The sequence below is a fragment of the Spermophilus citellus genome, assembly GCF_964194105.1.
Source record: "Spermophilus citellus genome assembly, chromosome: 5".
NCBI classification, from domain to species: domain Eukaryota; kingdom Metazoa; phylum Chordata; class Mammalia; order Rodentia; family Sciuridae; genus Spermophilus; species Spermophilus citellus.
Window position 1 is genome coordinate 169,907,008 of NC_138186.1, and position 72,089 is coordinate 169,979,096.

The window sequence follows — 72,089 nt, forward strand, 5'->3', positions numbered from 1 at the left end:
CTAGTCTATGCACATCCTCCTCTGCACTTGAACTCACCTCTCGGTTCCTTATAATACCTGATACAGGGTGAATCACAATGTGTTTCAAGTATGTTTGATCCGAGGTTGGTTTAATCCACAGGCAAAGACCTCACAGATATGGAGGGCCAAAATAAAATAAAAATAAAAATACATGAATTGAGATTTATTCAGTCAAATAACATTCATTTCAAGCACCAACTATATGAAGAAAAAACAGGACGTAATATTATGATTTATGAAGATTTGTTTCCCTAATGGGGTTAGAAGGAAATGTTTGTGTACAGACCCTGTAGGGGATGGGTGTCCCATGACAACTTTGGTGCAGACGGCATGTGGCTAGAATTAGAATGGCAGCTATCATCTAATGGGGCCTGGGAGTATGTGTGTGTGCGTGCATGAGTGTGCACATGTGCATGTGTGTGTGAGAGAGAGAGGAGAGAAAGAAGGAGGAGGGAGAAGAGAAGTTTTAATGGAGGGTCGGGAGGTTTTATGCTACAACTACTGGTTGGTCCCGGTCTTTGAAGGTGGTAGAGGATTTCATACGAAGGTGTGTGTGTACCTGCCTGTGTGTGTTTCTCACACACACACACACACACACACACACGCCAGTAGGAAGCACTAGCAGTTGCTACCCTGGAAGGCAGGACCCTCTCCAACCTTGAAGCCCGAGCTGACGCTCTCATTAGGGTTGGCGCTTGCCCGCAGGGGGGCACTGTCTTTGCTGCGGCCTTTTCCACACGTGCAGTCGCAGCGTTGTTCTCGATGCCCCACGGGAGTCCAGGCTCCAGGCTGGGTCATTTAAACCAGAGCAGCACCCTGGTTGCTTATCCTTGGTTGTTGGAGTTTGAACAAGAGTAAAGATTTAAGAGCTTTGACACACTTTAAGAGAATGGGGTTTCTGACATTTAGGTTCTTGTATAAATTTAACTTTCTCAATTATTGCTCAGGGGAAATGAAAATTAATATAATTGGGGATAATAGATACAATAAAGTGTGAAAATCTCACCCAATATTTAAGTGAGGGCTTTATGGTATTTATAATCTAAATTCCTTTGCTTCTATTCTCGTTGCTCCCTGAATAAAAACAAAAACTTGCCTCTTGGCTTTGACATTTAATATTAGGCTGCTCTTCTCAGGCCATTCTCTTTCTCATACTTACACACACATGCGCGCACACACACACATGTGCACACACACTTTTATTATTCTTCATCTGCATTCCCTCACAGCTGCAGTTAAAGGTCTGGAATGAAGTTCTGGAGGTGTGCTAGCTCAGGACCCTGCCTCAAGCAATGCTAGCCAGCCACACAGTAAAAATGGCAATACCTGATATCGGTAGAGATTTCAAGGACTGTAACTTCTTTTGGTAGCCTGTGCACTAGCATTTAATCATTTAGACAAGAAAATTTTCCTTACCATTAAACAAATTTCTTTTGTACTTGATGCAAATTGACATGATTTAAGGTCTTTGTTTAAAAATAATTAAAATGAATTTTATTTTGAGGGTTAAGGGTTCTTAAATTCTTCAGCCTGTGCTAGATAAACTGAATGGGCTGCAGATGCCACCAGACTTGGCCTGGCCATAACAGTGCCTGCCTTTACAATCTTCGCAAAACATATTTCTGCCACACTTTCCAGGTTCTTATGCAAGTAAGACTGCAAGACTTACTTACTGGTTGATTCTTTTAACTTGGTGTCACTTGAATCTTTATTTTTCTATTATTTTCTCTGTCTCTCCTGTTTTTAATATTTTCTTAGTTCAGTGCTTGTCAGAAGAAGACACTCAATGATTATGTGGAATGGAAAAAATGAATCTACTACAGTATTTCACAAACTGTTGTTAATAGAGGCTGTGCAGAAATAAGGTCCCATTATCAAATTAATTTAGACTGCATCAGATCACACAAAGGTAAATAGGTTCCTTTCTATGGGACTAAATAAAAGGGGGATGCAATTGCATGATGTTTATTTTTCCTGAATGCATTTGCTTCTTAGAACAGCCTGTGAATGCTAATTTTGTGTCAATGTAACTTGGCTAAGGGATGCCCAGGTCAATTTATTGCTTTCTGGGTGGATCTGCAAGGATGTTTCCAGAAGAGATCAGCATTCATGTCAGTAGACTAAATAAAGAAGATCTGCCCTCACCAATGTGGAGGGCCGCATCCAGGCCCTTGAGGACCTGGCTGGAGCAGGGCCAGACCTGCAGACGCGGTCTCCAGCTTGCAGAGAGTAGGCAGAGAGTAGGACTTTACAGACAGTATAATGATAACATGAGAAATTCCCATAATAATTCCCCTATTGTCACCCTCTCTCTGTCTCTCACTATATACAAACGTGTACATTCTATTGGTCATCTTTCCCTGGAGAACCGTGATTAGTACCCAGTGCTTGGCATAGAGTAGTGTGTGTGTGTGTGTGTGTGTGGGGGGTATTGCCATTGTTGATTTTGTTGTTGTTGTTACACTGGTCTTTGGAATCCTTTTTCAAAGGGTGTCTTAGCACTAGGGTTCCACTAGAACACACAGTTGGGAAAGGCTGCCGTATCCTCTTCACGTAAGGGGGTCATTTGTTTCTATTACATTAGGTGGGATTTGTGATAACTCAGAGGTCAGTCTGCAGTCCAATTTGCACTACCCATAACAGGCCCGAGCGTGGGAAGGCCAACATGGAGAAGTAAACCCGGGAGGGGGTACTGATCTCAAGTGAGTGAAGTCTCCAAATCCTCCCTCTTCCCTCTCCCCCCACATTGGGGAAGCAGCTTTCATTTCCTTAAGGTGCTGGGGGCCACGCACAGCTCAGAAGGTCACCTCAGATCCCTTTGGGGCCACACCTCCTGGGTTTTACGAGAGACGCTGTGTGTGGTGCAGCCTCTCTGTACCCCAGGCTGGGTCAGTGGGACCTTCCTTCCTGGTTTGAGGCTGGTCTTCTCTCTTTACCAAGGTCACCTGGCTATCTTCTGGGTCTGACCCAGCGCCCTCCTCCCTCTGCTCCATGGAGCATCACTCCCCCAGGCCCGTGAGAGTCGCGATTTCACAGACTGTTGCTGTGTCCTTGGCCTCAGAGCCGCCACACGTTCTGGAGCTGGGTAGACAGTGCCATTGCTCCTTCTGCATCTCTGAGGCCTGTCATCATCCAGGAAGGGTGGCAGCGGACCTGATGGGATTTTGCTTCTTGCTTACAATCATGTTTCTTTGCACTGAATTTGCAAAGAAGTCTCTGTTTGGGATGAATTGAAATACTTGATCAAGCCCTGGGCTGGACTGGCCTGTGATCACTGAGGTTGGTACCCGCTGCCCCTCCCTTTCTCTCTTCTTTCCTTCTTTCTCTCTCCCTCTCACCTCTCTTCTTTTTCCTTCTTACTTCCCACATTTTTCACATGAGCCCTGACTTGTCCTCCTCCGGTCCCCCAGAGAGGCCCCGTCTTCTATGTCAGACACGGTAGCTGGTGGCTCTCAGGAGCATCAGCTGACCCGCAGCCAGTGCACAACTTTCCAGAGGACTCTGGTGTTCTCAATAATCTGTGCAGAAAGAAAGACCTTTTGTACTCTGGGTTCAGGTCCAGTAGCCCCAAGAAAAGTTATATATTCATTAACACAGATTTGTAAGTAGGGTTTTAACAATGATTTCCTGCTGTCAAATTAAAAAAAACAGACTTTAAGTTCAGTTTATTAGAGCTTGAGAGGAGCTGGAAAATCGTTTAAGACAAATATTTCTGGGCTTGGAATATGTGTGAGGTCACTTTGCCCTCTCAGAATTGTCCTAGTGATGATGGCGACTGGTAACAGGAGACGGAAATCTGGAGTCTATTCCTGGAAGCTCCTCTGCTCTGACTCATCCTGTTATCCCGGGGACAACGCATCTTATTATTTCTGCGTTGCTCCTCCCTCTGTGAAACACAGATGCATGTGCAGGCTCTGACCTTCAGGCATCCTTGAATCTCCAGTCATCTGCGGGAGTCTGACTTTCAGTGCCTTCCTGGAAGACACACCAAGGAGACAGGCCAGTGGGCCTGAGGGTCAGTGGGCTGGCAGGGGCAGGGTCTTGGCAGCAGAGCGGGGGTCACTGCAGAAGCTGGAAGGTGTAGCTGGGATGGGAAGCTCTGGAATGTTTCCTGAGTTGAGTGCTGGGGCATATGCCAAGTGACTAATTGTATGATTTTTATAACAGCTTAGCGATGCTGAGCACACGTGCAGTTTAGAGCCTTTCTAGAGTAACTCTTTTTTTTTTTTTTAACTTAAAAGGAATTGGACAGGGAGGGAAAGGGAAGAGGAAGCAGGTAGGGAGAGACCCTGCAGGACCTTTCCAGATGGGTCATCAGTGATGGAAGTCCAGGTACTTACTTGTGCATAGAGATTTGAGAGCAGCCAAGTAGAGCATGACTGGATTTCATTAGGCAAGTCCTGACTGCTGAGGATCTTTCTGCAGTCGTGAGAACTATGGTTCTGTTTAAAACTGCAGACGAGTATGCAGAAAGACCCATCAGAGAAGCAATATGGACTCATTGTGTTTGATTGAAAAGGGTGGGGACAGGCATGTGGCCCTTTGTACTGAGACAAGTGATTGAAGGTCCTTTGGTGAGTGGCTTCCATGACAGGCAACAAGTTTACTGTCAAAAATCAAAAGATGCTGATAAAAGATACCAGAATAGACTGTAAGTTCACAGTATGTGACGGGACCACACAACCTCTGCTCCACGAAGGGAACAATCTCCTAATGCTAAAAAATGAAAAAAAAAATCATGATTTTAAATGGCTTTTCATTTTTCTATTTAAACCATTTGATTAACAAATGATGGAGATAAAAATCATCATTTGCTATTTTTCTTATATTTCGAGAAGGAGCAGCGGAGCACAGGTCTGGGACAGAATAGTTATTAAGGGATAAGGAGGGAAGATTCATCCCCAGGGTCCAAGCACTTGTTCTGAGCAAATGATGTGTTGTAATTAAGCACTAATATGCAGAGGATCTAGAGTTCAAAATGATTTCCACCAATTGTTTCTAATTAGCATGTGAAGACAATCAGGGCAGGAATCATTATCTCACTCAAGGAGTCCAGAGAGGCTGTGCCATGCCCATGTCACCAGTGTCACCTCTCACACTTCCCTGGACTCTGGGACCTCCCAGCAGCCATCAGGGCTCCAGAAGTGTGAAGATGCCCATGTCCTCCCAGGTGCAGCAGGTCAGCCGCCACCTTGAAGGTGGTGACCTGACGGTGGGACTGAAGCAGGGGCAGTCCCAGATGTTCCTGGGGTGGGGGATGGCAGAGCCTCCTTCTCTCTTCCCTTTTTTTTTAACGGAGGTTTGATGCAATGGCTGACTTTGTTGTTGTTGTAAGCTCACGGAGCAGGTTCCAGGAAAGGCGTGTTACCCAGTGTGGACCCTCAGTTCTAGGACACAGGCAGTGTGGTGTCAACTGTAGCAGGATGCGTGGGTATTTGGAACTGGATCACTTGGGTTCAAATCCCAGCTCCAGCCCCTCTCAGCTATGCGCATGTTTCTTATTTCTCTGAGTCCCAGTTTCTCACCTATAAAATGGGGGTGTTAGGAATTCCCTGCTCATGGGTCCATTAGATGCAATCTGTAATAAATACCAAGTGTTTAGTTTACTACTGGACATTAACTATTTTTAACATGGACTAATAGTACACCTCTTGCTGAGTTTATAAATATGAGTTCAGAGAAGAACAAACTTGGGCAGCCTGGCATTGGGCCAGCTCAGCAAGGACTGGTTAAGGCGGGCATAGACAGGCTTGAGTTTATCTAAGATTGTGCTGCTGGACTCTTGGTAGGCCAGGGTAGCTCTAAGCACAGTTTGCAGCTGTTAGAAGTGTCTGCTACTCCTCTGGACACCCAGGTTCCTAGAGGTTCCCATGGTTCAGGATGAGTTGGGCGACACTGTAGGTTGACTGATGTTGGTTGGAACTGAGCTTGTTCGGGAGCTTGGGAAAAGGCAGACATGGTGTTTTTCTACAGACACTAGCTGGCACTGTTTGGGTTCTTTGGTTCCCTGTGTGTGCATGTGATTTATGAGTCTGCAATGCAACCGGCATTGGTCAGAGTAAACAGCAGCCATTCCAATCCCTGCCAAGGAACAGCCTTCTGTTGTTCTAATAGATGCTGCCCTAGTGCGGGCTCCTATGGCAACTCAGGAGCAGGGAGGCACTTGGGGCATCCTGGTTGTCCAGGCCTGCCAGCGAGGAGGAGGAGGAGGTGAGGGGGAATGTACGTGAAGGGGGAAGCAGCAAATGCCTTTGGAGCCACCTCCTCATTGAAGCCATGTTCACTCCAGTATCTTCTGAGGCTTTTCAAGTTGAGCAAAACACACAATCCAATGAGCGTTGGGATGAACAGCCATACTAATTTAACATTTCTCCTTTTACTAAAATATTCTAATTAGAAAAGGAACGTGTGCTCACCGAAGAACATTTAGGGAAAAAAGACTTAGAGAAAGAATAAGTTATACCAATTCTAATTTTGCTACCAAGAGGTAATCACGGTTAATTTATTGGATGAGTTTCTTCAAGTATTACTTTTAGTGGATGAATACACACGTTATTTGTGTGTAAAACAGGATTATGCACTGTGAAGAGATTTGGTTTTGCTTTTATGCTAAGCAGAATTATAAATATTTCCCCCCGAAATCCCCCCATTAGATTTCCCCAGCAATATGCAAAAAGTTATTTTTGGTGCTGCCTTACACTCCATGGAATATCTGACTGTGAGTCTAAGATTAGATAATAAATTCACTTTTGCTTGTGGCCATGAGCACCTGCGTCTGTAAACCCTGACCATCCCTTAGGATAGGCTCTCGGGAGTGCATGTAGAGTCTCTGGGGTGTAGACACGTCTAAGCAGTCACTAGTTTCTAGTGTTAATCTTTGTGTTTGGGATCTGGAATGCTCCTCAGGCTTGTTTGTGGAAGGCTTGGCCCTCAGTGCGGCATGTCCAGAGGCGAGGCTTTGGGAAGTGACTGGATCTCGAGGGCTCTGACCCCATCAGAGGCTCCCCCATCGATGGGCTCCTAGCTGACGGCCTTGTCAGCAGATGGTGGAAACTGTAATGGGGCCTAGTGGGTGGAAGGAGGTCCCTGGGGCTGTGCCCCAGAGGGTACATCTTGTCCCCAGGCACGCCCACCCCCATCCCTCTCTTGCTTCCTGACTGCCGTGGGGTGAGCAGCTGGGCTCCAACACCTTCTCCACCACCTGCTCTGCCTCACCACAGCCCAGAATCCATGGAGCCAAGTGACCGTGTCTGAAACCTCAGAAATCATGAGTCCCAACAAACCTTCCCTCCTCTGAGTTGGTTTCCTCAGGTACTTTGTCACAGTGATGAAAAGACAGGCCTCAGCAAGGCTGCCCTCTGGAAAGCCCCCACTACCTTCAGTCGGTGTGTGAGGCCGGCTGTCTGGCTGCACCCACCCGGCACCTTTACCCTTGTTGTTTTGTCCTGTCTCAATCTCTGATATTGATATTAAGTTTCTAGTGTTAATCTTTGAAAGTGATGTTGCTGGTTTTAAACTGAAGCCACACTGCTACCACAAAGTCAAAGGGAAGCCTCCCCTCCCCGGCCTTGCTCGCCTCCCCGGCCTCGCTCGCCTCCCAAGAGGACTTCAGTTCATAGTCGGATAAATACTTTCCATTTTGGTCACTTTTGTAAAACTGTACATGTGCTTATGCACATGTAAATATTTATAATAAAATAAGAATCTTCCATAGCACTATCATGCTCTTTTCCCATTTAAGATATAAACATCTTTCCATGTCAGTATATTTAGAGAGTATTTATAATGAGGTAAAAATGATTTACTTTATGACTCCTTTACTAAAAATAAAGTAACAACAGCCTTCCTTATCTAGTCATTTTTGCCATTTGTGCGCACATTTCTGTGGGGTAAATTTCTAACGGAATCATTGAATTTAACTATCTCCAAGCTGACTCCTAACAATATTGTGCTATTCACAATTCTATCAAAAGTGCACAAGTGCTTATTTTCCCACATCTGTATCAACACTGGGTGTTATTGATATTTTTCATTGTTTTCCACTCTGTTGGTTAAAAAATATTATCTCATTCTTGTTTTGATTTGCAGTTTTTGTTTATCTACAGTAATTGTTCTTCATCTCTTTTCTATTAGAAGTGATTCTGAATTTCGACATATTTGAGGTTTATCCATTGCCTTTGGATTGAGAAAAGCATAAACACATGTTCATTATATTGCTCTACAGACGTAAAACTCACTTAACAGCCTCTCCCAATTACTTGATAGCTACTTTTCTGGTTTTTTTCACAACTAAGTGTGGGTATGTATGTTTGCATGTATGATAAACCCTTAGCCATGCTAATGAAGATATGGAGAGAGAAAATTCTAATTACTAAAATTTGTGGTGAAAAAGGAAATATGACAGACACTATTGAAATACAGAAGATAATTAGAAACTATTTTGAAAATTTATACTCCAATAAATAATAAAATAGAAAAATCTCGACCGTATCGACAAATTTCTAGAAACATATGACCTACCCAAACTTTTAATCAGGAGGACATACACAATTTAAACAGGTTAATTTCAAGCAAGGAAATAGAAGACACCATCAAAAGCCTACCAACTAAGAAAGTTCAGGACCAGATGGATTCTCCGCAGAGTTCTATAAGACCTTCCAAGAAGAACTAATACCAATACCCTTCAAATTATTCCATGAAATAGAAAAGAAGGGGAACTTTCCAAAGTCATTCTAAAACTAGTTATCACCCTGATACCAAAAACAGACAAAGACGAGTCAATATCCCTGATGAAATTAGATGCAAAAATTCTCAATAAAATCCTAGTCAATTGCATACAAAAACATATTAAAAAGAGTACATCACCATCATGTGGGGTTCATCCCAGTGATGCAAGATTGGTTCAACATATGGAAATCAATAGATGAAACATATTACATTAGTAGACTTAAAACAAGAATCATATGTTTATCTCAATAGATGCTGAAAAAGCATTTGATAAAATACAGTACCTCTTCATGTTCAAAACACTAGGAAAACTAGGGATAGTGGGATCATTCCTCAACATTGTAAAAGCTATCTATGCTAAGCCCAAGGCCAACATCATTCTAAATGGAGAAAAATTGGAAGTATTCCCTCTAAAAACTGGAACAAGACAAAGATGCCCTCTTTCACCACTTCTATTCAACATAGTCCTTGAAATTCTAGTCAGAGCAATCAGACAGTCAAAAGAAATTAAAGGGATACACATAGGAAAAGAACTCAAACTATCACTATTTGCTGACAACATGATTCTATATTTAGAAGATCCAAAAAAAAAATCCAACAGAAAACTTCTAAAACTAATAAATGTATTCAGCAAAATAGCAGGATATAAAATCAACACACATAAATCAAATGCATTTCTATACATAAGTAATGAATCCACTGAAAGAGAAATTAGGAAAACTGCCCCATTCAAAATAGCCTAAAAAAATATAAAATACTTGGGAATCAATGTAACAAAAGAGGTGAAAGAACTTTACAATAAAAACATCAGAACACTAAAGAAGGAAATTGAAGAAGACCTTAGAAGATGGAAAGATCTCACATGCTCTTGGATAGGCAGAGGTAATATGATCAAAATGGCCAAACTATCAAAACTGTTATACAGATATAAATCAATTCCTATGAAAATCCCAATGACATTCTTCATAGAACTAGAAAAGGCATCATGAAATTCACTTGGAAAAATAAGAGACCCAGAATAGCCAAAGCAATCCCAGACCTTAAACTACACTGCAGAGCAATAATAACAAAAACAGCATGGTATTGGCACCAAAATAGACATGTAGATGAATGGTACAGAGGCAAACCCACATAAATTCAGTTATCTCATACTAGACGAAGGTGCCAAAAACATACATTGAAGAAAGGGTAGCCTCTTCAACAAAATTGGAAAATTGGAAATCCATCTGTAGAAAAATGAAATTAAACCTCTGTCTCTCACCCTACATAAAACTCAACTCAAAGTGGATCAAGGACCTAGGCATTAGACCAGACACCCTGCACCTAGTAGAAGAAAAAGTAGGCCTAAATATTCATCATATTGGATTAGGCCCCAACTGCCTTAATAAGACTTCAAGAGCGCAAGAATAAAAAATCAATAAATGGGATGGACTCAAACTAAAAAGCTTCTTCTCAGCAAAAGAAACAATCATTGAGGTGAAGAGAGAACCTACAGTATTTTATCACGCACACATCAGATAGAGCACTCATCTCCAAGACATCTCATCACTAACACTGACAGCAATTGCCAACATAATTTTTCAAAATAGAATTTTCTCCCTAAACTTGTACAGAAATCCTCATTTCAGAAACAAAACCTCCAGTTGCATAAAGCAAACATCTTGATGTTCTCTTTTCTGCCTCCCTCTTCTTTGGGGTGCTCTCAAGACCATTGGTGGCTCCCCTCCACAATCCCTTTACTTCTCATCCCTGTGACTTGGGCTGTGCAAGCTATTGTCCTCTCTTGCCCCAACAATGGAGAAGTCTTCTTCTCTGGAGTGCCTCCTTCCTTCCTGAGTGTTAACCACCCAGTCCCCAAATCAGCACTCACCACCTTCTCCTGCTTAAGAACTTCCACAGGTCTCAACTCATCAGCAATGAAATCTGCTCTTGGGGACCTGGGTTGCCCTGCAGGATTGCTGCCTGGCCTCTGCCCTCAGATTGAGCCTCTCTCCTCTGCCCTCCTCTGTTCCAGCTGCACTGACCTTCAGCAACCATGCAAGGTCATTCCCATCTGGGACCTGGCTGCTCTTCCCCACCAGGAGTCCTGCCCCAGGGGCTGGCTCCAGCCTGCCCATGTCAGTCTTAACTGAGCACATACCAGACCTCCTTGGCACAGATGCTCAGCTTAGCTGCTCCCTATCCTGTCACCCCATTGGGAGGGAGATCCCCATGAGCCCCTAGGACTTACAGGCACCAATGCACTTAGAGCCTGTCTTTAAACTCTGGGAGTGTTTTGTTTAAAGTTCTCCTCCAGTGCCCAGTGCAGCTCCTGTGCAGGCCAGTCTCAGGAAAATGCTGGCCCATGTCCAGAGGGTGTGGCACCTGCACTTCACCAGCCAGGCCTTATGCGCTTCCCCCACCTGCTCACCAGCTCTCCTGGGGGATGACTTCTGCACTCTCCCCTGGGGCCCACACTGAAAGTCTACCTCGGTCCCCCTGCCCTGATGCGACTACCCTCTTCTTGGAATCCTGTGGCACCCTGTACTTTTCCCAACCCTCACTCTTTGTTCCACATTCCACAGTGTCTTTGTCTAACTACTCCCATTTCTTCAACATAGGAGTTGGAATGATAGAAATGATGCATTTCTTAACCTGATTTCCTCCACAGCCCCAGCTGGGCTTCACTGCAGGCAGGGTAGTCTACAATTTGCTTTGTTGAACCCATTCTTGCTATGTGAGCTGCGTAGCACCCCAGGGCTCATCATACTTTAGGAAAAACTCTCTGATCCAGTTCCTCTTTTTAAGAAAAGCATTCCAACCTCTCCATCAGTTAGAGTGTCATAGATTCCTGGCTGGAGTGACCCGGGGAATGGCCAGTGAGGTAGTCAGGAGTGGTTGCCAGTTAGATCTGAGGACTTTTGGTAGCAATTCTATCTAAAATCAGGCCTACTCTTTCTTCCCAACTCAAAATTCACTAGAACATCTATGGAGATGGTCCTCTGGCCTTCATTTTTAATTTGACAAATCCGTGTGGGCTCCTGCCTGTCTCCAGATGTGCATCTAAGGACTGTCATATTTCTACTTTCCTGATGAATTGGGCTGCTGGTATCTGACATCCTGGAGCTGCTGTGGCTGGTGACATCACCGCGGGGTGTCTGTGCTGTCTGAAATGACAGGCCTGACACTCAGCCCAGCCTCCTCCTGCTTGAAGGGACCTGGAGGGAGGGAATGCCTGCGGGCAGAGTGTGGCTGGAGCCTGCCTGTGTGTGGAAGGCGCACCAGGGGGACAGCTCGCTCCTCGGGGATGAGGAGTGAGGGCAGTCGGGCAGCACAGGAGAGGCAGAGGGACACTGCCCTTTCCCAGTGCTTCCCTGAAATCCTCGCATGACACAGTACATCACAGACCCCAGGCGCTTTGACGTGACTGGCACTTTTCTGCAGTGGCCTTGGACTTTGCAAGTCTCAGGTCCCCTCAGGGCAGCGGATCCTAAGAACACGCTTTGAAGGAGGCGGCATAGATTAGGAACAGTTTTTTTTTTTTTTTTTTTTTAGCCTCTCCTAATTTCCTTTGTACTACTCAATTGTCAGGCTTCAAAGTATATAATTTTATCTGCTATCGAGATGCCAACAGTAAAGCCATTTTCTTTGACCCAGTCATTGTTTGGTGGCTTCCTGTAGAATGTGCTCTGTTTCCATGGGTCCTGGGATTGATTTGCACCTTCTTAATCCTTGTGCTTTTTGCCTGCAGCCTATTTCTTAAAGGAGCTGAGATGAGACTCCCTGTTTTCTTGGCTTGGTGGTAGGGGTTTGCCCCATGCTGTGCAGTGATTGACAGCTGCGGGTAAAGGAGGACAGGTGGCAGTAGGGGACTGGAGTGCTTCTGATGTCTAAGACATTGATGGGCAATGACTGATGAATGTCACCAAAACACTGGAAGTGGATATAAATTTTGATTCTCTGTTACCCATGTGTTCTTAGATCTTTCACCTCTTTTAAAGCATGTATTTCATAATTTTTTTGTCTTTTTTAAGAAAACGATCAAACTAGAGGCAGTAGGCAGGCTACTGCATGAGAATATTAAAAAGATGCATCCATCAAAAACGCACCATTGTCGCGTCTGGCTGTGGTGGCAGCATGGGGCTTGGAGACTTGCTCATCAAGTCTGCACAACCTGGCCCTGGGGCCTTGGCAGCTTGGAGAGGACTCAGAAATCCTGCTTCCCGGGGGGGGGGGACATCAGCAGCTCCACAGTGAAGCCAGTTGAGGCCACCTCCCCTTTTAGAAGCACTGGGTGCTAGCTCAGCTCCCCCACCGGAGAGCTCAGCCTGCTGCCCTGGCTACAGGGTTGGAGTGTGGGATGGGGAGATGCCATTCTGCTTCATTTTATGGAATGGAATATTTAAGATTTGATGGATTAAATAACTTGTCCAAAGAGGCAAAGGTATGAAATGATGGAACTGAGATTCAAACCAGGGATGGTCTAGTTAAGGAGTCCATGCAAATTCATTATCCTAAGAAGTGTCTCTGGTTAAGGAATTTAGGGCCAATTCTAGACTTTTGTGTTTGGCATCATGGGAGTTGAGTAACATTTTCTGAGCTAACTGATGGAAATAAAATTCATGCAGTCTAGCGCAAGGAGCCTTCAGATATTGCGGGTGACTGGGGCTGCTGCTGTCTGGTTGCTGATACGACCTGCACACGTGTGTAGCAGTCACAGAAACTACTCCAGGACAGATAATTGTGAGCATGAGGGCAGCAGGGTCATGGGATAGGACAGGGCTGAGCTCTTTGTTTTGCGTGTTTGTGTGTCTGCATGGGAAGGACTGACTGGGAGAAAATGCCACATGACTGGACACCACAGGCTTAAATGGACGAGGTTGGTGAACATGGCCGGGAAGGCGAGGGCAGAATCTCTGGGGACCTTTGGTCTTGGGAGCAGAAGGCAAGGCCGGGAAGCACAATGTGGGGGAAGATGATACCTGGAGGTGGAGTCCCCGTCCAAAGCCCCTGCATTTTACCACTCGACTGTGTCCTACTGTGGGAGACCCTCAAGCCTGCAAATTTTTGGACTTTTTCAGTTAACATGGACCCTAAGAAGCTACCAGATGCTTTTTGAAGGGTTAATGACTTATTTATCAGAAACACATTAATATAAATTTGTTCAATCAAAAGACTTTCCCCCCTAAGACTTAGTTAAAATTAATTTCACTAAGAAAATGGCAGTACTATTTAGGTAGAGATAAAAGGCAACTCTCCGGCATCGAGAAGGCAAATTAACAATGACGGCCATGCGCCAGGTCCCCACAGAAGGAGCGTGTGGAGGAGTTCATGTTTTCTTCCTTTTGATGGATGACGAAACTGAGGCCCCAAGAGGGAGAGCTGTGAGGCATGGGGGCTGAGATGGAGCTGAAGGCAGGTGGCCCGCCAGGAGAAAGCCAGATGCAGAGGTTTCTGGAAGGTGATTTCTAGTGTCTGGTTGACAGTGAGGACTCCCTCTGTGCGTCCATCACTCTCGCCCTCCTCAGCTGATGGAGTCTATCCGGCAAGACTCAGTCATGGCCATGAAGAGCATGTCTGTGGAGCCCCGATCCAGGGATGGAGGTGGGGCTTTGGGGGGGTTATCAGATAGACTAGGTCATGAAGGTGGACCACCTGGTTGAGACTGGTGCCTTTATAAGAAGGGGAAGAGACCAGGGGTGTCCTTTCTCCATCAGGTTGAGGACATGCTGAGGAGCCTGCAGCCAGGAAACGAGCCTTCATAGGAGCCACACAGACAGGCACCTTGGTCTTGGCCTCCCCAGCTTCCATAACTGCAAACACTGAACTTCTGTCGTCTGGGCCACACAGTCTCCTTTCATGTGTTACAGAAAGCTGAACTGGCTGGTAGGTTTCCACTTTCTTTTGTACTCAAACGTACTTCCTTGATATGGAACCTTAGCTGAAATGCCTGGGCTTGGGTGGTCCACTATCTCCTCTCCAACTCTCACTTACAAAACTTTCTGTCTTGGCTTCTTTATAGATGGTTGGCTTTATCCCTTCCATATTGACTCTTCTGGGTACGTCCCATGGGCTTGTTTTTTCTCAAGTTCTTCTGGAAACCTCACTTTCTCCCTGAGTAGTAATGATACATTTCTTTAGAGGAAGGGACTGTTGGCAATTTGGGGTAAGCTGAAAGAAAAGGGCAGGGCTGGCGTGAATGGCTCTGACTTTCAAATACTGCCACGCAGTAAGAACCTGTCCACCTCAGCTCTACCATGTGCTCCTGCAGCTGCTCAGCAAGGAGATGCTGTCGGACCAGCCTTCCTCATGAGCAGAGACACTGCTGTTACACCAAGTGTCGATGGTGGCACCGGTAGCTCCGGGGAGTGTCAGTCATTCCTGTAGTGCAGCCTGGACTGGGAATTCCCAGGTCTAGGTCCAGACCACCATGGTCAGTATCATTCTGGGATCCTTAGCTCCAGGTTTGGTCAGATCCAAATATGGTGTGTTCTCTATTAAGACCTGAATATTGTGTTTGAGTACAATTACAAAGATCAGAATGCTTCACTTTAGCTTAATTTAGCCACTCAGTGTGCAGGGGTCTTGAACAATATATGGAGACCTAGGGAACATGATATGGAAAACTGCAACTGGAGCTCAAACCTTTGACTGGGGAGTGTCGGTAGCTAAATGACGAGATGCTTCCCTGCTCACTCAGACACTTCACCAGGGTGTGCTGGGAGCTCTGGCGGAGTTGGTGGTGGGCAGTGTGGACCACATGGGTCCCCTGGGAAGGGCAGGTGTGTAAAGGCAGGGGTGCCCCCAGCTTCCTGCAGGTGGGGCAGGGCTTCTCAGCTGTGGGGCCCAGATGGTCATCAGATGTGAGGCCATCCTGGATACTCAGCAGCACCGCGCCTCCCCACTAAAAGCTAACAGCATTATCCCAGTGTGACCACCCAAAATATCTTCAGGTATTGCTGAATGTGACCTGGCTCTGAGAGGCTAGAGGGAAAGGCCTGAGGGTGCCGCTGGCCTCCAGCGACATGTGACAGGGACACCAAAGCTGGTGCCTAGGAGCCTTTTCCAGGGAGCAAGAAAGCTCAAGAACACAACTGGGGGTGGGAACTGTATTTTGAAAAATTAAGTTGTTTGAAAAATAAAAACAGCTCCATTTATTGCGTACTGAGCTTATGTCCGATGTTTTAAATGCGTCAGCTCCTGTAATCTTCACAATCATCATTTTCAAATGCAAAAACTGAGGTTTGGAAACGAGGCCGATGAAGCTTCACTGGAGCCACTGGACACAGGCGCTTCCATCTGGGTTCCTTCTTGGTGTCCCAGAAATGGATCTCCGTCTCGCACCTGGTGACTGCCCGTCAACTCCTGCCTTTCCCAGACCCCAAACCATGCAGGTCCGCAGGAAACTGGGATGAAGGCAAAAGTGTCATTTTGTACTTCAAGAAACAGAGGAGCGAAGCTAACTGCAGGAATGATTATTTCTAAAAGCGACTTCCGTAGCTCCTCCACGGATTTCTCGGTGCTTTTTGACTGGGGACTTTCGTGTCTGGAGCTTCTCCACGGCTAGCTGCCTCCCTCCGGAAAGAGCCTCGGTCCTGAAGGTGACTGCATCGCCCCGCCCCTAGCCCCGCCCCTAGCCCCGCCCCACCATGCATCTGGCCCCGCCCTAGCCCCGCCCCACCACGCCTCTAGCCCCGCCCCCAGCACCCATTCGCTGCTGGTCACCTCTCCTGGATGGTCCTGGAAGGCCTGGTCCATCCGAGGGCCTTGGCCTTTCCCCAGGACGCTCGTCTCCCCCAGTTTACTAGAGCAGCGCCTCTCAGTACGAGCTTCCCTCTCCTCCATCACCGTGACTTTTCATCTTACTGAGGCCTTTTACCTAATTTATTTTCTGGTTTTGTTTCTAGAATGTGAATTCATGAAAGTGAGATGTGTGGCCTATTCCCACTGCTGGGTGTAGTTTGAATCTAGAATGTCCCCAAGGCCATGTGTGAAAGGGTGGTGGCCACCCATGGTAATATTGGGGGGGTATTAAGAGGCGGAGCCTCGAGGAGTAAGTTACATCGTCAGGGATGTGCCCCAGAAGGGGACTGGGGGACCCCACCCCTTCCTCGCTCTCCCTTCTACTTCCTGGCTCTGTAAGTAGGTAGTTTTGCTTCATTACTTGCTCCCTAACCTGATGCGTGACCTTGCCACAGGCCCAAGCAACAGGGCCAATCAGTCATGGATGAAGAATCTAAAACCGTGAGGCAAAATAAACCTTTCTTCTTTTAAGCTGATTATCTCAAGTATTTTGTTACAATAGTGGAAAGCTGAAAAACAAGATGTTCAGAGACCTTATAAAGTGTATGGCAAGCAGTAAGTCTTGAATTAATGGACAAATTTCCTACTTGGACAGGTTGGTTGAATAAAATGAAATGTGTGGAAGGGCATCTCCACACACACACACACAGAAAGCTGAAGGCCACATTGAGCACCAGATTCTTAAGCTGCTCTGCTTGAGCTGCTGCCACCTCTCCCACCTGCCCCTTGAGCAAGGTGGGCCTGGCAGGACTGTAATGTTAGAGCGGGGTGCCTTCCGGAGCAGTCATGGTCTACTGAATTCTTATGAGATTGAGCTTGTCTTGGCGTGAAAAGAATAATCACATTTGGGGGAATAAAAGTAATTACTCCATATTGCTTAATATACCTAATAACTGTTTAATAAAGGATATAAAAATTTCCTTGCTTTTCACCTTTGTAAATGTCACTCAATCTATAACCTAATTACTTCAATTTTCCATTTAGAAAATTAATTCATTTTGAAGGCATGAAAAAGCAGCTGAGAAATTTTCCTTTCTGGCCAAAGACTTAGCCACTCAGAGAAGTTCACAGACCTCTCCGTTCTCAGAGGTCAAGAGTAGAGCTTTCCAAGTCAGCTAAATGGACTTCCACTTACGGCTCTGCTCCTTGAGTCTGACCTAAAGTAAATCAATTAAAGCAGACATAAGATTCTCAGGTTTCCCTCCCTCCCTTTCTCTCCTCCTGTTTCTTCTTGCAGGGAACGGACTTGCTTCAGAGAGACCGGAGGAGCAGCAGTGTTTGGAAAGGAAAGGGAAAATGGAATAAACTGTGTGAAGTAGTGACTATGTGCTAGGTTTTAGCCAGACATCCTGCATCCTACTTGACTCTCATCCCTTTGTTAAGAGTCAATAGAGGGATGGATAAACAGCACTCACATTGATATTGTCTAATAAATATCAATAAATGCCTCTTATGTTCTGAAGGCTATGCTAAGTATTTTGCATGAATTATTTTGATTAATCCACCTAATAGCGCTATAAAGTAAGGATTGAAGTTATTAATTCCATCTTCTAGGTAAGAAATTGGCTGTTTAGTAATCAAAAATAATTTCCCCAAATTTATGCTTTATAAAGAGTCAAACCTAATGCTGAAATAAGTGTTGTTTGCTTCTAGTTTAAATAAAGCTCCAACTTCTTAATACCTTTGGTAAGATACCCCACGTGTGTGGAGGTGAGACCACCACTACTCCTTCAGTGCACTGCATGCTCCTCCTCCTCAGAGTGGATCCTGCCGCCTGCCTGGAGCTCCATTCACACTGAGTTAACCGGGGATGCAGGACTGGGATTGACTGGGACGGTGTCTGCTCAGTATGGGGTGCGTGCCCCTGTGAACAGCTCTGGGATCCTGCACCTGGGGCCGTGGGGCCAGCACGCCATGTCACTGCCCAGCCTGACTGGCTTCCCACAGTTCCCCACTGCGGACTGTCCTTCAGCTGAGAGGCTTGGGAGGAGCTGAATCACGCTGGCCTTTGGTTCCTCTCTGGAGTCGGTAGCTGTGGGGACGACCTTTGGAACTGGGTGTTTGGAGGGAGCCAAGGCCCCTGTGGTGCATGTGGCTCTGGGGGTCTGGGAAAGTGAGATGGAGACACAGCCCCGCAGGCACCAGCATGTGAGAGGTGGTTTTCCTTGAAAAGAAGCATCTGCCCTCTTTGACGGGACCTGTCTGTACTCACCTCAGAGCGTAAGCCTGGTCCCCATGATTTCACTGATGACTGGAGTTAAGCTCCTGGAAGCAGGGGTTTTAATGGGAAGCTGCTCGCTGTGGGCTGAGCGGCATTATCAGGCCGCTGCAGTCTCTTCATAGAAACTGGCGCACCAATACTAATTACAAGTTTTCTTTGAGTAAGGACATTTCAATAGATCCTTGGCTTTTGTTCTTTCTCACCCAGAGATAAAAATTGATTGTGACTAAATCTGAATAATTCTAACTTTTCTCGTTTCTCTTGTTCCCTCCGGACAGTAAGGGTACAGTCATTAAAATCAGAGACCTTCCTGCAAGTTGACCTTATTCTAAGCTGGCGCCCATTCTCAGGACCTGGGGTGGTCTGAACACCGCGGGTCCTCAATCCAGAGCCTCCTGGCCTGATGGGACATTGGGGTGACATCAGCAGGTGGTGAGAGGAATGGTGCTGGCTCCTTAACTCACCTGGTTCCATCACCAGGTGGGACCTGTAGTGACAGGAGGGGCTGTGGGTGCAGGGAGCGGCTGGAAGAAGGGCTGCGACTTGAGTCAAAGGTTTTCAACATTCAGGTCACCAGGGTGCTTGGGTGAGATCACATGATCCCCTCACCGATGGATACCCAAGGTCTCCCCTCTCTCGATCTTGAGCTGCCAGTGTTAAACCCCAGTGCCTCAGCGGACTGTTATGAAAAAGAATGTTTATGATGGTTTCCTTCCAAGCAGAGCTTTTTCCAAAGTATGATGGATCGTTCACTTCTAAAATCTCGAAGGCAGATAATGGCTTTCCCCTTAATTATTCAGCTATGAGGTTCAAACTTGCGTAAGGCTGGATGGGAGGGGAAGGTTGGGTGGCTGATGGGACCCTGGCATGGCACTGTCTGTACTGCCCAGAGCAAGCGCCTTCTTTTGTTCTGGTCTGGTTTTCTAAGGTTCTCTGGATGGATCTCACTACCACAATTTAAAGGGGAAGAAAATGCACAAAATGGCATTGAAACAAGGCAAACGGACCTTGTCCAGTAAGAAAAAATGTTACTTACTGAGGCGAGGATGAGAGCACAGATCATACTTACTTATAACAGCTACATCCGGGTGCGGCACATATTCAAATATTATGAACTTTTATATTTCATAATATAAATAAAACTGTTGTAATTTATTTTTTGTGCATCAGGATTGTGGACCTGCCAGGAATCGTGTTGGATCCTGGAAATATTCGTTTTTAAAAGAATTACTTGTATTATAAAATATGTGGTATATATTTGCATCTGTCTCAAAGCTTTTGGTGTGTCCATACCCAACAGAAGCCTCGGGGAACAAGACTTCTGGCAGAGGGGGCGGAGCCTTGCCCGGCTTTCCAAAGCTGATGCTCAGTGCCTTGGGGAGGAGCGTGAGTGTCCTTGGTTGCCCTCCTCACCTTCTAAGCCTGACACTTGCTTGAGGGTATTGCACTGTAGCTGTGACTCCTAAAATGCCCTTCCCTCATATTCTGAAGCCTGGTTGATATGTATGAAGATCCCTTGAAGAATTATTATTTTCTCCCAATCTATATATTGCAAACAATGCCAGCAAAACTGAGCTTTTCTTGTGGTATATTTCTGAGTTGGAATTAACAGGATTCTGAGTCATTTTTAGAAGGTATCTTCTATGAGCGAGATGTTCTTCCCTTGAAAAGGTCCTGCAAAATCAATATTGATTTTAGGGTGAAGCATATGATATGCGCCTTTACAGTCCTTTCTCTATCAGAATCAATTCCAGTATAACAGACACAACTTTGAGCTTTAAAGATTGGTGACCTTAATAACTTTGGCAAAAGGCCCTGTGAGAAACTATTATGAAGGATTCTTTATTGCTGTACATCACACATGGAAATGACTTTCAACTTTCCCTCCCAAGTGCTCAGGAGCATGGTTAACAAAGCCAAAAAAGAAGAAAAAAAAAAACAAAAACCCTACAAGGTGAACTTCTCTTGGCCTTTGGAGTGTATGTTTTGATTATGATGAGGCTACCAGCTGTAACACATAAACCCTGAAATTTGAGTGGCTTAAATGATTTGATTTATTCTTTATGCAATATTCCAACAAGCAAGCTCAGGGGATGGTCTTCACTTTATGGTTCAGGGACCCAAACCTTTCCTGGCTCTGATCTGTTGTCCTCTGTGTGTGGCTTCCATGGTCCCTAGGAAGGGAAGGGAATGGGTAGTGGTGTCACCGTAGCTTCTCCATCCAGCCCAGGAAGCACACGCATTCCTTCTGCTTTTGATCCCTTATGAGAACTGGCATCATGGCCGTGTGCCAGAGGAGCTGGGGAATGTGGTCCTTGCTCAGGTCCTTGAAACAGGACTTTGCAGAGAAGGACATCTTTTCGGGACAACAGTCTGTCTCTGCCACCATAGAATATAAGCCTCAGACTTTGTTGCCATTAAAAAAAATCAAGATATCTTAATGATATGTTCTTGGGAAATATTTTTCCCTGAAGGGATGTTAGGAACAGATATTCTTAAAAAGATGTTCTTGCAGAATCTGGCATCTCCTCCCTGAGTGGGCAGACCACGTGGGTGCATGCCTCCACTGCCTCTGCTGGTCTAACACCCTTGACTCTCTCATGACTCTATGGGAACCAGTCACAACCTTCGCGTTATAGACAGCATTTCTATTATAAATGTCACTTCTGATTTCTGTGACATGCAGTGATATGGTATCATTAGGGAGAGGCTTTTCCTGGGCCATTATAAATGTCAAATTTGGTTGGAGGAATTCACTGTGAATGGTGCATGGGCAGCAATTCCACAAACTCATCTAGGAAATCTCCAATGCTGCGTGGTGGGGACGGTCGACATGGCTTTTCAATAACTCAGAGATGTGCTCACCAGGCTCTGGATTTCATTTGTAAAATTTGAATCTCTAAACAGTGATTGATGGCTGTGATTAATAGGGTGCCATAGTCCCACATTACCTTAGATTCTTTTCTTCACTCTGGCAGAAGCCTTCAGGACTCCTTGTGCATGAGCATGAGTGGGGAGGAGCTGGAGCTTCGAAGTGAGGCCTTTCCATATTGCCAGACCTCCGTCTTGCACCTGGTGGGAACAATCACAGTGCCATCTCTGGGCTGTGCGATTGAGGGAGATAATGAAAGGAAAACGCTTAGCCCAGGGCTTGGTTCATTAAGTGCCCAGGGAATTGCAGTTCTTCTCTTCCTCCCTCTCCTTCTGTATCAGTTTTCTATTGCTGCTGTAACAAATTGCCACAGGGGCTGGGGATGTGGCTCAGGTGGTGGCGCGCTCGCCTGGCATGCGTGCGGCCCAGGTTCGATCCTCAGCACCACATACAAACAAAGATGTTGTGCCCGCCGAAAACTAAAAAATAAAGATTAAAAAATTCTCTCTCTCTCTCTCTCTCTCTCTCTGTCTCTCTCTCTTTAAAAAAAAAAAAACAACAACAACAAAAAAAAACAAATTGCCACAAACAAATGTATCATTTTATAGCCCTGGGAGTTGGAAGCCCAACCTGGGCTCAGGGCCAGCATTGAGGGGCTGGCAGGGCTGGATCCTTCTATAGGCTTAAGGCTTCCTGCAGGCTCTCCTACCTTTCCAGCTTTAGAGGCCACCTGGTCCTGGGCTCACAGACGCTTCCTCATCTGTACAGCCAGCCTCTGCAGGTGGAGCCTCCGCTCGTCCCTCCCACCCTGGCACCCTAACCCACTCTTGCACCATGGTCTTCCATCTCTCAGGACCCTGGGGCTGTGCTGGAACACTTGGGTAGCCCAGGATGGTATCCCTCCCTAGCAACCTTCATTCTATCTGCACCTGTAACGCCCTCTCCCTCTGTGCCAGGTAGCCTGACATATTCACAGGGTTGGAGACTAGGGTGTGGACATCTCTAGGGAGTCCATTTTCTGCCTCTCCGACTTTATTTCCTTTCTTCTGGGTTGTTTTTGTTAAAATAGTACCATTATTTAAATAACCCTTAATATTTTGATGTAGCTGGTGCTGAGCTCTGTCTTTTTTTTTTTGCTTTTAGAGTCAGCTTCCTTTACTATAGGAATCTTCCAAATTAGTTTTTCTGATGCCTAATTTCTGCTTTTGCTCCAAAACAACTATTTTAAGCATAGTGGACTAGAATAGAGATGATGTTCTATTATTTACCAGTAGCTAGGAAGACAAAATGATAAAGCATATTATCATTTCTTTTTTCTTCTTGGATGTTCTGATGTCACTGGAAAATATGCCCTGATGGGAAGTCAACGAGAAAGAGCATGAGCAGCACTCAGTATGGGAGCTGGCCATCGCCACCAAATGATTCTGGAAGGACTCCACTTTAACTCTTTGCTGCATGAACAATACTCACAAGAACAAATCAAAATTTGAAACTGAAAAAACAAAACAAAACAAACCATTGCTGTAGGACTTGACCACAGGTCATACTCCGTTCTTGGGGTATTAGCATATACGTAGTTGACATCTTTGGCCAATTAAAGGGAGGAGCCTAGGGAGCCCTGCAAGTTGCAGGGGACCTGTGGGTTCCCAGGTCATGGATTAGGGCTGGGCTGCTGTTGGTACACATGCCCTCTCTTTCCTTCTTGAAAGCGACTTGGAAGGTAGCTCATTGCACAGGAAAGGGATTCTGCTCGGTGGGAGGGAGGACAGGTTTACTAGCATTAAGTGAGTCTTTGATGCTTAATGCCCAGCCAGAGTGCTTCAGAGCCTGGGGCTTTGCTCCAGCCTCCGGCTGCTGCATGCCTTCCTGCCTCCCTAGGAGCCCAGGGTCTGGGGAACCTGCTGAGGGCTCCCAGGAGAGGCACAGCCTGGGCCTGGCTGGGAGGCTCTGGGCAGAGAAGCAGCTCAGAGGGGTGGAAAGGAAGGACGGGACTTGGAGAAGCAGGGAGAAATTCCATTTAGCAAACAGCACAATGTGTGTCCATGCACAATGGCCTTTCCACAGCCAGATTATGCCAGCCAGAGGCTTTGCTGTGTGAAAAAGGAAAAGAGAAAAGCGCAGAGCTGGGCAGAAAGAGAAAGGCGGGTGAGAGGCAGCAATCAATGCTGTCCTTTGTGCTGCCTGACATTTGAGGGGCTTGTTATCGGCGATTGCTGGCTGCTTTATCTAAATGTATCTCCCCGGCTGCCAGGCACTGCTGATAGGTGGGACGTGCGATGGCCCTGGGAGATATGGTCCAGATGCTGTCATGTTGGAGAGGCAGCCGGACCCCTCTCCAGGGCCCTGAGGAATGGAGAGAGGCTGGGAAAGCACACTGCTCCCTTCTGTTTCTTCTGCGGGCTGAGAAGCAGCCGAACAGAAAAACCCAACCGCAGACAGATCCTGCCCCATCCCAGGCCAGTGAAGCCTGTGGGCAGACGCACATGTGTACATTTAGGGACACACACGTGTGTACATCTGGACTAGATGCTCGTCCCAGGCTGTCCTTGGGCCCCAGGTAGGGAAGGAGCATCTCCCACACAGCTCTTCTTGCACTCCCCAGACTCTGCCAAGTGGGGCTGTGCCAATGTGATCATGTGATCTTTCTAACCTTCCACAGGCCTGCCTTGCAAGCACAGCCCCAGCCCAAAGCCTGGCACAGCAAAGATGCTCAGCAATCCCACCACCTGTCTTCCACAAAACCTTTGGTCTCATGTTTAGCTGCTCCTGGGACTGGACACTACTGCTATGGAATGTGGGGTCTGAGCTGAGGCTGTTCACCATCGTGGAGAATGACGGGTCACTTCACACCTACAGGGGCAGCTCTGAAGGAAAACGGTCTCTTGTGCCTAGTTGGAGGGAATACAGAATGGCTTGGCCATCATAGAGTGTCTGTGTCACAAAAAATAAAACTACCATACAATCCAACACTGACTTTTAGGTATTTATCAGGAAAAACTGCAGTTAGGATCTGGATGAGATGCTAGTTCTCCCATGTTCAAAGCAGCTCGTTCCCCATGGACCAGAGGTGGAAACCACTGAAATGCCCTTTGATGGCTAAAGAAACTGCAGAATATTTACACACAACAGAACGTCACTTAGCCTTGAGAAAAAAAGGAAATTCCTTAGTATGCAACCACATGGGCATCGTGCTAAGTGAAATAAGCCAGTCTCAGAAGGACAAATCCTGCACAAATCTCTTCATAGGAGATTTAGGGGTCTAAAGTCAAACTGAGAATCAGAGGTAGAGAGGGAGCTGCTATGGTCTAGGGGAAGAGGAAATGGGGAATTGTCAATCAACAGGCCAGAAGCTTTAGCTACTCGAGGTAGACAGCTCTCAGGATCTGCTGCACATCGCTGAGGGAAGAACCTATTGGACTTTCTTGCCACAATAAAAAACAAAAAAAAAACAAAAAAACACCGAAGTCAAGTTGTGGGGACCCTAGCACCTGTGCCTTGTGTAAATCTCCACTGCCCCTTGCCACCAAACCTCAGTTGTGACTAAGCCTTCTGAAGCTGAAGTTTCTCTGTCTGCAAAGTGGCAATGATGCCCACAATTCAGGCAGCTATGAGAATTAAAGGAACCACTCCTCTGCCGGTGTCAGCACGCAGTGATTTCTTAGTGTGGCTAAGGTATTCTTATCTAGTACATTTTCCCAGGAAGGAATCTATAGGTTGAGTGTTTTTTTTTTTTTTTAAATCTGAAATTATTTGAACTAGAGGTGATTGGGGTTTCAGATGATTTTGGATTGTGGAATAATGTCTGCCTATGTATGAGATATCTTGGGGATGGTACCCAAATCTAAACAGGGAATTAATTTATTGTGCTTCATATATACTTTATTCACACACCCTAAAAGTAATTGTATACAACAATTTTAAATGGGGATTTTGTGTATGATAGAAAGTTTTGTGGTGTGGAATTTTCCATTTATAGCCTCATGCTAGTGTTCAAAAAGTTTCCAGTTTGGGAACATTTTGATCTTTATTATGGATGCTCAACCTTCAGTAAAATTCTCTGAAACACTGTCTGCTTGATATTGGTTATTTTCAGGCAAACAAGTTCTAAAATGTGGATGGATGAGCTCATGTACTACTGAAGTAGTGGAAATCACACCCTGAAAATACATAATACTGGTGTATTTGTATATTCCTTGCCCTCTCTTGGCCCAATATTTGGGTATTTCTCTCTCCACATTCAAAATATGTTTCCTCAGGGCTGGGGATGTGGCTCAAGTGGTAGCACGCTGGCCTGGCATGTGCGAGGCACTGGTTCGATCCTCAGCACCACATAAAATAAATAAATATATTCTGTCCACCTAAAAGAAAAAGTTTTAGATCACACAGGCTGTTATGAATGGAGACCAGGGAGACAGAATGCAGAAGCATCGAATCTCCCTGCGGATGCCCTGGGTGAATGGAGGAAGCTGAGTTCACAAGGAGCAGCCCCATAGCTGACGGTCCTTAATACACAAGGCTCTGCCCCTTTGGATGGTCTCTGACCTCTCACTTAGATACCGATTAAAATTACCTATGCTGCTTAAAAGTTTTGGTGATCTGAATGTAAATGTCGGCTCAGAGCTCTGTACAGATTTACACTTGCTTAGAGGTGATGGATTTCACTGGTGAAATTGACCAATTTTCCCCTAATGCAAGTTTTTGCTATGGTGTTGTTTCAGAAAAAGCATCATTTAATGACAACAAAGTTTCAGAGGCCTATAGACTGTGATATTCATCACTTCTATTGTTTCTTTAGCTACAGAGGATTCGCTGCCAAACATGGTAATTAATTAGCTGTGTCTCCAGCTCCAGGGTGCTGTCTCTCTTAGAGACTGGAGCAGCCCTGTGTGTGGCCATGCACTTGGCTCAGCTGCGTGAGGCTTTATAAAGAGAAGCAACATTGGTACAACTAACCCTCCCCAAAGTCAGATGCTTGTCATGTGATTTTATTTATAAGGTTGATGTTTCTTTCTTGAGACTTCGTAAACAGAATTCTTGAGATGTGGGCTATTATGGAAATAAGAAAATAATACCCCGATGATCGATGTCAGGGACACAATCCTGAATGCAGGAGAAAAATAAAAATGTAGCCCTTTAAAATACACATGGCATTTAAAAATGTTCTGCTGCACTTTATTCTTGGGTAATTCAGTTTCCTGACTGGGCTGTAGGATCTGATTTAGTTTGGAGCTGCCGCTGTATCATTTTGTTATTGCTAATGTTATGCCAGGGACAAGTGAAGCGTAAAAGGCCATCTTTGTTCTCAGGGCAGCAATGATTTCTGTGTCCTTAAGGTGGAAAAAAACCAGGACATTCTTATTTTGTTTTCTGGAAAGCTCAAAAGAATAAAATAAGCAAGCGGCGAGAGCATGATTGCCTGTGTGTGTGAGTGCTGGAGAGGCGGGCTGTGCTGACGCCTTGCCCTCCTGTGTTGGTCACCTCTGGGGAACATCCACGTCCTCCCTGCTTTGGCCTGAGTCCCTGGGGTGCCCTACCAGTCTTTGCCACCTGCCGTCCTGTCCGCCTGCACTGGAACACATGTTCAGAGGTGAGCGAGGCATCCCGGCCTGGGGAAGACTTCTGGGTCAGCAAAGGCTCCCCCCGGGCCAAGCTTCCATCAGTCAGGCTTCGTTCAGCTGAAGGCTTTATGATTTGGGGTGCGTGCGTGGAAGCTGGTCAGCTCACCCCTGCTCACGCACTGTGCAGGTGGAGTTTGTGAGCCCCTACCTCGTTCCCTTCCCACCCCACCCCCCTAACTGACATGACATTTGTCCCAAACCCCTTCCTAATGCTGTAACATAATTCATTAGGACAGCCTTAATGAGCTGATAATTAGTCTGGTGGGAGGAGGTGGAGAGGGAGGGGTGGAAATGCCAGACTCAGGGAAAGTCGAGCAGGCTGGGGCACCATAAAGATCCCTGAGAGAGCTTTTTGTCAACAAAATGGATCATGCTCACTGGCAGTAAAACTTTCAAATGACCTTCATGTCAAAATATTAGGCTGCTATTTTTCGCTGGATGGTGATTTCATAAACATAAAAAGCACACATATCATTCAGAGTGCAGCAGAATTTGTCTCAAATATGTGGAGCTCCCTTTTTTAAAGAAAGACTAATGTAGCTCCGTGTGGTGGGCAAAATGGCATAACACCCAGCCTCTTGCTGCAGCTGAAATGGATATTTACGGCAGGCTCCCGCGCACACTGCAGGATTTTTTTTTTTAAGGAAACACTAAACTATATGCACTATTTATAAATAGATACAAGAGAAAGATCTAGACTCTACAGAAATTCTGCTTATTTTCATTCAAGAAAATTACTCATTTGAGTTTTGCAATTTATGGAAAAGTCAAGGGTATTAAGTTGTAATGAATGACTGGAAGTGACTCTTCTTAAACAGAGGAAAAAAATCATCAACACTGTGGACAATAGTGTGGCCGACAGCTATATTTTTTTCCCTGCTGAAATAATTTCTTCTCAAGGTTAGACTTCAGGAAGGCAAATAAACGTTTGCATTTGTATGGTCTAAATGAAGGAAATGTAAACAAACGTCCCAAAGAATTTGCAGCTCTCTTCCGCTGGGTTTTCTGAGCAGTCCTGTCTCTAGGGGCACTAGGCAGAAGGAAAGCAGGGTGCTGACGGGTGACTCGATGCTAACTGCTGAGTCGGGTCTAGGCAGCAAATCCAAGGATAAGTTGCCCGTTTAGGGGACTGAGAAACAAGGCTGATTGGAGGGAGACCAAAGATCCAGTCACTGATAAAGATGAGAACAGAAATTAAATGTCATTTTCGAACAGCGCTGTGGTTGCAGTCAATAAAGATCATGTGCATGGGAAGTGCCTTGCCAAGGAGAGCCACTGTGTGCCAAGGTGCCGCTTCACTTGGGCTTCAGGGGCACAAATCAGAACGGGCCGCCTCTTACCGTCACCTTGGGCATCCCTAGGTGGAGTGAAGTTGCTTCCTGCCCTTAAGATTCGGGTGAACCAAATGTCCTGCTGAGCAAGTCACACCACAGACTTGGGAAGGTCTCCTTTCCCGTCCAGTGCTTCTCAAACTTGACCGTGCAGCCCTCGCTGGGTGTTGTAGTGTGGCCATGTGCACTTACCAGCAGGACCTGACTTAACAGGATACGGGGTGCTGCTGAGGGGTTTCGTGTCTCACAGCCCTCTGATGATGCCTGGCTGCTGGTCCAAGGAAAACCCCTGGCGTTTGTGGTCAGCTTTAAACTTTCATCTCACAAAGCCCGTTTCTCAGATGCTGTTTTCTTTTAGGCTCCAACTACTAGTCCTGACCAGCAAATAGAAGGGGGTTTGATTGGCCAGTCACAGGACCACATTATGATTCAATATGACCATAGATGACTCAGGATGACCTTTCAATTTTACTTTTCTAAAATTTTAATGTGGTTAGATGGTAGGATGTGATCAGGGAAGGTCAGTTTCTTTGTACACAGGATAAGATGCTTTAAAATAGATCATGACTCGGTTTCTAATATTAGAAATAAATACACAGAAGGTCTTCTCTGCTTCCCAGACTGGGCCAGTATCTGAGTTGTGGGTCAGGCTAGGGCTTGGCAGGGTAAAGATGGCATTCTAGATGCACTGCAGGGGCTCAGTCTAAGGCTGGGCTTCCCTTGGAAAGAGGTGACCCTCCAAAGGCTCTAAAATACTGGTGACTTTGAAGGGTCCCTGATAACATGGGAGCTGGTTCATACCTGTAACAGTGTTCATTGGCTGAATCATTTTATTAGAAAAACTTTCACATCTGAGCCACACAATATTCCTCTCCAAGCCACCAACATGCCATAGGTCCTTGGGGTTAATGCAGTTCTGTGTCTCCAGCAGCAGCTGTATCTATTTTTAGAGCACAGGGGGCCTTGGCAGCTGCAGATCCCTTGCAGCCACAGTCAGGCTGGCTCTCAGGGAGGAAGTGAAGGTCTCTGGGATGCCCACTCGTTCCCTGAGGCATCGACCATGATCATTTGCTCACAGCCTTCTCCACAGCTCTGTCTTATGACTTACACCTCTGCTGATGGACAGAGCATCCTAAGGAAGAAGGGCTATCCCCTGCGACTAATATCAGCCGACTCTTTTCAACCTCCTCCAAATATTTCAGAAGAATACATTTACTTCCAAACAGTACAATTGCCAGTCATGTATCATTTAAACTATTCGCCAAAGTAATTCATTCCAAAATTCTGAGTAGTCAACATTAGCACCCTGGAAATGTATATCTGAAAAATAAGACACTTGTGAATCTCTAGATACAAAATGCAAGTTCCCCCACTCAGACCAGCCATCTTTACTTAATCTGCACCCGGCTCTATTTTCAGCAGTGCCAGGTGCTATGCACCCAGAGCTCAGAACCAGCTGTAGTCCTCTGTCCACCACAGCTAACAGACTAGAACTAAAAGGCATCAGGCAACCAGGCAAGTTCTAACCAACTCAAGAACAAATGGAAAAATTTAAGGGTTTACATGCTCCCAGTTTTTGTGTCTATACCTAGGTGACCGACCACCTGTTCTGGGTGGTGATTAGGACAGTAAAATCACTGTGAGTTTCTTATCTGGGAAACCTCGAATTCAGTCCTGGTTGGCCACCTCAAAGTACCCCTGTTCACTACTGTCATTATTCTTAAAATTAATAGTCTGGAGAGCTTGGTGGGGGCAGCAGGGTCTTCCTGACTGAACTCCACATCATAGGAGAGTTCTACGAGGACCTAAGTGAACACACATTAGCTGAACTCATCTCCATTTTGTTCTTGAGATGGCCTTGCACCTAGATCCAGAGTGTACCACCTTTCACAGGGTCCAGCCTCCATGCTGCTTGCCAGGTGGAAGCGGACACTAGACTTTGGGGAGGAGGGGCACTTATGAGGCTCAGTTCTAAAGGGTTCATGAGCCATCATTGGCTTGCATAGTGGATCACAATCATGTTCTGGATATGTTAGTAATCTCAGGCCCGTCATGGTGGCCCACTTATAACCTTCTCATATATGCCTTAGAACTGCCCTTGTAATTTATTTAAATGTATCAGGACTTTGCTTATCAGAGAACAGTGTCAAATGACCAAGGCTCTAATATAGGAGCAGATATGATTGAGCTCTTCTCTCCCTGTGGTCCGAATAGAGAGCTGTCTAAAATCCATCTCTATAGTTCTTACCATACAAAAGCTTAATCTCCAGCAGGGAAGTCAAACCAGAGGAGGAGGAGATGGAGGGGAGGAGGAGGAGGAGAGGAGGAGGAGGGGAGGAGGAGGAGGTGGAGGAGGAGGAGGGGAGGAGGAGGAGAGGAGGAGGAGAGGAGGAGGAGGAGGAGAGGAGGAGGAGGGGAGGAGAGGAGGAGGAGAGGAGGAGGAGGAGAGAGGAGGAGAGGAGGAGGAGGGGAGGAGAGGAGGAGGAGAGGAGGAGGAGGAGAAGGAGAGGAGGAGGAGAGGAGGAGGAGGAGAAGGAGAGGAGGAGAGGAGGAGGAGGAGGGGAGGAGGAGGAAGAGGAGAGAGGAGAGGAGGAGGAGGAGGAGGAGGAGAGGAGGAGGGGAGGAGGAGGAGGAGAAAGAAAGCCTAGCAGACTTCAGTTTCTGGAAAATCCTCCCTTCCTAGTGCTCTGTCACTCTGTCCATGCTAGCCAGGCCCCAGCACCATGCATCTGACATCTCTGTCCCCCGTGTAGACCTCTAGTGCCCAGGATTTTTAAATCTAAGTCTTTCTGAACTTATCATACCTACAGTCTTTCCACATTTAGCTGCTGAATTTATCACTTTGCTCATATTCTGCCACTGATCAAAAATATTGTGTCCTTCCCTATTAAAGGTCCAGCCTTTAGGTGAGTGGCCTCTGAAAGGACTGGGAAATGTGGAGATGAACCCAAGCCAACTGGAGCAGATGCCTAGCTTCAGCTGAGAAGGGAGCATGCCACTTTTCTGGGAATCGGAGAAAGCTAGCTGATCATTCACGGGAATAAAGGAGTCCCTGAGCCCTGGGGGCCAGAGCCCAGGAGGGGCTCTTACTACCTGGCCCATCGCATAGTATGTCAATACCGAAATGACAAGTTTTGCAAAAGATGCATAGTTTATTGGTAAGGTGGTCAACACCAAGGCGGGAGACCAAGAGATAAATCCACCTCCCTGAGGATAGGGTTGAGTCTATTTACGGAGCAGGATGAGTTGAGGTCTGGGGAACTTGATTGGAGGTGAGTTCATCAGTGGTCTGTGCCTGGAGAGTTGATCTTCATGGCTCTTCATGGATGCTTGTTCAGGAGTAGTGCTGGTGGGATCTGAAGGTACAGCCTTAGGTCCCCTCCCTGACACCTGCAGAGCCCTGAGTGAGGAGCTGCCACTTTCAACAGGAGCAGATTGCACATCCTAAAAAGTAACCTAGACAATGGTCACCATCACGACCACACGACAGAGGTATCCTCCACAGCATAGTCAGGGGGCACCTAATGCTATATTGCTCAGCTGTGTGACCCCTTTTAAAGCCAAAGAAAAGCAAGTAACTAAAAGGTGAGCAAAGCAGGGGGTTATTCTGGTCTTCTCTCGACTTCATACTTCCGTCCCTCCTCCACCCTGCTCAGCTCCTCTGAGCTCCATTCTGCAGTGGATCTCTCCGCATGGTCCTGGAGCCATGTTTTCTAAGTTTAGCAAACTCAATGGAAAGAGGAAAAATTTCATCCTGAAGACTTACTGAAAAGTCCAGGCGATAGCTTCAGCTCAGCTGGGCCCGTGCCATTTCTTGGTGCATGTTGTGAGACAGTGGTAGAGAGACTTGGCCAGCTTGGCCTACCCATTCCTGTAGCCTCCCTTCAGCTGTGAGTGACCAGCACCCCAGCCACAAAGAATGGCAGAGAGGTGACTTCCTATGGGAAAGTTGGGCAACTGCAGAGGGCAAGGCAGCGTGGAGCGTGGATCTCCCACAGCTGGAGAAGGGTGCTCCAGTCTGAGCCACCCCACCCTGCTATTAAAGTTAAACAGGTAATTGGAATGTGCTCCCTGTTCCGAAATGTCCTGTTCCAGGTTCTGAAACAGTGATTGACTTCCCAGAGCCCCCTCCTCCCGCCTCTGGTGAGAGGGAGGCCCAGGACGACCGTTCAGTCTGGGTTTTAACTGGTTCTTCTCAAGTCCTCTCTGGAGTGTTTCAGCTACACTCGACTCCCTTTAACTTTTCTGCAGGGCTTTGGCATAGAAAGCGACTTTGTTTTTGACTTAAATCAGAAGCTTTGTTTTTGGAGTCTTATGTAAATCTACAGGTTTTCTTTGAATTTGCTGAAGTTGGAAAATGTGGCTCCAGGGCCGTGAGGAGGGAGCCTCTGCAGAACTTAGCCAGAGGAAAAGGTCCTCATGTTGGCATTCTGGATGTGGGTCAGGTGACAGGATCCTGGGACACTGGAAAGATAAGGGTCAAATCCTGTTCTGCAGAGGTGACTTCATCACACCCGTCAGTCTTCAGAACATGTTCCAGAGATGACAAATTCAGTGGATCATTGAAGAACTCATGTGACCATGTTCTTTCTGTCCACTTGAATTTCTTTCTTTTTTTTTTAAAAAAAATTTAATCTGTTCTAATTAGTTATACAGGACAGTAAGATGCATTTTGACACTTTGCACACCACTGGAGCACAACTTCTTCCTCTGGCTGAACATGGTTCAGATTTCTTTAAATGGCAGCATTTCCTACTGCTTTCCTGCCACCTAACCTGGGTGTGCAAGTCCTCCCAAGCCCTGGTGCCTTGTGGCAGTCAGAGGGTCAGAAAGGATCCCCTAACCATGCTGGCTTATGGTGCCCATGATCCAAGGAACACCCACCCTCCTCACTTCTGCATCAGCCAAGCTGGTGGGACCAGGACCCCAGGAGGCACACTAGTCCCTCGCCCTTATCACAGGTCCATTTTTTATTTTAGCTTTAGTTGTTGTTACTCAGTTGTGTGAGTGTCTTGTGTTTTCTGACTGTTAATCCTTATCAGCTCTATGGTTTGCAAATATTTTCTCCCATTCTTTACAGTGCCGTTTTGCTTTGTTGATTGTTTCTTTTTGCTGTCGAGAAGCTTTTTAGTTTGATGTAGGAATCAATTTCATCTTTTGCATGTGGATGGATATACATTGCTCCCGACACCACCTAAGAGACTATTCTTTCTCCATTGTGTATCCTTGGCACTCTTATGGAACATCAGCTGACCACATTTACATGGGTTTATTTCTGGGCTCTCTATTTTGGTTGTGCATCTGTATTTATGCCAGTACCATATTGTTTTGATCACTTTGTATTATGATTTAAAGTCAGGAAATCTGATGCTTCCAGCTTTCTTCTTTTGGCTCAAGATTGCCTTGACTATTTTTTTTTTTTGTCATTCCGTATGAATTGTAGAACTGTATTGTAAAACATGCCATTGAAATTTTGATAGAGATTTAATGAATGAGTATGTCTCTTTAGATAGCATGAACATTTTAATAATATCATTTCTTTCATGAACATGGGATATTTTTTCAATAATGTCTACTTAATTCTCTTCATCAATGTGTTATTGTTTTCAATATACAGATTTTCATATTTTTTTATTAAATTTGTTACCAAGCATTTTGTTCTTTTATATTCTATTGTGAAGTGTTCTCTTAATTTCTATTTTGGGTAATTCATTGTTAGTGGAACTGATTTTTATTTGTTGATTTTTTTTTCTTCAATTGATTTTTTTTTTTTACTTCTAAAAGTTTTTGGTGGCATCATTAAAGTTATCTATGTATAAAATTATGCCACTTGTAAACAGAAACAATGTTACTTATTTCTTTATGATTTTTGATGACTTTTCTTTTCTTGCCTAGTATAGTTTTATCATGAAAGAATGGTGAATTTTGTTAAATGCTTTTTATATTTCTATTCAGATGATTGCATGACTTCTAGCTTTCATTTTGTTGTTGTGGTATATAGTGGTTATTGATTTGCATGTGTTGGATCCCTCCTGCATCTCATGGGTAAATCCTACTTGATTGTGGTGTGTGGTTATTTTAATGTGCTGCTGAATTCTATTTGCTTGTATTTTGCAGAATATTTTTGCCTCTGTGCTCCTCAGGGACACTGGTCTTTTCTTTTTTGGTAGTGTGTTGTCTGGCCAGTTTTGTCTCTGGCTTTTGCGTGGTGGTAAAGGAGGCTTCATAGGATAGGTTTGAAAGTATTTTTTTTTTTCGACTTTTTAGAAGCATTTGAGAAGGATGGATGTTAATTTTATTTAAATGTTTGTAAGACATTTCTGTTCCATTTGGGTTTCAGTTATCCAGGAAACTATCTGATCTTGGAATTGTTTTTCAGAAGATTTTTGATTACTGATTCAGTCTCCTTATTTGTTATAGGTTTGTTAAGATTTTCCATTTGTTCATGGCTCTGTCTTGGTATGATGAATCTTTCTAGGAATTCCCATTTCCTCTGAGTTATCTAATCTGTTGCTATATAATTGTCGTCTCTGCTGTCCTTTGTACTCCTATGGTATCAAGTTTAATACCTCCTATTTCCTTTTTGATTTATTTATTTGAGTCTTCTCTGTTTTTCTCTTAGCCTAGATAAAGATTTGTCAGTTTTATCGCCTCAAAAAAAAAAAATCAACTCAAATTCATTAATCTTGTTTTTCCGGTCTCTATTGCATTTATTTCTGCTGTGATTGTTTTGTTATTTCCTTTCTTCTACCAACTTTGGGCTTAATTTCTTCTTTATGTAGTTCCTTGAGATAAATAGTTGGGTTATTTATTTGAGATTTTATTCTTAATATATAAATTTATTGCTAGATTCTTCTTTCTTAGGACGTTTTTTCTTTTTGCTATATTCTATAAGTTTTGGTATTTTATATTTCCATTTTTGTTGGTCTCAAGTTTTCAAAAAATTTTGTTTGATTTCTTGTTTGACTCATTGGTTATTTAAGAATGTATTGCTTAACTTCCACATATTTGCAATTTTTAAAATTTTAGTCTTATAATTGACTTCTGCTTTCTTTTATAATGATTGAAAAGATACATAATTTCAGTGTTTTCAAATTGGTTGAAACTTGGTTTTTGATCTAATAGATGACCTTTCCTGGTTAATGTTCTTTGTATGTTGGAGAAGAGTGTTTTATTCTGTCACTGCTGGCTTTAATATTCTGTATAAGTCTATGAGGTTCATTTAGTCTACAGTGGTGTTCAAAACAGCTCTTTGGTTGGTTTTCTATCTGACGATCAGCTCATCACTGCAAGTGAGGCGCTGAATTCCCCAAATGTTATTGTGTGCTTTCCTTTTCTTCTTTTAGTTTGGTTAGCACTTGCTTTGTATATTTAGGTGTTCTAACGTTGGATGCATACACATTTATAGTTGGTATGTCCTCTTGGTGAATTGACTCCTTTTGCATTACATGATCACCTTCTTTGTCTCTTGTGACAGTGTTTGGTCTAAAATTTATTTTGTTTGATATAAATGCAATCATTCATGCTCTATTTTCAATAAATGTCTTTTGCTATCCTTTACCTTAAGCCTGTATGTGTTCTTAAGTCTAATGTGAGTCTCTTGGAGGCAGCGTATAGTTAGATCTTGTTTTTTCTTTTCTTTTTTTTCATTCATTCTCTTCATGTCTTTTGATTAAAGAATTTAATACATTTAATTTAAAGTGATTATTGATAGATGAGAACTCAGTGTTGCTATTTAATTGGTGGTTTTAGAGATCTTCTATCCTTTTCTTCCTCTCCTGCTGTCTCTCTTTGTGACTTGAACACTGTTTTTTCATAATGCTATGTTTTCTTTCTTATTATCTTTTGTGTATACACTATAGGATTTTAAATTTGTGGTTAACATTAGACTTACATAAAACATAATAATCTGTTTTAAACTGATAAGAGTTTAATTTTGATTGCATACAAAAATCTGCATACTATTATTGTCCCATACATTTCATGTTAATACTAATTTAATATCTTTTTATATTAAGTATCCTTTAACAAATCATTAGAGGTATAGTTTTTAATACTTTTGTCTTGCAACTTTTACTAGAGTATTCTGAATTTGAGTGTATACTTATCTGTATCAGTGAGTTTTGTACCTTCATATGTTATCATGTTACTAATTAGTATTCTTCCATTTCAACTTTAAAAATTCTCTTTAGCATTTCTTGTAAGGCAGGACTAGTGGTGGAGTACATCCCTGACTTTTGTTTGTTGGGAAAGTTTATTTCTCCTTCATTTCTGAATGACAGGATTATTTTTTTCGTTTGCTTATTTTTTGGTACATGTTCTTGATTGACATATTTTTCTTGCAGGACTTTGAATGTATTGTCTCTTTCTCCTAGCCTGCAAAGTTTCCACAGAGAAATCTGCTGATAGTCTTGTGGAGGTTGTTTTGTATGGAAAAAGTTACTTTTTCTTGCTTTAAAAATTCTGATTTTGGCATTTTGATATTTTGGTATTTAACTGAAGACCTTTTTAATGCTCAATGTATTTTGAAAATTTAAAGTTTCCTGGTTGTGGATTTACATTTTTCTCTTCAAGTTTGGCGAATTTCTATGCCATTATCTTATTAGATAAGTTTTTCCCCCTTTTCTCATTTATTGCTTCTTCTGGAACACTCCTAATGCATGCACGTTTGTGTATGTATGTGTGTGTGCAGGTACCTACATATACATATATGTATACCAGGACCCCCGCCCCCCCCCCCACTGCCCAGGGTAAACCCTAGGCTAGAGCTGGCTTTTGTGTGTTCAGCTCCTGACTGGAAGGCCCCACTCCTGCTTCGATGCCCACACATTCTGTTGTTGCCTCAGGGTTCCTTGACTCCCTAACATTAGTGAACCCAGAGAGTTGTTTGGAATTCAACCAATTCTTTTGTTTTATAGAACGAGTACAGGACAAACTCAGGTTAACCAGCACGTTAAATTATCCCACGATGGGAATAAGAAATTGTACACTGTCAATTGAATCAGAGAAAGGGATCAAGGGAATCTCCAAGGAAATGTTAGTTCCTCATCAAAACAGTATTTAAAAAAACCCTAGACAGAGAGCCATCGATGGTACTCTTTGGGACCTCTGCCATGCTGTGGGAGACTTATTTAAGTGGTTATTTTTATTTTTATTTTGATATAGGGTCTGCCTAAGTTGCTGAGGCTGGCCTCAAACTTTGATCCTCCTTCCTCAGCCTCAAGAATTGCTGGGATTACAAGTGGGTACCACCATGTCCAGCTCATAATGTACATATTAATTTGTTAGATGGTGTTCGTTAAGTGCTGTAGGCTTCACCCATTGTTTTTCCTTCTTTTTCCCTTTTGTTCTTCTGGTTGGATAATTTCAAATGATCTAGCTTCAAGATCACGGAATCTTTCTTCTGCTTCAGCTAGTCTGTTGTTCAAGTTCTCTGAAATGTTTAGGTCATATGTTATAATTTTCATTAACAGAATTAATTTTCATGTATTATGTTCCTGCACTAATTTCTCGATCTATTTGTGTTCTGTTGTAGCTCACTAAGCTTCTTTAAGGTGATAATTTTGAATTCTTTATTAAATATTTCACAGATACCCATTTCTTGGGGGTCAACCACTGGGGCTCTCTTTTGTTCCTTCTTTAGAGCTCTGTTTCCTTAGCTTTTCATGTTCTTGCATTTCTGATTTTGAAGGAGATAATTGCTTCAAAGTGAATCTTAGCTGACTGTCTTTGGGATAAAGTTTTCACCAGTGAGCCTCGCTAGAGACTGGGGATGTCACCTGGGACTTCCCTGTGGATACCTCCCCTGCTTTGGGGAGTGGGTCAGGATGGTGCACCTCCTCTCAGTCCTACTAGGAAGGTCTGGTGCTGGGAGCTACAGTTCATTCTCCCCAGGCAGCTTCCTGTTTGCTCAAGGCTGTGTGTCTTCTCCCAAACTGGTGGAGTCACGCTGGTGGTAATGGTCACGCCTGCCATTGAGCCCCATGTGCTGCCTGAAGGAGTTGGCAGGGGCATGTGCAGGGTGAATGGAGCGCTGTCTGTGGGTGAGGGCCACTCGATGGAGCACGTGAGCTGGCCAGCGGGACCTGGGGACTTCTGTGGGGACACTGTGCCAGTTGCTGTGTGCTCCCCAGCCCTGCTTTGCTTTGTAGCTTTTTGTATCCAGACAATTCAACCATGCGTGTCCCTCAGCACCCTGGGTGGGGTGAGATAGGACTGGGTCTCCTCTGTGCATCCTGCAAGTGCAGGGAAGCCAGGTGCTCACTCTGCTCTCACTACCCTGTAAGGGCTGCCCCCACCAAGCCCTGCTGCCGCATGGGAGGGGTGCAGGTACTGTGAACCTGCTCCTCCCTCCCTCATCGATGCCGTCTCCCCTCCCGGGCTTTAGATCCTCTGGAGTGCTAGAACCTGTCATTAGACTCAGGCTCCTGCAAGGCACTCCTGTCCACGCCTGGTTGCTGCAGATCAGTGGTGCTGGGGATGGAGCCCGGGCCTTGTGCATGCGAGGCCCGCATTCTACCCTTGCACTGTCTCCCCGGTTCTTTCTTTCTTTCTTTCTTTCTTTCTTTCTTTCTTTCTTTCTTTCTTTCTTTCTTTCTTTCTATCTATCATCTATCTATTTATTTATTTGTTTACTTATTTATTTATGAATGACAAGGTCTCACTAAATTGTCCAGGTTGGCCTTGAGTTTATGATCTTCATGGCTCAGCCTCTTTCAAGTTCCTAACCATTTTTAATTAAAACGAAGAGAACATGCCCCAGAGGAGGTTTGTCAAAAATCTTAGATAAAGCCTCCCTTTTAGAGTGAAGTCGACACAGAGCCTTGCTCCAGACTCTCAGTTTGTTTGTTGGAGCCCTGACCCTACTGGGAAGCTCCTTGGAAAGGGGCCTCTGGGAGGCGACTAGGGTTAGATGAGGTTTTGAGGGTGGGTCCTCTTGAAGTGCTCTTGTGAGGAAAGGGGAGGTGAGGGGACAGTGAGAAGGTGGCCACCTGCCAACCGTGAAGGAAGCCATCGGTAGGGGCTTATTTCCTCAGCTCTGGAGGCTTCAGGCCAAGACCAAGGACTCCTCCGAGTTGGCTTCTGGCCTGGAATGGCTGCCATCTTGCTGTGTCCTCACATGACCTCTTCCTGTGTGTGCAGGGAGCCCTCTTATGAGAGCTCCTTCCTATAGGGTTAGGCCCACCCTCATGGCCTCATTTAAATTTAATCACTTTGTACAGGCCCTATCTCCAGTTGGAGTCACACTGGGGATTAGTGCTTTGACATGAATTTGAGGGAGACACAATTTAATTCATATCAGGGGTGATCAATTATTCAACGTACATGATTGATAGGATACGTAAGTAGGTTCATGCACAGGAATTACTTGGAGCCGTGCTTTATAGGAAACAAGTGCTTAGCAATTGTTCATTATTTTTATTGGAAGACCATGTCTTCATCAAAAAATCCGTCTGTATTAGAGAGTGCCCAGACTCTGGAACCAGGCAGAGGATCTCAGGTGGTCTTTACTCAGAGCTGCCTGGGCAGACAAAGGTCCCGCTAACCCCCTGTCTCCTGCAGCTGGAGCCTTGGTTCCTGCTCTCGGGGGCCCTCAGGAGGGAGACATGTCCCACCCCTTGGCAGCCACATATGGAATTCTCTACTGTCAGCCTTCCTTCCTCCAGACAAGGAGACCTGCATTAGGAGGTGACAGTGACTCCGGGCTTGTCCCTGGCTTCGCAGCACACTTCAGTTTTACCAGAACGGGGTGGTCTACAAGAGTCGGGGAAACAGATTGGAGAGCCACAGCCTGGGCATCCGTCCTGAGCCCGGGAGTCTCCGTGAGTGTTCAGTAGGTGCCTGCTAAAGGCTTCAGCAGGTGGACCTGACCACAGCTTTCCTCTGAGGAGCCTGTGAGCCGCTGCCAGACCCTGAGGTTCCTTGCTTCTTTTCTGGTAAACAGTAAGAGAAAGAAGAAAAGGGACATTCAAAGGCAGAAAGAAAGGAAAGAAGAAAAGCAGAAAAACAAGAAAACAATAAAGAACAGTAAAGAATGGAGGGGAGAGGGGGAGAGGAAGGAGGAGGAGGAAGGAGCCGGTGGCGCTGTCTCCGCTGGGGACCTGGCTCTGGGGAGGCCCGGCCTCACTTCTCACGTGTGTCACCAAATTCATCATTTTCTGCGCTGACACCTACTCTTGTAGGCCCTCGGGCCGTGTGGGCCTGGCTGCACCGGGGCCTCCAGACAAGGAAGACAGTGACTGCTGGGCCCTCCTGTGAGGACGCCGACGGAGAAAGCTGATCAGCCTCCAGGGAGAGAGAGGCAAGGGGACAGAGGGGAGGAGAGGCCGCTGCTACCACCTTCGCGTCTTCCTCTCTGCGTCCTCCTCGGGCCTTTCCCAGTTGGGAAGCGAGGGGCAGAGGTGCAGAGGCGGGGGTGGCCGCGCTGGACCCTCTATTGAGGCCCAGGGGAGCTCAGGTGCGCCGTGGCCGTCGGGGCGTGGCCGCGGACCTGGAGCACAGGACACACCGCGCTGACAGGGGCCTCTGTGGGATTTTGAGAGACCTCCTTGGAGGCAGGGGTCAGGACAAACCCCAGGTCTTCCCGTTTTGTTCCTTCGGCCTCCGCGTGTTTCCTCCCCAGACAGAAGGTTGGCGGTCCCCAGCACCCCCCCGCAGCCCTGGTGACGCCCTATGATTTTACCCCTTACGGAATGGACTTCATCCTCCAGCAGCTCCGAGGGAGGCCTGTGGGCAGGGAGGCTGCAGGGGGCTGTGGACTGAGCCTCCGCTCCAGCCTCCCTGGGACCACTCAGGAACTTCCAGGTGACAGAACTCAATGACAAAATCCGGGGAACAGAAACCTACCACGCTTCCTAAGGAGCTGAGAACCGTGAAGAAATGAAACACTGGCCAGGCAGAATCGGGAATCAAGAGTGGAAGCTGGCAGTTATGGGGCTCTGGCCAGGGTCCTGGCTGCTCTTCAGGGGACAGCTGGCTCTGCCATCACACAAGGACAGGTGTGCACGCGGTGGACCTCCATCAGGAGGTGGGTAGGCTGTTGTCGTCAGGGCCAGAGTGTAGACAAATGGTTGGAACACAGAAAGACAGCTTGGGATTTAGAGGGTTAAAATTCCCAGGAGTTTGTAAAAAAAAATGCCCCCACAAATGAATAATCAAAACCATTTTGGCCATTTGGACATGAATAGAGCAGCTCAATACTCTAGAAATCATGCCTGCAGTGCAGAGAGACATAAAAGCCCTGAATAATGTATTAACATGTCATGTGAGAAGAGAAAGTGCTAAAGAAATAGTGTAAGAAAAATAAATAAAACCACATTAAAAGTGAACATGTCCCATTTGGTCAGTTATGTCAAACGTAAAACAACAAAAAGCACCATTTGGAAGTTAACAACATTTTTAATTCTACTGGTGCCTTGTCTTTTATAAACTATATCAAGGTGTGAATGGAGTCCAGGCTGATGCATCGATTTTTATGTCTGCCTTGAATATAAATACATATTTAAAGAATGTGCAAGGCAGAATGTGTATAAAATTATTAAATTGGAACTGACAACTTCTTTGCCACCATCATTTCCTTTAGGACGCAGCACATCCCACTGGGCCCTTCACTCCGTAGGTATCCCAGGCCTGGGCACCAGGTCCTGGAGGGGATTGTGCTTTATGTGCTTGAATTGACCTCAGTTTTCCCGTCTGTGAGGTGGGTGTTAGAGTATCTTCACTTATTATTAACAACAAGAGCAACAAAATTATTGCAAAAAGATTCGCATTTATTGAACCTCCCATCCCGTGGAGTTGAAGGATAAGGTTCAAATGGCAAGGTGATGTGGGGCCCTTTCTGGAGATAGACGGCTTTCTTTTTAAATATTGTCTGGAAGAACTGAACCAACCGTTCATGTTTAACTTTGTTGCTGTTGTTCTTGTTCTTGTTTGCTAGTGGCTTTGAGTAAATTGGTAAAATTTTCTATTGTACATTTTAAGGAGAGAAAAGGAGTCAAATGAACCTCAGGAACAATATGCATTTGGAAAAAATGAGCCCAGTTGCCCTGGGGTTTAAGATCAGGGCTTCTGAGACATGGGAGGCAGAGGAGAGATCCCCACGCTCCAGGGCCCCTCTGCTCCCTCCCCATCCTGTTTGTACCCTCTGGGTTCAGCCCAGACTGGGAGGTGTTGCAGAGCCAGAGGGAAGGCGGCAGGTTTGGCTGGCCGGGGCTCTCAGGTGCATCTGCGCCTGGTAACCTGCACACAGGGGAGTTCCATCTCAGACATGCATGGGTTAGACTGGATTTCTCTCACGCTGGAATCTTGATGAATACGCCATAGGCAGTTGCTGGCAGTGAGCCTACTATATTATACCATAATATGCATAGCTGTTCTATCTATAACACAATACAGTAATGACTGTGATGAAAGTAACAATATCTTTTACATTTTAATGGACTCTTACCATTTTCCAAGCACTTTCTCTGATATAATTATCTTAATCTGATTGTGAAACTTACAAGACCCCAATGAGATAGTTGAGACAGTCATTCCGAGAAGACTGTAGCCCAAACCCTCTATTTCCAATTAAAAAGTGAACAAATAAGCTGTTGGTCTTTACATTGTTGCTACATAGTTATTCACAGTTAGTAATTTTCATTTCAGTTTGAAACAGAGACATGGATGGTGCTGTGATTTGAATGTGTCCCCCCAAAGATCACATGTTGAAAACTTAAACCCCAAGTCATGTTAATGATGTCTCAGGGGTGAGGCAGAGGAAGAGGTCTGAGTGGCTCACTGGCTGTATCCTCTACCGTGTTGTGATGCAGCCCAGCGGAGGCCAGTACTGTGCTATTGGACTTTCTAATCTCCAGAAGCATGAGCTAAATTAATGTTTCCTCTTTTTAAATTACCAAGTCTTGAGTATTCTGTTATAGCAACAGAAAACAGAATGAGATGGACAGACTTCATTTAGATTCCAAACTGTCATTAGCATGTAGGATTGCTCATATCCAAGTAGCTACCTATGGAATAATGACACATGAATAGTTTGAAGGCCAATGCTCTTACATCCAAGCTGTACCCTTCCTTACTTCATATTCTTATCATAATTGTGGTGAGTAGAAAGCAAGAGGTTTTCACGGGACTGATTTTAACTGGTGCCAACAAGTTCTTTGGTAGAGATTCCTGGCTTGCTCAAGCTTTCGTAAGCCACTGTAACATAAGAATGGGGAGAAACAACTTAACCTTGGTTCTAAAGTTGAAACAGACCTACTTAAAAAAAAATCAAATGTCAGAAATACCTGTTGTAGAGGTGGCATGTGCTGTCAAGTGAAGATAAGATTCGAAGCAGGAAGTTCAAGTCTTCGCACCACAGTATTGGGTGGGTTACGTGGCCTCTGTAATATGGTTCTCTTCTGTATGAGATAGGAAACTAGTAGCCACAGTAGTTAAGGAAAACCTCTGTGATCATGGGTGAGCAGAGGAATGCTTCACTGAGAGACACAAGCAAGAAAATGGATCTGGAGCTGGAGCTCTAAACACCTGACAGGATACTCGTGAGGCTCTGTGGCCTGGATTTATTCACGTGGGACTCCCCCATGGTTAGTTTTCACCAAGTCAGTCCCTGTAATTTCCAGACAAATTCATTTTCCCCACCTTTTTGAGGTACTGCATGAAAAGCCTTATGTTCTTATAAATACAGTTAAATGAATGTGTACTATGCCCAAACCCATCCAAATCCATGCATTCACCATGGCAACTGATTTAATGGACATCACTCTTTATCTCCATGTTCATATTGCTGGTTCTTGAGATGGATTCCGGCATACTTGTTCACATTGGCTATGATTTTTGTCAAGACAATAATAAATGGATGAAAAATTAAATTGCTCTCTGAAGCCTTCCTTGGATGAAGTCATATCCCCTCGGCAGGGCATAGCCTCATGGGTTCTTTTAGGCTTATTTGCTTATTTATTTTGTAATGTTGCTGCTGCAGCTGCTTCTGTCATAACCGGTATATTTTTTGAAATAGTAAAATTGTAGTCAGACAAATGTGTTAAGGAGATAACTCCCCTGGTTTAGTTCCAAAATTAAAGAGGATGCTGTGATACCCCAAACCCTGATGGGAATCCAAGTCTGTGGAGACAGTGGAAATGGTGGCAAAAGCCTCTGATGCTCATTTGTTTTGTTTCAGATGTAACATGGAATGTTCTAAGATAAAACACATCATTACTAATGATGGCATCTATCATTCTGTCGTCTATTTGAAGCTCCTAGAAGAGGGAAAAATGCAAAATAAAATTTGTTCCATTGTACAAAAGAAAAAAAAAAGCAAATGCCTCATCTAGAAAGTTTTATTCAACTACAAAATATCCTGAAAGTTTCATTTAGCTGACCAAAGAGAAAATGTAGTAAATAACTAAAAGAAAATTACTAAGAGATGCTTAAAGAAGGCTTAGGTTAGCTGCTTGGGGACTAGCAAAATAGCAATTAAGTTTATAGAATGAAGGGATTAAAAATAACACAAATGAAAAGTAGAAGGAAATGAACTCCGTTCTAATCTCTAAAAATGGCTTAAATAAAATGCTCTTTATAGGGTGGGTTTATGAGGCACACAGCTGAAGGATTAGGGTGCATGGATTTAAAAGACCAGAAACCGACTTCTGACTACGCTGGCACAATGCGGGCAGCAGGCTCTCGCAACACCCATCTCGGAGCCTGAGACACAGGAATTCTTTTGGAAACCAGGTGACTTTTCAGTTTCATCATCAGTATTAATTAGTTGATTCCTCGTGGGTGAAATTCCTCCAAAATATTCATATGGCACTTATATTTATTCTAGAAGGTCCTTATTTATAAGAAAATCATACCAAATAGTATTCTGAAAAATGATTCCTGAAATAGAGTTATTGCAATTCCGGCTGGAAAGTAAATGAATAACCAAATGTACCTCTAATCTTGACTGGAAGGCATTTCCATAATCGACGCTCCCAGGGCCTTCTGTGAGCCATGGTGGAGAGCAGGGGGATTTAACTTGAAAAGGCTCTGACACTTAATGATTTATGGCCCTGTGCCTCCCTGAGCCGGGCCCAGTATCTGCTCTGCACAGAACATGACCGGGGCAACGGGGAGCCGAAACCTCATTTAGCTTTACAGGGAGCCTAAATGGTACAGCGCTTCGGGATCAAGGGGATCTTAATGGGAAGCCGCAGCGCCTGGAGCCAGGAGCCTGGACCTGGAGGCACCAGGGTGCCCTGGGGGGCGCAGGGCCAGCTCGCTGGGTGGGCGGGGCCTGGGGCTCACCTGGGAGCGGAGGCCAAGCCTTTGCACCGCCTGAATGTTTCATCGCCCACAATCCTCTCCCTTTGGTTTGCTAAGCACTCGCATTAGGCAAACCCCTAGGTGCCCAGAGATCTGAAAGAGATTCACCAGCTCAGAGCAGCCCCGTTTCTGGACATTCTGTATAAAGATGAATTTCTGCATGTGTGAGTGTATTGGCTCCTGCATCAAAAGAACCTCCAAGTTGGTGGTGATTCTACTACTTCCAAAAACCTGTGATTGAATAACCCGTAGAACGATTAGACAAATGGGCAATTTGATTCCATTAGACTTTGATCACTTGGAACAGGCGTTACATCCAACACCATCAGAACCACGTTCACCTTGCTCAGCGCCTGAGTCCAGGCTCCCGGGAAGGCTGGAGGTGCTAAGGTGTGTAAGTGCTATCTGTGCAGACAGCAAAGTTCATATGAAATTCTGCTAGTGAATATTTTTAAAAATAAATCAGACTAATCTAGAAGCCATTAAATAGCATTTTATAAGTTCGAATTAGTGAGCTTTCATTGAATTCATAGTGGCCATAATCTATACCACTTTTAGACATGCATATTTATGGATTTAAATATTTTCTTACAACATAAGATTTATTTTAATTAAAAAGTGCAGGGCTGTCACCAGTTTTCTGTGCTTTGTCAAGCTTAGGCACAGATGTGGGTCAGGGGTCTTGACCAACCTCTCCCTCCTCCTGGGGTCTTCCAGGCTTCCTTCTTTCCCACACCCTGACCTCAGACGGTGTTAGACCATCATCCTGTGCTTCCAGTCTCTGCGGGGACATGCCACTGGCCACACAGCACGTTCTTGCCTCCTCCTAGTTCTTGTGTTCCAGGAGCCTAAACCCTTGGCAAAGACCCTTCATGTGAAAAAAAGTCATGGGAAGAACTTAGGCCTCAGGCCAGGGCTTCCCTTCTCCAGCCATGACAGGATTCCTGGGAATGCACTTCAGAGAGAGTGACTCTGGGAGGCCAAGAGAAAGGCCCAGAGAGGTGAGGGAGCAGCAGGGCATCCATCCACACCTCTGCCCTGCGCCTGCTCCTCCCCAGGGAGGGTGGTGGTAGAGACAGAGCTGTGGACTGCATCCCAGGCATGTCTTCACCCAGTAGCCAATCCTGGGTCTCCAGAGCCTGAAGTCCTAGGAGGGAAGTGGACAGTGTGCTGGGCCTCAGGGGCCAGAGAGGACAACGTGATAGCTCACTGTGAGTCCAAGACAGGAGTCTGAGCCCCACTCAGCTCCACCCAGCACAGAGATAAAAGCCTCTGGTGTCTGCCTCAGGGAGGACAGCTGAGGGCTCACCGAGATGGTTAGACTTTACAGAGTTCAGCAGAGGTTAAGGTGTAAAGGTGTTTTATAAAAATCCTGGTTCTTCACATCTGAGTTTGTGAATTTATATGCAAGTTGCTTCAAATAGATGATTCTCCTCTCCTTGAGAGTTGAATTATGTTCCCCAAAGTGACATGTCAGTGTTCCAACCCTCAGCACCTCAGAATCTGTCCTTAGGTGGAGATATAGCTGATCAAGTTAGAATGAAGCTCTGATGACTAGGGGTGGCCTTGATCCAGTGGGACTGGTGTCCTTATGAAGATGGGAAAACAGAGGGAGAAGGATGTGAAGAGACGTGGGGAGCAGGCCACAGGAAGGGGAGGCAGGCAGTGGGCCACACATAGCACTAGGAGCTGGAGAGGGGCCTGGAAGAGCAGATGCTCCTTCAAAGCCACAGGGGAACCAACCCTGTGGACACCTTGCTTCTGGACTTCAGAACTGACAGAAAGAGCTTAACAACAATAACTAACAGTAAAATGAAATAACTATAATAATATGGTGTAACAGAGCATCAGTGAATGTGGTCTCTCTCCCTCTGTCAAAATATCTGATTGTACTGAACCCACACTTCTCCTTCTTGTAATGGTGTGAGATGAAGTGAGGGATGACATGGGCAGTGAGGTAGCTTGAGGCTGCTGTATATGGTTACTTGAACACCAGCACTGTGATACCAGGATGGTCAGTCTGATAACTGAGAGGGCTGCTTAGTGACTAATGAGCAGGTAGTGTATATAGGGTGGATACACTGCACCAGTAGATGATTCACAGAGAGGGCCAGCACACGATTTCATCCCAGTACTCTGAATAATATGCAGCTCAAAACTTGTAAATTGTTTATTTCTGAAATTTTCCATTTAATATTTCCAGACTACAGTTGATCTAGAGTAACTGAAATTGTAGAAAGTAAAACTGCACATAAGGAAAAGACTGCTATAGTATATTTAACTCTGTAGAGAAACTATCATCATTTAAACCCTTAATCAATATAAAAATGTTATTAAAATATTGTAAATATTTTTTTATCTTCAGATTCCAGAGTGCATTTTATCCTCAAAGCACATCTCGACTCAAATAGCCACATTTCAACTGCTAATAGCTCAGTGTCACTAGCGGTCAGCACGTGGGCCAGTGTGTTTCTAGACCACAAGCCCTCTCCTTGCCTTCTACCTTGACATTGTGTGATTTCAGCATCTCCATCCTTAGGTTTGTTAGCCAATTTTCTATTAGCATGGCAAACTATCTGAAAAAAATCAACTTATAAGGGGGAAAGTTTTATTTTGTTCCATGATTTCAGGATTCCAATCCGTGGTTGCTTGGTCACTTGGCCCTGTTGCTTTGGGCTTGTGGTGGCACGTCATGGTGGGAGCCTGTGACAGAGGAGACTGCTTACCTCATGGTGGCTGGGAAGCAAAGGAAAGGCAGGCTGGGGCTGGGGTCCCCACAGGCCCTTCAAGGGCATGTCCCCCATGACCTAACTTCCTCCCTTTAGGCCCCGCCTCCTGAGAGTTCCGCTTCCTCCCAGTAGCACCTGGCTAGAGACCAGTACTTCAGATGGTTGTTCTGTGACATTTGAGAGCCGCAGGATAGTACTGGGAGTCTGGCAGCAGTGTGTGGGCTGCTCTTGGCGTCTGGGTGGTGAGCTCCATGCCATGTGCCCAGTCCCCCTCCAGCTTGTGGCCTGGACAGGCTCACACAGCTCTTTCCGTGGGACTGCCTGCCATTGAGCAAAGTGTCCATGGTTCACCAGCTTCATCAGCGCCTTTCTATTTTAACAGACTAATCTTTGCTCCCTGCTAGGTCAATTTCTATATCCTTAAAGGATGGTTTCCTGGTTAATTGATTTTGTTTTGCTTAAATAACTCTAGTCCGACTACCTGTTGCCTGGGAGAATCTCCAAGGAGTGGGCATCTTTGATGGGCTCAGGCACGGCATGACAGACTCCACCCTCTTGTGCTAATACTTGTCTGTGTCTTTATTTTCCACCACTTTACAGCTTCCTGGTGTGTTTCGCTCGCTCGGGCAAGACAGTGCTGCTGATTCATCTTTACATGCGATTTCCTCTCTGGGATAACATTCTGCCTGCTAGTCCTTCATACCTATTAATAGGGCTTCTCCAACTTCTTGTGGTGCTGCTTCTTAGTTCATTTCTTTGATTCATTGGCACTGTTTAAGTTCTGTTTCTCACTACGTTCTTCTTCTGATTCTATCCCACATCCCGACCCCATAACTTTGTTCCTACCGATAAAAGTTGACATTTGTTAACTACCGAGTCTCCAAAGCTGAGCTGTGATTCATGTCACCCTTTAATTGGTCAGACTTCTGGGTGAGATTTGTTTCTCTGGCCTCAGTTTTCACAGAAGGATGGGGCTTCTCTGTTCTACTTCAGCCTTAAACCCTGGGGAACGTGGTGGGGCCGCGTTTGATCGTGGATATTCCTGCTCATCATGCGCCCAGGGACCAGGAGCGGAGGCACAGGGCTGGGGTGGGCTCGGCACCACGGGGAGGTCTTCCTTCTTCCTCAAGCATTAGAGGAACCGTGGGACACAAGTCACCTGTGGTGGGAGCAGAGGTGGCCCTGTCTCCCCCCTCCCATCTTTTCTCACTTGTCGGTGGGATGTGGGAGGCTTCCGCCCACCCCTGCACCACCCTCACCTCGAGGTGTGGGAAAGCCACCTCTCTCGGCCACCTCCTGTGTCCCTGTTGCTGCGCAGCTGGGGTCCGACTTCCTGGCCAGGGCCAGCACCTTGCTGATCCCTGGGTGCACACTGCTCTGGGGCTGAACTGCAAAAAGACGCTGGTTTGAAAATGAAGGCTTGCCCAATGGCAGCGTCCCTGCTCCCCAGGGGACACCAGCGAGCCTTACCACCCCGTGGTGGCAGACCCTGATGACACCCCTCCCGATTCTCTTTCTTCACCCGGATCTGGGCCCCCTGATCTGCAGTCTGAAGCTGGAGAACCAGGAAACTCCAGTGGTTTAATTCTGTGGGGTAAATTCCAGAGTCCAAAGGGCCAAGAAGCACAGGCATCAGTGTCCAAGGCAGGAGGAGATGCATGAGCCGGCTCAAGAGCACAGAGCGAGTCCCGGTTCCCCTGCCTGTTCTGTCAGGTGCTCCCACCTGCCCCGGGGAGGGGGAGCCCAGGGCGCGTGGCAGTTCGTTGCTTTCTGGAAGTCCATTCTCGGTACCAAGGTACGCAGCCTTGTGCTTGTGCAAGCGAGACCAGGTGGAGAGAGTCCTCATCGTTGGACAGTGTAAACCCTGCTCCAATTTAAAAAAATTCATGGATTCTTTCTAAAAATACCGCCCCCCCCCCTTTCCTTTCAAAGTTCAGGTCGCTGTGAGGGGAAGGGCAGGCTGGGGAAGGAGGAAGGAGAGGGCATATGACGGTCCTCCCAATGATGAAGTGTGTGGGTCTGTGGAATCTGGTAATTCCCATCTCTGAAAACTTGCACTTTCAAAGTAAAAAGTGGCTGGAGATGGCGTTGCTGTTCCAGAACGAGGTGCATGTGTGGCTCTGCGTAATCTCTGCCCTTTGATACTTTTCTTATACAGCCTTGTGTTTAACCTACCCACTAAGGAATAATTCTGGCCATGGTATTTTGGCACTATTCTTTTTATTTCACACTATTTCTGTATGACTGAGGCTTGAAGGTTTAGATTTATGCACAAGGTACCTAGACTCACGCCCTAGGTGGGTGATGCTGGGTATTTGGAGTCCAGGATCCCAGAGGGCCTGAGGGGCTTCTTTGGCTTTGTCTTAACTAAACATATCACATATTGTATTTGAAGAGTTTGCTTTCCATTTCAGTGCAGCAGAAACAACTAATTGGGAAAAAGGTAGTCTAATATTTATATTCATTTGAAAGTTATTAATAAAAGGACCAAATTAATTTTCTCAAATACAGTATACCAGGTGGAATTTTGCAGAGTAGAAGCAGATGTTTTTCCTCTTGATGTTTTAAAAACATTCATCTTTTGGGTAGGGAGCCTTGAAATCACAGTGCCTTAGGAGTCTGAAGTAGGAGGATCATGAGTTTGAGGCCACACTCAGCAACCTAGTGATACTCTGTCTCAAAATAGAATAAAAAAGTGTAGCTCAGGGGCTGGGGATGTGGCTCAAGCGGTAGCGTGCTCGCCTGGCATGCGTGCGGCCCGGGTTCAATCCTCAGCACCACATACCAACAAAGATGTTGTGTCCGCCGAAAACTAAAAAATAAATATTAAAAAAAAATTCTCTCTCTCTCTCTCTCTCTCTCTCTCTTTAAAAAAAAAAGTGTAGCTCAGTGGTGGAGCACTTCTGGGTTCAGTCTCCATAACCACACACACACACACACACACACACACACACACACACACACACAAGTGAAAAGAAAAAGAAGGTGTGAAGGCCATAGTTTCTTTAAAAGTTTTGGCAAATAGTAGGTGGAAAGTAAAACTGATGTTTCTCAACTTGAGACAGAGAATGAAAATTTGCAATGCAGAGCTGCCCAAGTAGACTCCGCCCCAAGCCTCTGTATTGTGACCTGTAACTTGTTCATCTGTGGAGCTTTGGAGAGAATAAAATTAATTAACTTTTTTAGGACAGAATTGTTGTTTTCAGGACAGAATTTCCTCTTTGATAGTCCACTATGAACTTCAGTATTGAAGGGGCTCTTTTCCTCTCCAGAGTGGATAGCTGGGGACATCCTGGCCATGAAAGGGGCTGAGGTAGCCTAACACTTTTCCTTCCCCTCCTTCCTCTGCCTCAGCTCCGGCCCTCACACACCCACACGTCCCCATTCCTGCCTGCCTGGGAAGGAGAGGTCAAATACCCTTCACCCACCCAGGAGTGGGTCAGCTCTGAGGCACACTGAAGGCCTCCTCACGGCTGCCATGAGACAGCTCCTTGGTATCAGATGGGAACTGCAGAGGCTCAGGGCTGGGGCACCAGGTGTGGCTGGAGGACAGGCGGAGAGAAGAAGTGGGACCACTGAGGACGAGCTTTAGTAGGAAGGTCACCGTGGTTGGCCTGTCCACCACCAGGCTGTAGTGAGACCAAGAGCCAGGCCACCCGAGGCTCGGGAGAGCCAACTCCAGGCCACACTCACTCTGGGTTCATCACAGGTCTACTGTGCTGCAGTAACAGCTCTGGATCTTCATGTGAAAGCTGACCCCTCAAATGTCCCCTCCTTGTGAGCTCAGTTGACTCTAGTAGCATCACAAGTGACCAGGCCTGAGCCAGTCAGCAGCCCACATTCCATCCCAGCCCTGGGGAAGCTGCACCATCCAAGATGGCTCCATCATGCTGAATCCCAGGGCTGTGGTTAGACAGACCTGTGGACTCCCGCTTGGGTAGGTGTGAGGACCCTTAGAACCCACCACCATCCTAGAAAGTTGTCCAGGAGGAAATGGAGCCAGGAGCAAAAGGACGGGGAAGTGGTCCTCGTGGAGTGTTGGAGCCTGTGGATCAAGTCATACCTGAGCTTTCATTTGCATATATTTAAGTGACTTTGGTTGGATTTTCTGCTACCTTCATGTAAATAGTATTCAGACTGTGCCTTCCTCACTGTGTGTTATTAGACGTTTGCAGTCAAGAGCCTCTGGCTTCTGTCCTTAGGGGGCTGCGTCTGGATATTGGGTGGGTGGAATTGGTCCATCAAAGGGTTAATTCACTTTGACTCCTCCATTGGTTTCATTGAGATGAAGATTTTATGGTTCTTTCCATTTTCTGTATCCTGCTGTCTCCAGTGATCGCTTTTGGCAAGGTTTAGGTACATAAAGTGCTTGTTGGTATAAAGTGACAATTTTTGATAATGTGTTACAGTAATTGGCTAATCAGCATTTAAGTTCCCCGTAGGACCATTTGTTCACAGTGATATATATTTCTGATCTCTCAATTCTTTTTGAAATTTTGCTAGTGGATGTTTTTTCGCCTAAAACGTGAAGCGTGAGAGAAGGCAGGTAGTTGTGGGGTGTCATGGTTTAGACCACAGTTCAAATTCTCAGTCCACTCTGAATGATGTGACTTTGGCAAGAACACTTAATCTCCCCGGGCTTGAGTTTCCTCATAGGGAAATGAGCCTAATAATGCTAATCTCAGAGATTTAGTACCAGGATTAAATGCTCTAATGCTTGTAGGGCTTTTACAAAGTGTCCTACATGTAGTAATTACTTAAACTGTGGACTAAATCTGATAGAACTAGACAAGTCCTGGGATCCTAACTAATGGTAATGACTTTTAAAGTTATAAAATGTTTCATTAACTATGTATTCTTTTTCAGATCATTTTCATAATAATTCACTTTAAATAGCTATGTCATTATTTATATAGATTTATTTGTCAATTAATCTTTACTTATCTAAAATCATAAAACAATACCTTCTATTGCAAACTGATGCACTATGAAACATGTAAAATAAAAAGTGACAGTTCCTTTAAGTCTAATTCCCTGCCTTTTGCATAATTCAGATATTGCAGTGTGTCTCCTAGTGTGAATTTATCTTGAAATTTTGGGTGAACATAGACTGTATGGTTGTGTGTGTGTACAAATGTGTGCAAGCAGTTTGTGTGTGTGCACATGTGTGTTAATATGTGTCTCTGAAACTTCTGTTTTCCCCTAAGCAGTGTATCACAGGCATTCCTAAAAATAGAACATATGTAGCAATATTCAGGATTTTTATTTTATCAGTATTTACAAACAAGATGTCACGGCTTCCTCGGACTTCAGCCTTGCTGCCAGCAGAGGTCTTGTCCTGAGGACTTGGATCATCCCGGATGCTGAGCGCTTTGACAACGTCCAGGACAGGTGGAGCCTACTTAAAGGTAGAATTGCCTTATTCCTAGGACTACATAATTCAGTTTAAAGATATGTCTTAACCTTCCAGGACCAATCTAAAAAGCATGTTTTGTCCCTTAGGTTTGGGAAATCCGCTTTTCCTCTTATTTTGGCTGTGTTTGAGAGAGCTCTCACCTGTTGCAGATTTTTTTCCTTCATTTATAAGTCGGTTTTAAATGAGGCTGCTATATTACACATTCGAAATTGGTAGTGAAGAGAAATTTACATTGGTTTACAGCCAAACTTCCATGTTTACAAGGCACTGAAGTCAAAATTAGTAATGGCTGGGTAAGTACCAGAGAATTCTGATTGGAAATCAATTCCAAATTCTATATCTTAGAAGATCCCTTTCCACTCAAACCAACTTTATGATGAAAGAATTTAAAAGACTCAAACAGTTATTGATACAATTGACAGTGAAACCTAGGTTTCTTGGATGGTAAGGACAATGAGTGACCTGTGGTGACCTGGATGTCAACCACTGCACACTATGGGGGTGGGGGGAGGGATGGGGGTGTGTGGCTGTTCCCACTCAAGTTCAAGGGTTGGTATGAAATTTGCTCTTCACAGAGTCTTTGAGAGGGAGATCCCATGTCCCCATTTTTAGAGAATGTAATTGGTATGGTTAGTGCTGGATTTGAACTCAGGTCTAACCAACAGTAAAATATAAGGTCTTTTTGGAAACATCACTTTATGGGTGTGTAAAAAAGGTATTGCGGCAATATAATAAAATATTTTTTCTTTTATATTGTTGCCATGTCTCACTATCTTAAAAATTAACCACTTTCACGTTGTGGGGTGAAGTCTGGTACCCCTCCATTGTTCACGTGGTCTCCTCTGTAGCTAGAGAAGCTGCCATAGGCCAAAAACGAGCACGCAATGAGGAGACACTGAAAGTAGGAATTTAGATTCAAAAACAATACCTTCAGGAAACTGGAAAACAGTGTAGTGCCGTCCCGTGGACGGATGGGGAACACAGCGCCGTCAGTGCAACACACAGCTGACCGCTGGGCTGCGCCCAGGGTGGCCAGCTCTTGCTGCCTTCCGCGGGCTGCCCTTGGCCTCTCTAACTCTCCACTCCCTTAGCCCTCCCTCCCCTCCCTCCCACCTTTACTTGTAGACAGCAGCAAGATGAAAGGGAGGGCATCAGGTGCCTTCTTGCCACTTTAGGGACAAGCTGTCCTTCCCCCCTCGCTCCCAGTAATGGAGGAGGCTGTCTGTCCAGGCTGGTTCTCCCCTCCCTCCCAGCCCCACAGAACCTCTCCTCGGCTCTGCACATGTGTCCCTGGCTTCTGGCTGCAGCATTTGAACCTTTCACAGCAGCGTAGCCCCGGCACCACTGCGTCTGCCCTGCTCCTCCTCCAGACACCCAGCGCCCGCGCAGAGGGCCATCCCCTCACGGACAGAAGTCATGAGTCACAGGCTCCCTCCTTGGCTCCTTTATCCACCCGCTGCTGGTCATTGCTCATTTGGGGGCACTCCCTTCTGGGGCTGCCACCAGGTCCCTTCCTTCCAGTATCCTTCCTGAGTGTGCAAAGTGCCCGTGGCTCTGGAGTCCACCTGTGGTTCCATCTCACCTCTTTCTCCTCTGTCCCTCTCTCCCTCTCCACTGCCCTGACGGCCCTCCGAGTTCAGCCTCACTGAGAGCAAGACACGGGACAGCTCCACTTGGGGAACATCCTGCAGATTTCTGGGTCAGCGGGTCTCACATTGACCTATTTTCCTTTTCAGACAAGGCAGGGGAGTCCAGAGCCTCCGTTCTCCAGAGCCCAGTCAGTTTAATTCTTTACTATGTAGGATCCTGTTTCCTGTTTCCCTACTGGACCAGAGACGACCATCTCCTCTATTTGTTTTCCCACAAGATAGGAATGTTTAAACCATTTTGTGGTGAAAATGTAACTTACCTACCAAAAGCACACGGAAGAGAAATGTGGGCCGAGGAAAGGATCATAAAGGGACCATGCCCAGGAGCTGGACACGGCCTGAGGCTTGGGCTTGCAGTGCCTCCTACAGGCTCCTGTGTCGGAAGCTTGTCCCCAGTGCCAAAGTGTCCAGAGGTGGGCCCTTGGGAAGTGACTGGATCATGAAGGCTTTGACATCACAAGTGGATCAATCCACTGATGGATTAATCATTTGATTGCATTATTGGGAAGTGGTAAAAACTCAGGGGGAGCCAAGCTAGAAGGAGGAGTGAGTCACTGGGGCTATGTCCCGGAGGGGTGTATCTTGTCACTTAACCCACCCACCCTCCTTTTCTCCATCCCTGTCTCCTTCCCTCCCTCATCGCTTCTCTCTCTCTCTCTCTCTCTCTCTCTCTCTCTCTCTCTCTCTCTCTCTCTCTGCTTTCTAGGCACCATAAGATGTTCCCTGCCCTCCCTGCCATGATGTTCCACCTCACCAGAAGCTCAAAGCAATGGGGCCAAGAGACTATGGACTGAAACCTCTAAAACTCTGAGCCAAATTAAATCTTTTTTTCTTTAAGCTGTTTTCTCAGGTATTTTGTCACAGCAATGAAAGACTGACTAACATAGGTCCCCATGGCCCCTCTTTAGTCATTAAACATGTTATTTCCTTCTCTTATGTCATTTTCTTCATTCTAATGGTTTTTGTCTTGTGTTTTCTTAACTTTCTTGAGATGTTTGCTTAACTCCTTGACATTTTGTAGCCATTTTTTCCCTAATGTTTCTTTTTTATAGTTAGAAATGTATGTTTTTGCATAATTTTGCATCTCCTAAGCTTTGGAGTGCAGCATTTTCATTAACATTTAATTGGATATAAGTGTTTAATTTGCATTTTATATTTTTGAAACAAATGCATTAATAAGTTTTTTTTCTAAATTTATGTAAGTTGAGGGACTTTCTTGTTATCTTTTTGCTACTGATTTTTAACTTAATTATCTCACGATGAGAGCACAAACATTGTGTTATTTTCCTATGCATATTTGAGATTTGTTTTATGAGATCGGATATAGTCAGTTTTTGCAAATATTCTGCTTACGCTCGAACAGAAAACTCATTTTGTCATTGTTGAATCCAGCAATCTCTTTATATCCATTAGTTTGATTTGCTAATTGAGGTGTCCGGATCTATACTGTGCTGATGTTTGGGTCTACTTTTCCTATGGAATACTGAAAAGGGTAGTTAAGATCTCCCACTGTGGGTGTGAATCTGTCCCCGCCATCACCCTTTACCTACACAGGGACTCAGCCAAACCAATCTCACGGCTTCTGTTCATGCCCCAACATGCAGGTGCAGTGTGTGTGCATGCGTGTGTTTATTTATTTGGGGGCATAAGTCTAGTCAGGCTATTCTCAGCTAAACACTGAGTCCCCTCATTCCACAAAGATCTATTGAATGTCCGGGAGGTATCCGGTGCTTTCCTGAGCTTGGGGGAAATAATTGCAAACCAGAAAAATTATTTTTAAAATCTCACAGAAACTGCAGGCAGACAGACAATGGGCCATAGATAGAGAGCTAGAGAGAGGGACAGAGAGAGAGTGACGGTCTCCTCTGTCCATATCAGTTTTAGGACAGATTCTTTCACATGGTTTGTAAACATTTGTTCGACTTGCTCCCCGTTGACTTCCGCAGCCTTCTGTCTGACTCGGTATCACTAAAGCTTGCCGTCCTGCGTGTGCCCGTGGGCTGGCTCTGCCTGGCTGGCTTCCCGCCCGCTGGCATCCTGGTGAATGCCCACTCAATCCTCGCGTGTTAGCTTCGACCTTCTTCTGCTGAGGAAGCCTTCCGGACCCCTTGTCCCTGCAAGACTGTCCCCACGTGCCCACCAAGCTCTCAGCCCGGCAGCTGCTCGTCACCTGCTTCACCCGCACCCCTCACTGCTGTGCACTCCAGGCTTGTGCCTGCCTTTGTACTCTTAAAGCCAAGCCCACGGCCTTGTTCAGTAAAGGTTTCTTGGAAGTTTGTGAACGTCCCATCGCCAGGCATTATTGTTCAGTATGTGCTACTTGTGCTTAAGTCATGGAGTGACGCGCCTGTCTAATAAGGTATGGGTGCTGAGAGCATGCTGATGTTTTTGAGTTGTTCTGCTGACTTCTAGCTTAATCTCTGCTTTTTGAATTTCAATGAAAACGCTTTTCTCTTTCCACCAACAATTCACAGGAATGATCCCATCAAAATCTTCAAGTCAGTTTTATGGGTTACAAAAGGTATTTGGTGATGGGTACAGCTAAAGAATAAAATGAAGCAGAAGAATCTTTTGTCATTGTATTTTTAGAGCTTAGAGGTGTTAGCTGTTAATGACATTTAAATAACACTGTTTTGGATTTCACTGGGAAAACTAATGACATGCATCTAAAGAAATTCAAAGAATCAATGTGTAAAGGAGTGGATAATCAGCTTTTGTGCCACTTCTTCAATTATAGGTTTCTTGAAAGGTAACTAGAATTTTCTAAATTTCGGGAAATTTTCATGCTAAACGTTTCTTTTCTCTTCCTCTAGTTGGAGTGCTGCTTCTCCCGGATATGGGGACCTGCCTGGCCTCTGAAAATGCTTTGCCGCATCCAGGAGACAGCCTGAGCCAGTGGCAGGCCTGCTCTGGAACAGGCCTAGGCTGAGACCTGTCTGTCCTGCTCCGTGTTCTCTGCCACTCTGGAGAATCCCGCAGGAGCGAGCCTGGGCCTCCCGCACTGTCTGCCGTGTGGTGGGTGGTTGTGTTGGTCACAGCTTGCCGTGTGGGCCTTGGCCTTTCATAAGGCTTTTGTCTCACTATGGTAAAATTGATTACTATCTCAAAAAGTCCAACTTTGCAGTGAATTAACTTATTTTAGCTCTGGTAAGAAGTGGACAGAAATTAAAGTAGGCAGTGTCACTGTTTTGCTTTCGTACGGTTTGATGACGCACAGAACCAAGTCGACCCACTCCCGAGTCCTAACAAGTCCGCACACTGGTGACTCCCTGGTCCCACGAGTGTGATCTTCAGCACCTGGTGCGACGGGGTTAGAGGAGCAGCCAGCAGGCATCACGAGTCTGGATAAACTGTCTCCCGCTATTCAAGCCCTGACCATGAAACTGACTGCTAATTTGGGGAGATCATAGTTTTGTAATAAGAACAATATAAAGTTCAAAACAAACCCATTTTTTACTTATGCAGGTGTTGTTCAAGTGCAAAATCGACTTCAAGTTTAAGGTAAGTTGATCAAAACACCCGACAAGAGCCACTAAGAAGAAGAAAAGTTTATTCTGGGCTCACAGTTTCAGAGGCTCAGCCTTGGTCTGCTGACTTCATTGTCCTACGTGAAGCCAGACATGATGGCGGACGGACAGGCCCAGGAAAGCTGCTCAGTTCACGGCAGCCGCGGGATAGACCAGGGACTGTATAATCCCCAAAGGACAGCCCCCAGAATCTCACTTCCTCCAGCTACACCCCATCTTCCTAACGACCATTCAGTTAGTCCATTCAAATTATCAATCCACCAAATGGATTAATCCATTGATGAGGTTGATTTCATGATCTATTCATTTCAGTTCTGAACATTCCTGCACGAACGCATCCCTTTTGGGGGCATCTCTTGTCCAAACATCACGAGGAGGTGAGGTGGGAGAAGAGTCATGAGGACTGGTTGAAAGTCTGGTTAGACAGTGACAGTACCTGGCTTCGCTCTCCACCATCATGGAAGGTGGAAGAAGACTAGAGGTGTCCTCTGGAAGAGTGACCACAGGGAGTGCTGGACTGTCAGGAAGGTCTGTCAAAGGAGAGCACTCCCCCGCTCCCGAAAACCAGGATTCAGTAAGAATGACTCGGTGGAACGTGCACAGCCCAGGCCTCGCTCCTCACTCGACTTCAGAATGGGGAGTCACCAGGCTTGGGGCCTCTAACAGAGAATTTCCTTCAGTGGACAATCTGATCAGTCCCAGGGAAAAGACCCCAGATTGCTGACAGAGGAGGTCTCCAGGTGAGCAGACCCGTCGCTCACAACACAGGGCTACTGTTCAGCTTTGAGAGCCTATTGCCATTGTTTTTAAACCCCAAACTGGGTCCTTTTCCATCTTGGAATTGTGGAATCAGTAATGAGACCCAGTGCCAACTGAGCAGTGAGGGAGACTTTTATTTTTGGCCAAGAATAGGAGAAGTGGAAGGTAGACTACAAATCATTCTTCTCCACCGGGTACAGGTCAGGAGGTCATGGATATAGGGTAAAGAACTGAGGGGGTACTTAGACTAATAAAGGGAGGATGTGAATGGCTTTTCCAGAATGGAGAGCTTCTAGGGATTTGGGCTCCCCGGGTTCTTGCTGCTTTTATGGTTCTTTCAGGTCATTCTCATGACAATTGTCAACTGTCAAGGGACCGGGCTGTGTCATATGCAGTATGCAGATGGGACCACAACAGAGTCAGAGCTTCTCTGGAGATCACTTTGGCAACTGTCTTGGCTCCAGCTGGGCTTGCCTCCCCGACCTGAAGAGGGACCTCTGGCTTCCAAGGACCCCGTCCTCAAAGATAAGCAGGATTAGGGCAGGGTAGGGATTCAGCTAGGCCACCAAGGCGATGAGCCCACTCTGACTTACAAGAACACAGCCAAGATTGCTGGATATCTACAGAGGCCTTCAGCATGAAAGACAGACCAGGGCAAGCATGCACGCAGGAACCACCAAAGAAACAAAGTCTGAAAGAAGAAAAATACTTAACAAAACCCAAATAACCTTCGTTAGTATCTTCAGAGTGATGAACAAATCACTTACACCCAGGAAGAGGAACGTGTGCTGTTGGAGATTAAAACGTGATAGGAATAGTAAAAGTGTTCATGGAGCATGGAAGACTCGAGAAGTTTCTCAGGAAGTATAAAAAGGACAAAGTACGAAAAGGTCATCCGAAGGGCAAGCTGTGAACTCAAGAGTCCTAACAGTGGAGGTTTGGGAGAGAGAGGACAGGGAAGGCTGACGTGGAAATCAGTTGAGAATGTTCCCAGACGAGAATGTGAGGACCCACACACGGAAAACCAATCAAAGCATCTGGCACGGCGAATGGGGCAGTGAATCAAAACAGGCCGACACCAAAGTGCATAACATGAGATTTTGGACTACCTGGGACAAAGAAGATCCTTAAAGCTTCTGAGAGAGAAATACTGGGGTTATCCAGTGGGACCCAGAAAGGCTTTGGTTTTCTCAATAGCCACTCCAGGGCTGGGAAGATAGGTTCAATTCTTAACCAAAAGTGAGTGAAGAGGAAAGATATTTAGACACACCACCCTTCTCAGGAAGCCACCCAGTGTCATGCACCATCAAAATGAGAAAACTAAGGAAAGGGCTACACTTGGGAGAAAGGGAAAGTAGAGGGTGTGTGGGTTCCCAGCAGGGCAGGTGTGCTGCTGGCACTAGGACCCACAGGCAAACTGGGGCGGAGAGGGTACCTGGTTCATCTGCATGAACCAAGAAGAGAGTCCAGCTGGGCGCGTGGCACAGGCCTGTAACCCCAGTGGCTCCCGAGGCTGAGGCAGGAGGAGTGCGAGTTCAAAGCCAGCCTCAGCAACTTAGTGAGGCCCTAAGCAATTTGTAAGACCCTGTCTCTTAATAATATACATTATTTATATATAAATGTATTTTTATATATACAAACATATTAAATATATTTTATGTGTGTGTGTATATATATATGTATACGTGTGTGTATATAGATAGATAGACAGATAGATGGGCTGGGGATGTGGTTCAGTGGTTAAGCACCCCTGGGTTCCATACCCAGTACCAAAAAAAAAAAAAAAGCGAGCTCGCACACGTGCACATGAAAGAGAAAGAGAGAGAGAGAGAGAGAGAGAGAGAGAGAGAGAGAGAGAGAGAGAGAGAGAGACACTAGTAAGGGTCCAAAGTCTGGAGCTGAAATATTATTAAGTACATGAAAAAGAGGTCAACATGAAGGACATAGCACATAGGACATCAAGAACATTATTAAATCAGACAAAATTAAAAATGTATGGGAAATAAAAATGAATCATCTTAATACTGTGTCACTAGCATTTATGTGGATAAATGATGTAGAAATTAAATCATGACCTAACTTATGTTACCATATCTTTATTGGGAGGCTGGGGAGGAAAGGGTGGAGCCACGTGGAAGGAGTTGGTCAGGATGACAGGGTCATGGGGATCCTGGAGGGGCCGCTCATGGAGATGCCCCGGGTGTTGACCTGAGAGAATCCTGTCCGAGAGAACAGAGAAGCTGGGGTTTTCTTGGAGTTGCGTATGCTGGTGGTGCGTGTGGGGTGTGGGGGGAGGAGAGCTGCTTATTCTTGTTTTATGATAGAAAATCACTTGCATTGGCTCAAACTAAAAGAATATACTTTCAAAAAAGACATAGCAATATACACATGTAATTTATAGACGAAGAGGTAAGTATCAAAAGACTCAGCCAAAGAGGTTTTGAAGAATTTCCTGGATGGGGAAAATGAAGCCACTGCTTTTCTTAAGCAAGCTGAGGACGCTTTGGCTCCTCACGTGCGTGTAGCAGACATATGCATGACTTCAATGAAATAACCAGTTAACAATGTGAAGATCACCTGCGTTATCTTTCAGGCAGCAGAGCATGTCTGAGCAAGGCTAGGGGCAGGCAAATTGATCACCACATTTCCAAATCTGTCCTACTGACTTGCTCTGAGTAGATAGGACCAACTTAAAAAGAATTGGGGACCATGTGTTCAACACAAACTGCTAGTTCTTCCAGATAACTGGGGGAGGCTAGGTATAGAAGAGGAAGTACACAGGCTTCTTTAGTCCTGTGCTTTTGTAGCAAAAAATTCCAGTTACAGTCAGTGTGATGCTTTAGGATGATTAAATCAAATTGTAACTTTCAGCAATGTTCCTAGAGGTCAAATGAGTGTGTCATTGAGCATTTCACCACTCACAGACAAAATCTCTGTCTTGGTAGCAAGAAGAAGTATCTCTTGAGGTGAAGTTCCTTACTGGAGTTGTAATAATGAGGTTCTGGAATGCACAGACAGGCAGGTAAGCTATGAAGGCTGCTCTCCCCAAACCTGTTGTTGGCATGAAGAATTGGAAAAGAGAAAACTTTACAGGAAAAGTAACTTTTCACACAACTACACACTCCCTGGGAAAGTAAATGCTTTAAGTTTTACTAATTACAAGTGGCAATGTTTTCAATATAGTATTGTTCTTTGTGGCATTACAAAGACACAGACATTTTCCATCTGCAAATTTTGATGAGTTAGCAAATATTTTTAGCATTTTAAGTCATGGGATGTGTTTATGCCATCTATAAGCTACATATGTTTATGTAGCTATTTTATTTTTAAATCACGCATATGAGTAATTCATCCTTTTTGGAAAAAAAAATTCATCCTCTGGTGAAGAAATTCAAAATAGGAATCCGGCTGGAGCTGTCAGCCACAAAGTTTTCACAGGGACTCACCATCTCTCTAAGACCTTCACAGGGTCACCTTAGTGACCGTGAGGTCTGGGGTCAGACCTCAGGCTTGAGTCGTTAGAAAGGTGATAAACTAGCACATGACTAGCAGTCTTATTTCAAGTGCAGATGCACATTTACCAAACTGTGGGACTAGGTGTGAAATCTAAAGCCAGTTTATAATAATTACAATGTGATGCTGCCAGGATTGGCCAAGATGGGGTAAGAAGGATTCTATTCTTTCTCTTGAAAGAAACTAAAAATATGAGCAAAATATAAAACAATGGTTTCCCAGGATGAGGCATTAGGAAGCACGGGTCAGTGATTCCCGAGAAAGGGACAACCAAGAACAGCCCTATGACCAAATGCAGGTTACTGTGCACAGAGAGTTTGCAGCCACCACACAGGAGAGGGGACCCAACTGGAGGGAAAGACTCTATGTGGAGGCATTGGAGTCAGGGCCCAGGCCGGCCGGGGCAGGCAGGGTACAGGCAGGGTCCTGGAGGGCAGCAAGGAGCACACAGAGAACTCTCCAGGGGTAACCAGGAGCCCTCTGCCCTCTCAGGGGGCCCAACAGCACTGTGTTTGGGACGTTATTCCAAGCCAGGAGGACAACCACCTGCGAGGAGAGAGGGTAACAATCCTCAAAGCTCAAGAGTAGTGCTGTTCACACCAGGTGGAGAGAAGACCGTGGCAGTCCAGGGCACGGTGGGTACTGGGAAGGTTCAGGTGAAGGATGCTCAGCTCAGTGCTGAGTAACCATGCGTTGCACAGAGCTCAGGGATCCTTAGGAAAATGAAAATGAAAATCATACAGCAGCCAACAAAGTGAAGCTCAGTTTTTTGGCATCCAATGAAAAGGTGCCAGTAATGCAAAGAAGCAGGACGTGCCATTCACATGGGAGATACACCAGCAAACCGCCGAGATGAGGAAGGTAAAGCCGCCATAACTGTGTTTCAAAAGGGGCAGGAAAGACAAAGCATGGTAAGTAGAGCTGTGGAAGATACAAGAAAGGCCCCAATTGAACTTTCTGAAAAATACGGTGTTGGAAATGAAAGACACACTGGTGGGATACCAGCAGAGTAGACATCACGGGAGAAGGGACGGACATCCATGAGAGCAGGAATAAAGGGAATTTCAAACTGAGGAAAACCACAGTCACAGATCCAAGAATCTCAGCCAACCCCAAACTGAACAAAAGCAGGGCAACCAGGAGCAGGCACCTCACCTCACTGCTTAAAATGAGCAATGAGGAGGGGCCCGGGGAGCAAGCGGAGGGAGCCACACTGGGAGCTGGGCTTCTGGGCACCACGGGCAAGCCAGGACGCGGTGCCTGCGAGTCCTAAGAGGAAGCAGATGACCAACAAACCTGCAGACCTAGAGTCTAGGCCGAAAGAAATAGTCTTCAAGAATATCCTTTGCACTGCGTCAAAACTGAATGAATCAACAGTAGATGTGCATTATAAGCAATGTTAAGGAAGACTCTCATGCGAAAGGAAAAAATCAGCAGGTAGAAGTCAATGTCCACAAAGTGAGCAGAAATACGAAGACCAGAAATAGCAAGTATTTGGATAAATTTAAATTTTTCTGCTATTAAAAAATCTTTTAAAAAGATAATGGAATTTTTACTCCAAAATAATGACAACACATATTTGGAGTTTTAAAATGCTATCCTGATACGTGTTTAATGGGTGGATTTCTAGAAAAAGCCTTAATTTGCAGCACTTGCTTATTTCCATGATTGACATGCTCCAACCATAGTTGATTTCAAGTTACCAAACTGAAGGAGGATGTGGGAAGAGACACACGGTTGACTTCCTTGAGATGGCAAAAGCTGGTTTATAAAATGTATAGAAGCTGTATATATGAAATAAAGTAGAACAAAGAGAGGGAGGGAAAGGAACTGTGCTATTCCTGGAGCTCAAATACTAACAATGAAGTGGTCTGTTAACTTTAAGATGACTGGGACTGAACAGAGGTGTTAACCCTGCAGCTACCACGGACAACAAGACCAAGTTATGGCTAATACCCCAATGACGACATGATACATAACAAGAAGCAATAAACCCAGAGGTTTTTATAGAAGAGCCTAATCAAGGAGCAGATAATACCAGAGAAGACAGGAAACAAAGTGTTCAGTATAATAGTCTCCCCTCATCAGTGAAGGACACGTTCCCAGCCTTCTGGTGAGAGGCATTAAGCAGATTGAATCCAGCTGCATGTATTAGTATGGAGAAGTCTCAGAAAAATAATATTGAGAGAAGAAAGCAAGGTGTAGTAGAACACACACTATGTAACACTCAGTGCATGGAATTTTAAAAACATGCAAAATGTTCCTAAGTGTTTCATAAATATATACCATAGATGCAGAACTGTACTATCAACATACATATGGCACTAACAAACATCCAAGCCAGAATAAACAGTGGCCAGGGGCAGGGAGAGATTGCCCTCTATCTGAAATGTTTTATTATCTAAGAAAAAAATCTGAAGCAGATGTAAACATAGTTGGATCTGACAACACTGAGTGTCGAGAATGTGGGCAATTTGTTATACTGTGTCTACAAACTTTGGTGAATTTAGAAATTCATAGTAAAACAATATGAAGCAGTCCACCCACCACGGGTTCTGATACCTGTGCTTGCACCCTGTGGGCACAGTGCATGGCTCCGCCAAGCGTGACAGGCCGAGCACAGCCTGGGCGTGCAGCTCTCGGGGACGGTCAGCAGCACAGGTGAGTCAACTGGGCCGCCGCATTTCCCCAGGAAAACCTACTTACAGAAGGTCTTGCCCTAGGACTGAAGGTCTTGAAGCTTACTGTCAGCCTTTTAGATAATTTCGTGTTTTCAATAAGATATTTTAGTATATCCAGTGAGATCTGGGCAAAATTTTGCAGGTCTAGATGGCCTTCTGTCCCTGCCTCCTTCCTCCCCTGCATTCTTCCCTTTGTTTCTTCTCCTCCTCTTCTTCTCCCCTCCTCCATCTTTGCTTGGACCCCCATATGCTTGGACCCCCTCTTTCTCTTCTTCTACTCCCTTGGCCACTTTCCGTGTATAGTGCTCTGCTTCGGTTGATTTCAGCTCAATATTTAAAATATAAAGCACATTTTCTTTAAATAAGAGAGGGAGAAATAAAGAGAGAAGAAACAAGAGAGGAATTTCATCAAAACAGAGGAAAGATAGTAGAAGAGATGAAGGAGATGGGGGGAGGAAGGACAGAAAGGGAAGAAGAGTGGAGGGACGCTGAACTTTGACATGTACACACACGAGTACAGCACAGTGAGCCTCAGCGTCAAGGACGTCTGCAGGACACTAACTAAAAACAAAGTATAAATAAATTTCAGCAAGTGTGGATGGGGAGTGACGGGGGGCTGAAGAAGAGCAGATTACATTCCACACTTTTGTGATTGTGTCAAATGTATCCTAATGTTATATGTAACTAAAAAGAACCAATTAAAAGATACTGTCAATGGGGCTCAGGGGACCTCCAGAGCAGACTCAGAACAGAGGCTGGCTGGGACACCCAGGCAATAGAATAGAATAGAATAGAATAGAATAGAATAGAATAGAATAGAATAGAATACAGCTCCCAGGAAGTAGCTTTTCCTTGCCCTTGGGATCTGAAGGAGAAAGTGGTTATGGGGTGGAAGTACCTCCATGATGTGATCCCAAGTATTGGCAGTAGTCTATAGCAGATTTTAAACTTTTATTTAATTTAGAATATAACTAAAAATTCTATTTATGGTTAGGTTACTGCTTATGTAGAAACCACTGCATATATAATTGCTTGCATGGGATTCACAATTTTTGTAAATAATTTATTTTTAAACAAAAGTGCTTCTGGTCTGATCCGAAGTTATCATCATGCACAAAGAAATTGCAGTGCATTTAATCATAGAAATGTGGTTAAACTGTCAGCCACATTTCTATGATTAAATGGGTCCTTTGTGTTGGCAGGGACTGAGGTTCTAACGGAGCCTTGCCCTGTCCTGAAGGTGGTGATTAAGCCAGTGGACTCCGTCCTCCCAGCTTCCTCATCGGTCCTTGAGAGGCATGGACTTCTGAGGTTCTGTGCAGAGCGGGCCTGTCTCTTGCCTTTGGGGTCTAGTGCACTGCTCTGTTTCTCAAGCTGTCGAGCACTGTGTGAGCAGAGGTATGTCAACATCCTGGAGTCACCAGATGTCACCGCTGCAGATGGCATTCAGCCTTCCGTTACCTGGATAAGTGCAGCCTGACCTGAGGGCGGAGCGTCATGCTGTGGCCACTCTGTGATGGAATTCCACAGGGAGCTCTCACAGGCTCTGGGGACTTGCTCACTGGACCATGATTGGGCTGGAACCGTTTCATGGTTTCTACCATCTGCCCTCCTAGAGAAGGAAACCTACGTTACAGTATTTTTAAGGTTTCAGAGCTCAGGGAAAATGTGGTTGGCCTAAATCATGAGCTCAGCTCGTGACAAATGGAAATAGGATAACATGAAATGGTTCTAAGGTATTAAAAAATTAAGCTCAACTAATTTTGAAAGTTCCTCTAAAAATTGAGCATAGGGAAAGCAAGTGTGGATATGGCCAGAATCGATCCTAGAAGAAGCAATCAAATTCTAGTGCCCGAGTATCAGCCAGTCTCCAGATACTGAGGACCAAGAGAGACGGTGAACAGATAAGAACACAACTTTCTAAGTTTCTGACAGAAGAGAATCAGAGAAATATAGGTCATCTTGTCACCGCACAGAGTGACCCACAGACTGTTGATATCTGGAAGTCCATCCCTACCTGAGGCCTAGCAGGTGGAAGCATCTGGTGGGACTCTGGCAACTGTGGCTTGGCAAGGCTCCCCCGACGAGGTGATGCATATGGCTCATACCAAACGTGGGGTGGGGGGGCCGACTCCCTCCTCAAACAGAGCAGGCCAACCCCTGGAACTACTGGATTCTCTAGATGTTCCTGTTCCTTAACTCTGGTGTATCTTAAGGATTTCCAGGACAGACCTCCTACTAGGTGACAAGCTCCATGGTGTGGGGACGTGCCTCAGCACTCTGTATCACCGCAGCCTGGCAGACGGCCCTGCAAATGGACGGTTCTGTGACTTCTATGGGGGAACATTGACGGCAAAGCTCCTTCAGGCCAGGCTGAGGACTACTGTCTTCCCAGACACTGGGGAATGGTAACATAGCTGATACCTTATTAGACAGTAGTAGTTATCCACCCCGTTATTTCTAGGATTAAATGAGGTGACTACAGTGTGTGGAATCCCATTTTTGCTTTCAACAGTTAGACTGCTGGTAGTTTGAAATTGGCAATGCCACCACAGACATTGGCCAGCATCTTCCCTGTGCCTCAGAGAACCGGTCCTTAACCTCTTTCCAGAGCACCTCAGAGCATGCAGCGGTGGACAAGGCTGATGACACATGGCGGTCCCTGAGTGCAAAAGTACTGTTTAGCACACACGGTGGCAGGGAGCTGTGCTTTCCTGGATAAGCAGCCTGGGCGGGTGGGTGGGGAGTGCTGAGCTTGGGAAGCTGCCCTTTGCAGTGCTTCTCAAAGAAAAGCCCGGCCTGACCCGACAGGGGTGGGAGTGAGCGGTTCTCTGTGCTGGTCTTTGCTGATGCTCATCCTCCAAGGGAAACAGAGCCCTTGCTGCTTTATAGTCTATTTCCATGAGTGGAGGGTCTCCTTGGGTTTGTACTTTGACCATGTGCACCCTCCACCGCCTTAACCCCTACAGCCGAGAGGAGCCATGGCTCTGGACATCCGTCTCTCGGGTCTACGGAACCCTGGTGGTCTGTATGGATCACTGTGTTCCCATGCTTGTCCCATCAGCACTAAATATTCCCTTGTGAACCTCATCTTGTTGATGAGTAACACTTTGTCTGCACAATGGAGTCCTACTATAGTTTCCATACAGTAAGCTTCTCTCATTAATGTAGGATCATTACACTGACTGCTTTCTGGAATATTTTATGACCAGATGTCCCAGATTTTCTAAAAAATTTCTGATTTTATATAATTTTCTTCATTTCAATTAAGGAGATTCATTATATGGCAAGCAATCATTATCTAATTTTATGCCCCTTTAAGATTCCAATAAGAATGAATGAATCTACATATAAAAATAGTATAAAAATAGCTTCTCAACACAAAAATGAGATGAATGATAGATATAAAAAATCAGATAAAAGTATAAAAATTAAATCACATTTAGTTATACACTTAACCCCCGAGTTTTGAAGAGAAGAAAATTACCCAATATTAAAACTGTCTTGGCAAATTCATGATGCATGATCCCTGTACATGGTCTTGCATTTGGTGACAGATGATGATCAATGTGGGATATGTTCGCAGAGGAAGCACTGTGTGATAATGAGCACAGCATCAAGATTGAAGATCCAGTCAGAAAAGAAAAGAAAGCAAAGCATCACATGGACACTCAATTTGAGAAAACTCAAAATTTCAACTTTCATTAAAGAGAGGAAAAAAGGGTTGATTTTTAAAATATGCCAATAATTTCTAGGAAATGTGGAGCCATTTAAGAAGTTTTTTCTTTTCCTGTAAAGGCAGTGAGTTCAGAAAACCAAAAGATCTATATTGACTGGTTCAGCACAGGGCTCATCCAAGAGGAGAAGGAGACAGGTAGCCCAGGAGAACAGCGGCTAGGCACACAGCGAGAGAGCCGACCCCAGGGGCTTGGGGGAGGAGGACATTTGTATGATTTTGAGCACAATTATGTTCCAAAGACTGTCCTAGGCCTTAGATATATGTTTAAATTTTGATCTTTCAGAATTATCTAAGTAAATGATATCCTTAATAGCCATGGTTGGTTGAGCCATGGAGCCATAAATTGAATTTAGATCTGTCAGTTTCAAAGCCCACAGTCTTCCCCAAACCTCAGACTTCTTCTTGAGGACTCATTGGCTATACTCTATGCCAGGTTATACACAGGAAATTTCTCATTTAGTCCCACAAAAACAAGTGTTTTTTTTTTTTTAGACCACTATGTTAAACAATGTTATGATTCTAATTCTCAAAAGTTGTTTCTTCTATGCTCCTTTGTAAGATTTTTAGTGTTAAATGATTAAAGTTAAATGATTATGCTTTTGAAGGCAAAGCTATAAAGAAGATAACAAAGAAAGACCAAGTGAGTCAATCATATAGATAGCACTTTTGGCTCACTTGTCTCAATGATTAATTCAAACCTAGCTTTAATAACGGGTCCCAGACTGTGATTCCAAACCTGGCCGTGCCCACAGATTGAACTGGGGAACTTGGAGGTTTACAGATTTGGTCTTTAACTAGAGATTTTGTTTCAGTAACTGCAGAGAAGTCTGCCTGGGCTTTCCCCTCTTCCTCTTGCTGAGTTTTAACTTTTCTCATCTCCCGTGGTGGGTGAGATGAGGGACAGGAGGCGCTCGAAGCTCCAGGCGGTCGATCCGTACCCGAAAAGTGCTCTGCTGTTCAAACCACGCGCCTTTCTTGGCTTTATGGAAATGTGCCCTTTTGGGGTAATTTGTAGGGATAAATGTTATTGTCATTTCTCAGAGTCTTTGTCTTCAGTTCCAATTTCTTGAGATCAATTTCTTTATGCAAGTAAACTGGATGCAGCCTGGGACTGCCCTGTTGTGGGATAAGTGTCTCCCCGCAGACTGCTGGCCAGGAGCCCTGCCCACAGCACCACGAGTCCCAGATGCAGGGGAGCCACCACCAGTAGAGGGGACAGTAGCAATGATGCTCTCCCCAGAACTCCCAGGGCTCACCTGCCTGTGCCCTGGTCCCAGCCCCAAGTCCCTCATGCAGAAGCTCAGGTGGTGCAGCATCCCAGCTGGACCCAACCTGACAGTCAGGTGGGAGAGTCCCAGGGTTGACCTGGAGGGTTGGTGACCCGAAGCTAGTGTCAAAGCATCCTCCCTGCTTGAGCATGCAAACAGAATTCTCTCTATTTTTTTTAAAAATGGATTTTATTAAATAACTCATGGATATAGTTTGAAAAATCAAATATTACTAAAAGACTTAAAATGTAGAAAACAACATTCCTTTAGATTTTTCCTTCCCTGGCCCAGGGTCCCCTGCTGCCACTATTTTAGGTGATTCCTTTGGAATTTACCTCTATGTTGGGAGTCAGACAACCCTCACCCCATGTTGAGTTTTGTGCTACTCTGTGTAGGAACTTTTCAAGTGGAAGACAAGTGCTCAGCCCCTAGTCTGGCCACTTCTGGTCCCTGTTTCCCCTCCTCATCTATTTATATCTTGACTTTTCAACATTCAGTATTTACGCTAACATGATGTTCATTGCCATATGATTACTATTATGGTCTAGATCTTAAATGTCCCCCCAAATCTCTTGTGTTGAAAGCTTGTTCCCAGCTGTGACACTATTGGGAGGTCAACAACAGGGGCGTGCCCTTGGAAGGCTATGTCCAGTCCCTGGCTCTTCCTCTGCGCTCGCTCTCTCTCTCTCTCTCTCTCTCTCTCTCTCTCTCTCTCTCTCTCTCTCTCTCCCCCCTTCCCAGCCACCTTGAGCTGAGCAGTTTTGCTCCACCGCAGCCTCCCTCCCCGCCATTCTGTTCTGCCTCTCCACAGCCCACAGTGATGGGGCTGAGCGACTGTGGCCCAAAACCAGGAGCCAGAAGAAATCCTTCCTCCTTGCGGTTGCTTCCCAGAGATGGGGAGCTGACACAAGTGCAGTGTCATTCTTGCACCA

General features: G+C 45.3%; 1 long non-coding RNA gene across 1 annotated transcript; it reads left to right on the top strand.

Moving 5' to 3' along the window:
• Nucleotides 1–3,900: 3,900 nt before the first annotated feature.
• Nucleotides 3,901–60,098, top strand: LOC308649818. The gene is made up of 5 exons (XR_014022174.1): nt 3,901–4,036; nt 53,880–54,013; nt 56,377–56,520; nt 58,484–59,937; nt 59,979–60,098. It is a non-coding gene; the product is annotated as an uncharacterized lncRNA (long non-coding RNA).
• The last annotated feature ends 11,991 nt before the right edge of the window (nt 60,099–72,089 follow it).